Source organism: Phyllostomus hastatus, unplaced genomic scaffold (genome assembly GCF_019186645.2).
Source record: "Phyllostomus hastatus isolate PE091 unplaced genomic scaffold, TTU_PhHast_1.1 phas_contig_58, whole genome shotgun sequence".
In the NCBI taxonomy this organism is placed as follows: domain Eukaryota; kingdom Metazoa; phylum Chordata; class Mammalia; order Chiroptera; family Phyllostomidae; genus Phyllostomus; species Phyllostomus hastatus.
Window position 1 is genome coordinate 25,691,450 of NW_025333916.1, and position 72,089 is coordinate 25,763,538.

Here is a 72,089-nt window from a genome sequence, read left to right on the forward strand (position 1 = left end):
TAATCATAAAGACCAAAGAAGCTTAAGGATAAGGAAAAAAGAGATGTGAAAGAAAAAATAATGAGGTTTCTGAAAATCTACAGTGTGGGGTTTTTTAGCATGTACTTCCCAAAGTGAGTTAAAATACATTCATTCCAATCAAGACTAACCAAGTATGAAAATCTGTACTCTTAACAAAAACTTCTAGTTGAGGCCAGGAGAAAGAATAAGCAGACAGAGAGACCCTTGGGAGAGGTGGTATAAATAAAAATTTGTGAGGCAAAAAGGATCCTTTGCTCAAGGGAAAAAAAATTCAAGCATTTTCCTGAAACAGTGTTCTTTTGGTGCACTTAGTTATTTTAATAAAGAATGCAATAATGAGCTGGGTCCACCAAGATACTTAACCATTCAAAACCCAACTCTGCTATAATAATTTAGTATGATTGATCATTTTGGAGAAAAGAAGATTCCCCTTTCAGAGGGCCATTTTTTTTTCCTTTTACCAGCCACATTCACATCTCAACTCAAGAGCCCAAACTCACTTCAAGCTAGTAGGCCAGAGATCTGAGCCACTTTCTCATGGGCTTTACCAACCACCGCAATGGGGCTTGTTTGGACATGATCGTGATGATAGGAATGTTCTCACTGCTAATATTCATACCATCATCCTCTATGGAGTCGAAGGAAAGAAAGAAGGTGGGTGAGATTTTATCTTACATATTATGTTATCATAGGTAGCTTTTATCTTGCAATCTTTTTCTCCCCCCTTGTCTTCTCTCTGCCTTTTCCACCTTGACCCTGTACAACCTCTTCAATACTTCCTCGTGTTGCCTCTTATGAACTAAAGTAAATAAGCTGATGAGTATTATTCATATGTTTCTTCCTGGTCATTGAAACTACTGAAGGGAGGTCTTGCCTAATCAGAAATTAAATCATTCTAGAAAGGTACTGCTATCAAAAAACTACGGCCTTGGCATACAAATACACAAATAAGCAGAATAAAAGGGAGTGAAGAAAAATAAAGCCTAATAAAAACTGGAGTTCAATAAACACATGACTAAGGTGATGTTTCAGTCAGTGGGGAGAGATTGGCTCATTTCATAAATAGAGCTAGAACAACTGGTTATCCTTCTAGAAGTAAATTAAGTTAAGCCCTTAATTTACACCAAATGAAAAAATAAATTCCAGATGAATTAAAGACATGTATAAAACTTAAAACAATATATATCTTTAAAGTTTCTATAATAATCCTAGAGGCAGGGGAGATTATTTCACCAATTCTGGGAAGCAGACACATAAAAAAATATTTAGATGTACTTAAATATTTAAAGTAAAAAATTTTGCTTGAAAAAGGGGCCACATTGAGAAAAAAATTTGCAACACATATGACAAGTAAATGATTAATATTTTTAGTACCCAAATAACTCTTACAAATTGCCAACAAAAATGCAAATGATACAATAGATGTTGGGGTAATAGATACAGTCAATTGAAAGCAGAACACCAAAAAGCATTCGACCCTATTGTAGCAACAGTAGATAATTTATACCCATCAGATTGTCAGAAATAAAAAGTTATAATGCCTATTTTAAGCATGAATTAGAGAATAATTCTACTGTATTATTTGTGAAAATGTAAATTGTTAGAGTATTTTTTGGAAAGCAATCTATAAAATTTCTTAAATTGAAAATACATATACCATAATCCATACAATTCCACACCTATGAATTCACTCTATAGAAATAACAGTACTAGTATGAGTATATAAAAGGATATATTTACAAAGCATTTCAATAAAAATTATTTTAGTGAGAAAAATAGAAATAAAATAAATGTTTATCAAAAGAGGAATTCTTAAATAAATGTCATTATATCTAAAAAATGAATTTGGAAGCATTAAAAAGAATGCATTAGACATATGCCAATTAATTTGGAGGTTTTCCTCCAGTGTTTGGTTCAGCAAGGAAACCAAGATTCAGAGAAGCATATGTGATTGACTTTTTTTAATGACAAAAAAAATCATACTGCATGTGAATGGCTACTTATCTTTTCCTTTCTTTTCAAAAGTAATGTTGTTATTGACATGATTCACCCTTTCAAAGTGTACAAATCAGCATGTCATTTATTTTTACATTCATCTAAACTTTCATGGAAAAGGAGTGAAGGCAGCCTAGAGAATGGGTCTGTCTCCTCACATGGAGGACAGACACAGAGAAGCACCCGAAGCATATCCTTGAAGTGCATGCACTAACCATCTGTGGCTACTGTGCCATGTAGACACATTCTTGATGAAGTCAAAGGACAGGACAGTCCAAATAAATTTCACCTAGAGTTTCTAGCTCCTTTTTCCTGATTATTCCCCCATCAGAGGAGCGAAAAATATTAGAAGACCCTGATTAACAATTTGATTAACATGCCTTCTAGAAAGTTTTTCATCCTCCTGGTACCCTCCCCTTTTACCTGCAGCTCCACCCCAGAGGGACACATGCACTTAAAGGAAGAACAGGTGACAGTGACATGTAGGGCAGTTAGTTCTAGGAGCACCAACCTCATCCCCCTGAAGGAGAGTAACACAGCAGCCCTGGCCATATGAGTTTTAATATTGAAAATACTTTAGCAAATAGTAAACTGAGGGGTTTTACTTTCTACTGTAATGTATATTTCATAGCTGTGTGTTATCCTAGAGATCAGGCTATGAGAAATATCACCCCATGGCAAGAAAGGGAGATTTTATACTTCTTAGGGAGATTTTGGGGTTTACAAACCAGGCTTTGTAGAAAGAGAAGCTTTGCTAAATTCCTTTGTCTACCCACTCAGCACTTGAGAGAGCAATACTGGAGGGCAGCTAATCCACTTCTGTAGAGATGATATTCCAAAGACTCTTGCTTAAGGCTTACCTAGACTCAAGAGGAAGAAGTCAGTAAAGGAAAATCCTATTCCTTCATCTGTTTCCTGAGGAAAATAAAGGGAAACCTAGGTGGGAAAAAGCAGCAATTGGACACGTTTCCTGACTACCCCCTTGCTAAGCTCTGTTCCCAGGGGTGGGAGGTGTGAGAGGGAACACAAAGGTCAAGCTGTGGCTTCTCAGGTTGCCAGACATCTACCTGAGCTGGACTTTAACAAGGTAGGACAGCATGGTCAGGTAACCAAGGAGCCCTGAGCTTTGCTCTGGAGCTGATCTCATTTCCAGGTAGTTCACTTGCTGAAGTGGGAGAAAGGAGTCCTGTCAAGGACCTCACCAGGGCAAGAGTAGGTGACCCTGCAAAGGTACAGGGACAAGAGGGTAATTCTCTGCAGTCAGTGAGAGGTATGAGAAGGCCAATGCAGCAAGGAGCAGGTGGCCAAGTCTCTGTGGGGACATTCTAAGACAACAAAGCCACACACTTACCAGCTACAGATATGGAGCTAGTAAAGTCAACTCCAGCCAGGGGCCCAAGGGACAGTGCCTAGGAGACGGCTGCTACCAGACACTACACATCAGGGCGAGTCAGAGGTCAGGGTACATTAGCTCCCTGCGACCCACACTATCAGAGGCTTGTTGAGAGGAGAGAAATGGAGAGGGAGAGACTTTCGAAAGACTGGGCATTTTTATGTAAAAACAAAGAGACTGTTTTATCAGAAAAAAGTGATGGAATGACTAGGGTGATCACTGTCAGTCTGTTCCTTGTTTCCATGCCTCTGGTTTTATTTTGCTTATTTGTTTGTTTTGTTCATTAAGTTCCTCTTATAGGTGAGATCATATGATATTTGCCTTTCGCCACCTGGCTTATGGGGAGGGGAGAGGAATAAAAGGGGGAAAGAAGGGGAAGGGTCTAGTCAAAGAACAGGTATAAATGACCCATGGACATGGACAACAGGGCGGGGATTGACTATGGCGAGGGGTGGGACAGAAGAGAGCAACAGGGCAAAGTTGGAACAGCTGTAATAGAACAAACAAATTAAAATAAAGAAGTGACTGGGGTGAAAGTAAAATATTAAAGTGCCCTGAACAGCCAGTTCACTTTTGTTTTCCTGCTCAACAGCCAGCGATGGCTCAGGGAAATGCCCACTAAATCACAAATAAAAGTAGTTCATTTTCTCCAAAACCAAGCAGTGGTCCAAGTTGAATGTTCTCCTCTGGCACACTCTCAGATCTGCACTCCTGTGTCCCAGTGGCTCCCAGACGTGATCCCTGAGGGCCTCCGGAAGGGCTCCACCTTGGGAAGCTCTGCTCACTGGCTGTTTCTGGATCACCAGGCGTATGTCGGAGACGCATCTCTAGGGCTCAAAGAATCCCCCAAGCAGGTTTGAAAATCCAAAGAATACAATGCTAACTATTATCAAACTGCATATTCTTCTTAGCCCACTCCCCAGGGAAATTCAGGTAAAGAAAAACATACTTCTAACATTACCAATTAATAATGAGCTGCGCAGCTTTAAAGGGCATGGGAATAAAACTCTCCTCCCAGCCCCTCTACTTTGCCTTTTCCGGCCTGTTTCCACTTGTCCTTGGTTAGGCATTGGGTTTTGGCTAAACCAATATGTTCTGATGATTTTTTTCCCTTTTTTCAAACCACAGTAACTCACACAGGAGCCAAACTAAAGAACAATTTATGACAGAGCAACTAGCATTTTAAACAACATCATTTTGGGGTGGGGGGAGACAATCCAGGAGGTCAGAAGTTGATTTCTGAGTGCAGTATGCTGGCAGCCTCCTCCCCAGGGTGGGCCTTCTGGGACTGTCACATTACACCCAGGACCTGTGCCAACTCCAGGGACAATGCCTCCCAGATTCTGTTCATCCCTCCATGGTCTCTGCAGTGCCGGCAGAGCCTGCAGAGCAGCGAGGCTTTCTGCTCTCTAAGGACACTGGTCCTGCAGAAGGGTGTGTCTCTCTGCAGCGGGCAAGTAATGAAATGTAAGAGGTTCTGTTGCCTCAGTGAAGAGAGGCCATGTTACTTGGAAAAGTGATCCTAAAGCACATCATGTGGCCCAGTTGAAGGCAATGCAGTTCACCAACCAAAGCTCTAAGTGGTGCTCGGCAAGACGAGGCCCAACCAGCACAATGCGAAAGGATGACTCATTAGACTTGCACACATATGCTTGACATCTCCTTTCCATTCACAAATCACATGCAGAAGCTGCAGACTGTGACACTGAATTTCACTCCTAGGTTTCCTTGTCAGCTAGTTAGGTTCAAGGCCAGAGTGTCTAACCCAGATGCAGTGAAGTCAGAGCTGCATGCAACCTTAAACAGGGGGAAAAAAACAAAGCTAATGGAGAAGAGCTTGTGGGTTGGGACTTCCAGATCTGTGTGATGGACATTACAGAGGTAGAGGTGAAACTACAATGGACAAAATCCTGTTTCTCCTTTTTTCTATTACAGGGAAAGTTTTAGATTCTCTGTACAAAACAAGACAATTAAGTAGATGCCCCCAGGAGACCAGTAGTGAGTGTAGGACTAGATAGTATGTTGGCACTTGCTTGAGTGAGGGTTGGATGGTTTGGACATCTCCAGGCGGAGACAGCTACAACTATGGTGCAGGACCGCTAGTCCTGGTAGTGGCCTTTCCTCCTCCTGCCTTTCCAGGTTCGCTGCCCATGGACAGCTCTCCATGCCTGTATGCCCAGTGCCACTGGCTGGTGCTTTCTGCAGAGAATCACGCTGCATGGCTTCTAAAATCCTGTATGCCTGTGGTAAGCCTGGGCTCTGTGAGCTGAGGAAGCTGCTGCCATCTACAAAGGGGCCTCCATGGGACTGACTGAGCTGGCAGAGACTGAACAGGCTCAAGAAAAAGTCCATGGGGTGAAACAATGTGGCTTACTTGGCAAAGCTACCCTGTATGGTATATGAATCAAATCCATAAGTGTCACTCCAGTCAACCCAACAAATACTTCCAGCAGAATTTCCCAAAGGGTTTAGTAACAGTGCATAGTTTGTATTTCAGGAGCCAGCTTTCTCTTGGAACACTATGAGATATACCAAAACTCATATAAATTTCCCCATGTCACATACACTATTTTTTATGACTATAACTGTATAATAACTTTTCTCCCAGATAAAATTAACTTAATCTACTCATTTTCCATTTACTATCTTTTCAGTTTCAATGTGGAAAATAAAAGCAAAAGTGGAAAATAAATTATTTTTGTTTTAAGAGCATTAATATAGCTAAGAAAATACGCCCTTTTAGAGCAGTAATGATAGGCCCCTGCCAGCCCCAACAGCAGATACTGTTTCAAATGTTACAGCATTTTGCTGATGAACATGCCCCACTGAATTTCTAACCATTAATTTTCTAAATTGTACTTTTTAAACTTGACAAGACTTGTTTGATTACTGAATTATTTTCTTCTAAATTTCTTCCTGCTAAATTTTTTTTCTTAAAGGGATATTTACCTGCTTGGCACAACTTTTCTTTTCTTTTGTTTTTTAAATTGTTGTTCAATTACAGTTGTCTCCATTTTTCCCCCATTACTCTCCCTGCCCTACCCACTCTCCACCTCCCACATTCACTCCTCCCCGCCCTGTTGTCTTTGGCCATGGGTCCTTCATACATGTTCCTTGACCCTTCCCCTTCTTTTCCCTATTATCCCCCTCTCCCCTCCCTTCTGGTCACAGTCAGTTTGTTCTTTATTTCCATGTCTCTGGTTCTATTTTGCTTGTTTGTTTGTTTTGTTGATTAGGCTCCACTTACAGGTGAGATCACATTGCATTTGTCTTTCTCAGCCTGGCTTATTTCACGTAGCATAATGCTCTCCAGCGCACAACTTTCTTAATAGTCAGATATTCCCAATTTGCTTCCCGGCCCCCTCTATTCCAACTTGTTAATTTTTATATCTGAATGATGCTGGGTAAAAGCCAGTTTCACAGTCAGAATGTGTTGCCTTAATAGTAATTTACTAGAGAAGAAAAGAGAATAAGATATCAGAGCAGATGCAGCAAGTTTGGGGCCCAATTCCCTTGATTTTTCCTCAGAAGGGCCGGGTCAGACACAAACCCAGGGGCCATAGACACATTTTCCCGAGACTTGATTGTTTATGCTCTGCAGACGAGGAGGACCTCGAGGTACAGGGCTTGTTGCATCTAACTCCTTGTCAGCCTATACGGAAGTCCAAGTACAGAAACCATTTTCAAGGTGTTCCAGGAAGGGAAAGATTTTTTTAATGTAGAACTATATATCCAACATATTTTTTATTGTAATGTCCTGGATGCCCACAAATCCCAGAGTACATTCCATAGTAAGACTTTGGCTTCTACTAAGAAGACCGCAACTTTGGAAAGGAAAGGCTTGCCTCTTTTTATAAAAGTATAAGAAACAAGGTAAAAGATGATTAAAGGCAACAGAGGCCTAAAATATATCTGTTAATTCTAGACATTAATATTTAAAACATATTTACTATTGAGCTTCAAATTTTTTATCAGTTTTTTCTTATGGAAAATTCTTATGCCATCAAGAAAACAATCACTAAATTCTCTTTTCTTCTAGTTAGTACATTTTTGCTGAAAATCAGTAGGTTCCAAACTATCATGAACCCTCATCACATTGCCCTCCTGGGATTCTTAACCTGGAGTTCACTTAGGTGGGAAAAAAATTAGTAACGGTATCTGTGACTTTGTTAATAATATAAATTACAGATATTTTTATATCACAGTATAGCTACATATGATAAATTATTTATACCCATCACTGTGTTGAAATACAGTAATTTTTATAAATATTCACTGGTAGATATTATTTTTAGTATATTTGTAAGAAGTAAACTTACTAGTCTATTACAGATTTTTAAAAATATTTTGGTAACTACATGTCAAAATATTCCTATGCATTCTACTTTGTTCACTTAAAATATGTTTCCAAAAAATAAAGTAAATTAATATTATTCTGAGAAAGAATCTATAGGCATTGTCAAATTACTGAAGGAGACTGTGGCACATGTGTGCACACTCACAACACACCCAAACTAAAAATAGCATACCAGGCCAAAGGGACTGATGGTGTGGCACGGGTGGCATATGGAGAAGAAGTCAAAGGAACTAGGAAAAAACTGCCATGCTTAGCTATCAGTGTTGGCCATGTGGCGGGGAGGTGGGGAAATACAGGAACGTGAATCTTGAATTTATTTTTCTCAACTCTAACACCTTTGGATGATATTTACATATTCTGGGGGGAAAATAGTGAGCTGAAGTTCAGCCACCGAAGGTTCAGTCATCATAAAAAATGCTGATTGCCTCTGAGTCCACTCTTACTGAACATTCTATAGGTAAAATTTATGCAGCTAATTCAATTTAAGGATAAATTTAAAGTCCTACAAATTGCTTCACTATTTTGTGTCCAATTCTGGAACAACAGTATGAAACAATTTCTCTCCTTCCACAGAAATGCTAGTTATGTATTTTAAACAGCTCACTTAAAGTTGTGTATTGAGACTACCTTGTTCTTGGATCAGAGCTTCCAATCTTATCACATGTTTTTGTGCTTTGTGCAACAGTGATCCTACTATCAAAGTCATTTCACGTATAAAACCCCATGAAGTTGGTTTCAAAATCCCTCTAGTGGAGATGCCACCTATGAAATCTCTCCCTCAGCAGACTGAGTGTTGGCCTTGTGTTCTGGAATGGAGTAGTGAGCATTCCCAGCAAGTGACTAAGGACAGTGCAGGTAACTGAAGTAATTAGTGGCACTTGTACAGTTAAAGCATGTTGCTGTATCTCCTGACCCAGCAGAGACCCTTTTTATGAAACCCTAAAAAAATGGTTGGGCATTTAAAAGTGTGATGAAAATAAAAAGGTACAGGTCAGGCAGTGGTCCATACTAGAATGGACTGTCTGCAATTCAGAGCTAGGTCTCCCAGAAACTTGAGGCCCAAAGAGAATTACTTAAGAAATTTATAGCAGTAACTTTCTCCATCTTATTATGTCCTTCACTATTCTTTTCTACCCCTTACTCTGTCTCCTCTTCTTTCCCCTGTATTTTTTCTTTTAAATGTCCAAACCCTCTCTCCTTCTCTTCCCCTGTTTTCCATTTTCAATCTCTCCTCTCTCATTCTTTCTAGTATTTTCTAGCTCTTTCTCTCATCTCTTTCTTTGTTGTTTTCTCCTTTAATTTTTATTTTGCCTTCTCCTTCCTGAAGCTCTATTAGAAAATCTCGTCTTTGTAAAGAAAGTAGTGCAGTCACAGGACCCCTCAAGAGGAAGTGTTTGCATGACATATCGTTTCCCATTCTTTTGTTTTCAAACTACTTATGTCTTTGTATTTGTAGGGTGTCTCTTGTTAGTAGCATATATTTGGGCCATACATGTGTGAGCACAAGTGTGTTTTGATCCTTTCTGATAATGTCTTTTAATTGGAATGTTTAGACCATTTATATCAAATCTATTTATTGATAAAGTTGGAATTCACTTTGTCACTTTGCTATTTGTTTTCTAATTGTTTAACTGTTCTTTGATCTTTTTTATTTTATTTTTTAAGATTTTTAAAAAGATTTTATTTATTTATTTTTAGAGAGGGAAGGGAGGGAGAAAGAGAGAGAGAGAGAAACATCAATGTGTGGTTGCTGGGGGCTATGGCCTGCAACCCAGGCATGTGCCCTGACTGGGAATCGAACCTGCGATGCTTTGGTTCGCAGCTCGAGCTCAATCCACTGAGCTATGCCAGCCAGGGTTGTTCTTTGATCTTTTATCCTTCTTTTTCTTCTTTTGAATTAAGAAAATACTTTTATTATTTATTGTCTTTCTTCACCTGGATATTTAGGAGATCTTTTTGTATTACTTTTGATGGTTACACTGGAGGTTAAAATATGCACCCACAACTTATTACAGGTTGCCTTAAATGTTTTATGATATCCCAAATGTTGTTTTTACCAACCCATCTGCCTTTTGCTCTTATTGTCACATATTTACTTCTACAGATATTTATAAACCCCACAATGCATTATAATTTTGTCATTTGAACTTTTTTAAACCAACTTTTATGTTTACCCACATATACATCCTTTCTGGTGGTCTTTCTTTCTTGTTAACATAGTTTCAAAATACACAAGCAAAGCCTGATAGAATTACAGGGGTAAAGAGGGGTAAATATCTAACAATTGAAGTTAGATATTTCAATATCCCTTCTTCTCAGTGTATAATAAGAGAAGTAGACAGAAAGTCAGTAAGGGTATAGAAGTCTTAACACAATCAACCTAACAAATTCTTATGGAACACTTCATTCAACATCAGCAAATACACAGTCTTTTCAAATACGCTGAAAACATTTAATGATATGCACATTATGGTATTTTGTGCCACAGAACAAACTTTGAATTCATTTAAAAGGATCTGAGGTGCACATAATATGTTGTCTGATCACAAAGGAGTTAAATTAGAAATCAATAACAGAATGCTATCCAAAATTCTCAAATATATATAAAATAGATAACATATTTCTAAATAAACCATGGGTTGAATAAGGAATCAAAAGCAAAACTAGAAAATATTCTGAACTTAAAAAGTAAGCAGAGGAAAGCAAATAATATGGAACAGAGTAGATATCATTGAAATAAAAGAGAGATACATTAGAGAATATCAATGAACCCAAAAGCTGATTCTTTTTTTTTTATCCTCACCCAAGGACATTTATTCATTGCTTTTAGAGAGAGGGAGAAAGGGAGAGAAACATTGATGTGAGTGAGAAGCATCAGTTTGCTTCCCGTTTATGCTGACTGGGGATCACATGCACCTGGACTGAGGGTCAAACCCGCAACCTTTGACAGGACTCGAACACACAACCTTTCAGTTACAGGATGACACTCCAACCAACTGAGCCACACTGGTCAGGACAAAAAGCTGATTCTTTAAAAAAAGAAAATTCAATTAAATTGCCAAACCTATAGACAACTAAGCAAGAAAAAAATAAGAGAAAAGATACAAACTGCCAATATCAGGAATGAGAAAGGTAACATCATCACACATTCTAGAGATATTAAAATGATAAGGACTTTTATGAAAATTTTTATACCAATAAATCTGATAACTATGTAAAATGATCAAATTTCCTGAAAAATACTAACTACCAAGTCGCACACAAAATAATAAAGAACATCAAACTAAAAGAAATTGAATTTTTAGTTAGGACCCTTCCCACAAAGAAAATTCTGGGCTCATGCGGTTTTACTGTTGAACTCTCCCAAACAGCTAAGGAATATAAATAACGTCAATACTTCACAAACCCTTCCAGAAGACTGAAGAGGAGGAAATAATTCCAAATTTATTTTATGAAATCAGCATTACCTTGAAATCAAAACAAGATAAACATTACAAAAAAGGAAAACTGCAGACTAATACCCCTAATGAACATAGTTGCAAAATTTCCACCAAAATTAGCTAACTGAATCTACCCATGTCTAAAAAAGGATAACACCTAATGAACAAGAAGGTTTGATCCCAAGAATGCAAATTTAGATAACATTCAAAAACATCATCAGTAAAACTTCCAGTTATAAAATAAATAAGTCATGGGGATGTAATGTACAGCATGGTGACTACAGTTAATAATACTGTATTGCATATTTAAAAGTTGCATAGAGAATAGATCTTAGAAGTTCCCATCACAAGAAAAATAAATTTTATCAATATGTATGGTGAGTTAGTATGGTGATCATTTTGCAATATATATACAAAGATCAAATCATTATGTTGTACCTCTGAAACTAATATAATGTTTTATATTTATTATATCTAATAAAAACTTATTAATTAAGAAAACTAGTTTATTTTTACTGAAAATCAAAATCTAGTTACCTTTGGGACTGAGGAGAGGCCTGCATGGAAACACAGGGACAACGCTGGGAGACGCTGGTGATGTGTATATCTTGATCTAGGTGGCGACTACAAAAATGCATGAATAAAAGGAAGAGAATGATTTTCTTAAGACTATCAACAATAAAAAAGTAGATAGGTGTTATTCACAAGTGAGAAATAACAGAAATCATCTGATCTTCTTCAGAGAAAAAATTTTTTAAAAAAATTATATTAGATGTCATAAAAATTTAAAATTCTATATAGAAAAAATATTCCAGACAATTGAAAATGCAAATCATACACTGGTTTTCAAAAATTGCAAATATCCCCAAGATATAATGATTTGCCTACAAATATATATAAAAATGAACATAGTAAGAAAACTAGCTATTATCTAAGGCCTGAAAATTCAGGAAATAAAAAATATACAATTGACCAACAACCTATAAAAATATGTTCTTAAAAAGAGGAATGCATTACAATACATAACAAGGCAACATTTTTAGCTCACCAAAATGCTGAAGATTTTTAAAGAATAGTATATTTAAAAGTGAGGCAATAACGTGCCCTCATGTTGTTGGTGAGAGAATAAATTGGTACAAGGATATTCTGGATATTCATTTGCAAAAGCTTTGAAAAGAGGTGTTCATTTTAATATAAGAATCTTTTTATAAGAATTTATCCAAGAAAAAATAAACATATGCACAAATATCTACTGAATTTATTGAGTGCATTTAATGAGTGAAAATGTAGTAGTGGAATATATGCAGAAAATTCCTTTTTCAAAAAAATGAATTCACATGCATATTAAAATATGTTAAAAATTAAACATGAATGTTAATAAAGATGATATCTTAGGATGGGGCATTATGGATAAGTTATAATTTTCTTCATCTTTTCATTTGCATGTTTAATTTTTAAAAACCATTTGATTTATTTAAAATTCTATATGACATTTATTTCATGTTTTAAAAATTATAAATATATTTAAATAAGCATATATAATAGAAATGACTGAAGAAATTTATCACAAATCTACTGCAATATTTATTGCAATAATATTCTTTGGGATATTCATTTTGTTTAATTTTTTTAGTTTTTCCTATAGTAAATATAAATTTCTTTTTAAATAAAAAGGAATGATTTCTAAAATAAACAAGAAATTTAGTAAAGGGCTAATAGAAAGTATATATTGATAAACATGTATTTCATTTAGGCAAAGCAAGAGAGTCCACCACGGAAAATAGTAACTACAATTGTTCAAACATAAAATAGTTAAATTAGAAAGAAACAACTAAAGTAAGGACAATAATGAAGAAAAGTCCATGGAAAATCCATGAACTGGAGGGCCTAATGATTCCTGTGCCAACCTAGAGCATTGAGGACTAGGCCATTTCCATAAATAATTCAATTAGGTCCAGTTAGTTGGAAATATTTAGAGTACTTAAAAGAAAATTCTCAACTTTGTTTTTATCTCAGGAGTTAAGCAAAAGGGACCCTTTCATACTTTGCCTGAGGATAATGACACTCTCGTCAGACTCAGATGTCCAAGGCATCTAGACCAGAACTCCTTTGTTCTTTGAGCCCCCAGAGATCATTTGATTTTGCCTACTGTATCTTTTATTACTGAAATATTTGAGATAGAATTCTGGCTATTTTATAACCAATTTGGCAAAACTAACCAAATTTTCTGGTTGTGCGCTAGTGAGAAATGCCTACAATAACTTTCTCATGACACGTCCTCAATTTTAGAACCCATTTAGAACTCGATGACATTCAAACTGAAAGAACCAATTTGTTTCTTCTCTAACTTTACCTCACTATGTGATGAAATGTGGCTAAGAGCAATGGCTTATCTAACCCCTGAACGAATGAAAACCATTTTGTCATGTGGTAACTTGAAAGCTGTTATAAATTTAGAGTATATTTCACAAAGTGGTGGTTAAAAAAAGCTCTACATACACAACAGGACTTTATCTGGTTTTTCTAGATTGGTTGTTTTCAAGTATTTACTGCACAGTCCCTAGAGTAGCAGCACTGCTGAAAATGCAAATTCTTAGGCTCCACTCTCCTCTGCATCAGAAACTCAGGGGATGGGGCACAGCAATCAGTTATGTAACAAGCCACCTAGATGAATATGATGAATACACAGTCTGAGAATGATTGCTCTAGACAGTCGTTCATACAGATCCTCAAAGACTACTTATCGAGGACAAGGAAACGATGGCTTTATCTATAGAAAAAAGTTTCTCCACAATGAATTTTTTTGGAAATTTTGCAGCATTGTCTATCATTTATTATCTCTGAAAGGTGAAAATTTTGACACCAGAATTCTTATAATGCATAAACAATATCATGACATTTTAAAAGGAAATCCATATGTTAATGTGTTCCTATTTAACATAGAACATGGTGACAACAGCAAATTCTTACTGGAAAAACCTTGGTCATGTTTATTTTCCATTACATGTTGCCACATAATACCCCTACGTTCCCTATGTGTGCTCATTAGATTGAACGTACAACTGACACCACAGCCCTGGCTTCTCAGCATCTGCCAACATTAATAATATAAGAATGTTTTCCTATCATTACTATATGTTTTTAAAAATAGAGTTTAAGATTATCTCTTTTATTTTTTTATTTTTCATTGAATTTATTGTGGTGATACTGGTTAACACAATTATGTAGGTTTCAGGTGTACAATTCTATAATACATCATCTGTATTTTGCATTGTGTGTTTCACCACCCCAAGTCAAGTCTCCTTCCATCACCATTTATCCCCTCTATGAATTTATTTTTTCTTAATCCCTTTACCTTTAAACCAACCCCACAACTGTCCTCCCCTCTAACATCTGTTAATCTGTTTTCTATCCATGAGTCTATTGCTAGTTTTGTTTGTTTATTTTGTACATTACACACAAGTGAAATTGTATGGCATTTGTCTTTCTCTGAGTGACTTATTTCACTTAGCATAATGCTCTCCAGGTCGAATGTTGTCACATAAGGTAAGATTTCCTTTTTTTTTATGGGAATATATCCAAAGAAACCTGAAACACTAATTCAAAAGGTGTTAATTGCAGCATTATTTACAATAGCCAAGATTTGGAAACAGCTGAAGTGTTCCTTAGTGAGTGAGCAGATTAAAAAGATTATCTCTTTTGGCAACTCAGAATTATGTTAGAGGGTGAGATAAAGAATTTGTGGCACACATTGCCAAAGATGATAGAAATCTGCAAATTATCAATTTAGCTGTATTGAGTCCATATTTCACAACAAGAATGCTTTCTAGAAAAGAGAAGCAAAGTATATTTTGGTTGAACAGTATGATTTGACAAGAGATTCAAGTCCATTTCTAATTATACAGGAAAAATACATCAGCGGGGATGATGATGAGCAAAGTCATTTTTATTTCTGTGTGGTCTCTGGGATCTTCAGAAAAAAATTGATCACATCCTTTCTCTCATCTTTAGGGTAGAATGTTTTATCTATCTGGTGCATTTATCCATTTATTTTACAATTTCGTATCTGCAATTTGAACAAGACTCTATGGGGCACAGCTTGCCTCTGCTCCACATGGCATCAGCTGGAATGGCTGGAAACCTGGGAACTAGAGTGAGTGAAGGCTCATTTATTCACATGTCTGATGACTGATCCTAGCTGTTAGTTGAGGATTTAGCTGGGATTGTTAGCCAAACTCTACCCATGTACTTTTTCCCTGGCTTGGGCTTCTATGGGTGAGCATTCTGAGAAACACAGGTGGTAAATCATATACCTTTTGCAGCCCAGCCTCTAACACCAAGGCTGCAAGACTTCTGCCATACTCTGTACATACAGCACTCTGACATGCAGCACTCACCATCTTCCACAGAATCAAAGGATGAGAACACAGACCCTCATTTATTGATGATTGAGCGGAAAGTTTCTGGAAGAGGATGTAGGCCCAGAAATGTAGCTTTGGCTCCTTTTGCAAAATACAGTGTACCACAGTCCTCTGGCCACAGTTCACATTCCTTCCCTAGACATAAGAGTAAGCAAGACCACAGATGCCTCCAGCCTCTAGCCTTAGAGCCTATCCAGCTTTCCCAAGTCGGGCAAAAGAAGTTATCCCCTATGATCCCTGCTCAAGTTGCAGGTTCACAAACAAAATAAATGTGTCTGTTTTAAGCCATTACATTTTGAATTGGGTTGTTATACAGCAATCGATTTGTGGAACACAGATCCTCAATTTTTTTCACTGGCTAAGCACAGGTAAGAGACATAGTAGCATCAGGGATATTCTTTAACACAGTCACTTGTTTAAAATGAGATAGGCTGGTTCTCAAGCTCTAAGTCATTCTGTTCCTCCAGAAAACATTTTGAAATATAAGGAAGTAAGAGTTATATCATAGTGATAACCCTGAGTTCACTTGAATTTGAACAAATATAACATATTACAAATTTTGGTACTTTACCTATTACTGGTGACACACCACACAACTGTGTTACCACAAGATGTAGATCAAAGCCACTGTCTTAGACACTCTTGGTGGTGACTGTTGCTTTAAAAGAGTTTAACAAATATGGGGGAGAAAGGGTGGAGGGTTTTCAGGAACAACTATAAAAGACACATGGACAAAACCAAGGCAGGGGTTGGAATCGGAGAGGGGATGGGGATGGCTGGTTGTGGAGAGGTGGGGGGAAAAGCAGAAAACTGTATTTGTACAACAATAAAATTAAAAATTAAAATTAAAATAAAAGAGTTTAACAAATGACTGCAAAATTTAAAAATGAATGCAAAAACCTGAGTTTAGTTGTTTTTGTCTTTCCAGAAGATTAGTCTGCAATAGCTTTCTGTTGGCTAGACAGGAGCATGTATAAAAGGAATGAGAAATGGAAACATCATCAACGAGCAACTTTTTCTGTTCATGCTAAGAGGAACCACCAGTCACTCTGTTATCAGACACGTAGTCCATTGGGCAAGTTAAATCTTCATAAGTACAGTGTCTGTACTTCTCATTGTGCCCAGAAGAGTCTCAGTATTCCATCTGACTCCACATTCTTCCAAAAATTTAAAATAATAATTTATGTGGTCCTTATATTCATAAGTGAAGTGTTCAGAAAATAACTTATAGGTTTGTGGGACGTATTCTCATCTCTGGACAAATTTTTGGAATCGTATCTAAGAGAAGTGATCTGGATAATGTATTTTACATCCCAACAGATAGTCCCAATCTGGAATCAAGACATGAGAATCATGTTTGCCCTGGATTCATCATGTTACACTCTATTAGCTGTCCTCCTCTTAACAATCTGACTCCCTGCCAGTTATAACACTACATCTGTTAGTTACAACTGGGGAGTAAGTAGAATTTTCACTAAAAGCACTCAACATAGTTTTCCAATGGTTTCCACTGACACTTTAAATTCAGCTTCTAAGTCCCTCATAAAATTAATTTGCTTGTTTGGGATTGCATACTTTCTTTATCACAGTATGCAAGGAAGCCACGGGAAAAAAGTCTTTGCCTAAGTTTCTGTTGATTAAGGAACTTTGCCTTCTCTTTAGCCCAGTCACCTTCCAAAAAAATGTTTCAGATTTAATCAAAACATTTTGTTGAGTTTTTTAAAAGAAATATGGGTTCTGATAACTAAGTCATCATACTTTAAGCTTTCATACCATTCATTAAAAACAAAGCCCCAAAGAGGTTATGATCACTGCAAACTGGAAAATATGAAACATTAAAACAAGTAGCCTAACACATGCTGATCTTAAAATGAAGCCAAGGTCTTTGATTTTAACCTGCAAGGAGCACATGCTTTTCACATATGGGAAGACACTGGGTCCCCAGTGCTCTGGACTAGGCTATAAATAAAGAATGTATCACATGACAGATAAAAGCAGAGCCTGATTTTCATGTCTGCCCTGAACACCCAAAAGATCAGAGGGTCAATTTTCGTCTCTGAAGTCTAAAACCATCAATTATGAAAAGTCTCTCAGTTAGGGATTACTTTTATTTTCATCAGTCTCTATAAACTTGGAAGCACTGAATGTCCAAGTTCATAAGATGTATGTCTCTGACTTGCTCACCAGTCTGTTGAGTAAATGTGTATGTGCAGATCTATAGGCACTGATATCTGATAACAATATCTACCATCATCTTTCAATGTTTTATGAAACAAAAACATCATTTACATTCATAAAGGAGCTCTTCTCCCTTTTCAAAAAAAAACGGCTTTTTAAACAAAAGGTGCCAAATTCCTGTAAGGCAGACCCCTGCCAGTAGCCTAATATATTCATCATATTTAGTGGACTTCCAAAAGAGGAACTGACTCTGGGCATTAGTGGGAGGCTCTCCAGGCTTCATCATCCACTTGTTCAAATCCAAAGGACTGTAGCTGTGAAGACCGCTTACCATAACTGGCCTCTGCCTCATTACCCAGCATTAATGAAGAGATGTAAATATGGACCATTCTGTTGGTCACAGTGACCAGAATGAAAGTTTATAAAAGTAAACTGTGTAAAAAGATTTTCAGGCTAGACCATAGGTGTTCGGGAAGACTGCTATGCCTGGTGTGGCCTTGCGTCCCCTGGCCGTATGCTTTATGCTGGAAGGATTCAAACCCACGCTCTCCCTGCCATGCAGGCTGGCACATGGATTTTTGATAGGGTGCCTGAGATACTGAGGCACTGGCACTGCAGCTGCTCCTAGCTCAGCATGGGGTGCCCACCAGGCAATGGAGGTGAGCATGAGGAAGTTCATAGTGTAGAGGTTGTCAGTATAGCTCTACAAGAAATCTTGCTCAGGGAGGGGAAAAATGGGGGAAGGTCCATCAAGGAGCATGGATAAAGGACACATGGACAAAGTGAGGGGGGGTGGGTTTGTGAGTGGGAGGTGGAGATGAGTGGGGCAGGTGGCTGTAGTGGGGTGAAAATGGAGACAACTGTACCTCAGTAGCAATAAAAAAAAGAAATCTTGCTCAAAGATTCCAAGTTTAGGTAACTTTGAGATGAAATACAAAAATCAAAACCCAAGGAATTTTCATTGGCTTCATTAATTTCTAACTGTGGAAGACTGAAAGCTGTCAAAAATAACTAGCCATGATGTAGGTAGGCAGAAAGCAAATGAGACCATATTGAATGACTTTATTGATATCTCTTACCAACAAGCTGAGATATCAACAGCCTGTCTCTACATATTTCTGGCTCCTGAGTTTAAACAGTAGCTTTTTCCCACAGATCTGGAACTTCTGCATGAGTCTCCTTTGTGGGCAGAGACTGTATTTTTATATCCCTAGTAGTTAATACAGTACCTAGCAAAACTGATCTGTAAACATTAAAAGAATGAAGCAATTGTAGGCTTAGGCAATATAGTGTGTAAACATGCTTTGAGGTTAATCTAATGTTATAGAGCCTGTTCCTTAAATTTATGCGTATGATTCCCTAACATGCTTTCAAATGGTAATTGTTTAACCAATATTTATTACCATCAGTAGGGAAACAATTACAGGGTATTGGGACTACTACTCCTTCTGCCCCTCAATGAAAAATAATCTCTTCTGCTTATCTTGTCATTGGTAGTGTAACACTAAAGAGTTAAAGTACAGAAAAAGGCTATATTTTTCTCCTGGAAAAGCAGAATTAAAATATAAGTTTCAACTCTTATTCAGCATCTGTGTGGATGAAGAAAAATGCTGTTAAAGAATAAATCGCTGATCTGACTTTGGGTGGTGGGCAATGCAATATACAGACCATATACTACAGAAATGTATACTTGAAACCTATATGATCTTATTGTATCACAGTCCTTCCTTTCCAGAGTGGTAAACATCAGCTTCAGAGGGATCGTAAAGACCTTAGGGTCTAGAACTCATTCCGTGAAGTAACATACAATGCTGTCTACGCAGGTACTGACAAATGTGGCTCATGTAGACAAAGGAGTCATAGAAGCGGTCAAGAAAATCTCTTTAAAAAGAATGTAGCCAATGAGAATGCCACATCTTAGAAGAGAATAAGACCTTCAAGAACTAGGACCAAGAAGCCAGAGAAAGAGGATGACCTTGAGAAACAAATTTCCAGGACAGCGCAAGAAAAGAGTACTGGTGAGCAAAGCACAGGAAGGGAAGCCCAGCACTGATCACCAAGTATAAAACCTTGTGACAAAAAGATTACCATATCTTTTTTACACTATCCAAAATATTGTATAAAGTATATCCAATATGCAAATGTCTGAGATGCAAAAAGAAGAGGAGTGATGTGAAAAGTAATTGCAACTGGAACAGCCACAGTAACCAAGGCTGAAAGCACAGACTGGAGAAGTTCCACTCACCAGCATTCTCAAAGAAGAGATACAGCTACACAATGAAGTCATCCTGGTGAGGACCAGCAGAGTAAAGAAGGGTGCCCCAAACCAGGAGCAGGACTGAAGCTGAGCTGTTGCTTCTTAGCAAATGTGGTTTGAGGATTTTGCCAATCCATGAGGAGAAATACATTCAAAGAGAATTCAAAGAGACATTCAAATAGAATAAATCTGCATAATGTACTTACATATGTGCCCACTTATTTATAGTCAATTTGCATTTATTAAAAATAAATTAACTGGATCTGTATGAATGTATGTGTGTCTCTGTATGTAGATGGTTCTTACATAATGGCTTCATAGCTTTTACTTCTGGATTTCTCCAAAGAGGATGAGTCTATCAACTTGGACAAGTGTCTCAAATTTTTCATACATATTCCTCTCAGCTGGCAAACTGAATCACCTCAGAGAGACTATCCATGGAGTAAGCAAGCTTAAGAAATACCCAAGGACACAGCTATGTTATAGCTTTTCTATTTTTACTGCCTTGGAAAGACTTGGATGCTTTGGCCAAAATTCCTCTCAGGCCCATTTATCTACTTCTATCAGGTTTTGAGCACAGCTGATGGTGGGGAGATCAGGGAATGGCTAGAAAACACTTCCAACGTATTCAAGTCAAGTATATTTTATTTGATCAGATACCTGTATCTATTCCATAAGAATATTGAGAGTACTCTCTTTCTAGTCTAAAAAATACTTCTTAATCTGTTTATTCTCTGAAAGAACTAATTTTACTCCCATACAATGACTTGAGTCAATGATTTCCAGAATTTTAAATTTCAAAATACTGTAAATTAGAAAAAAATAATCAGGGGAGCTACCTAAGTTATTAATTTATTTTGCAAAGTAAGCACATTAAAAATTTCCCAACTATGACTTCACCATATAATTTTTCAAAAATTTTTAAACACAAAAAGAATATAACCTGAATATATAAAGAAATTTCATTTAGATTTATAAAAATATTCTACATTTTCTTAATTTTACTTAATTTGTTACGTAAGTAAATTTAAACCATTTTTAGTCTCACTTGTTTAAACTGAAGTGAGAAGACTTCCTGCACCAGTCGAGCACAAAAGCAGAGCTAGGAAGGTTTCAGTGTGGGCAAACTTTATGCTTCCCTGAAGTTTTTGATGAAAAAGATATCAAAATGAGAAAAAACATTAGTCAGTCTGGACAACTGAGGATCATTGCAGAGCTGCGCCTTTTCTTTTCTGCTGTTTTATTTACAGATGCTGACACTGATCTTTAGAACACAAACAGAGTATCTCTCTTACCCTGAGTGTACTAATTTGACCCAGAAATAACCTCACACAAGCAGGTACACAAGACATTGATATTGTAAACCTAACCCCCACCAACATCAGTTTTGGTATTCAAAATGAGACTCATATTTAATAAATACATCTTTCAGCTGGTTAATATTTGCCCCATTTCACATAGCCTTTGCACATGAGACAGGACACTGTGTTCTTCACAGGATGGTTTCAGTTAACCACGCACTGGGATTGAGTTATCGTGCTGACTTAATTTACTTTTGCAACTCTTGCATCAATCAAGCCAGAAGGGTATAATTAGAAGATGTTCTTAAGTATTAAAAGCGTAATCTTGGCAAACCATGTTGAGGAGAAATGGTTACCAGCGTTGGACAGCTTCCATCAAGCAGGCATTGGGATAGATTCCCAAGATGCCAAACCATTAAGCAGAACTTTTAGAGAAGCCACTAACAATCACTTCCAATTCTTCCTGAAGAAAGAATCGATATGAAAGGCATAGCTTCCTCAAATGACCTCAAATTATCTTCTGAGGTAAGTTATTCCTGATTATAATCGATTTGTTCTCTCTATTGATGCATTTGCTTACTTCAAATAAGCTGTTTCTGCATTCTTTTCCAGTTCGTATTATTTTTTATTATTAAAAAAATTACTTTTGTGACATGTTCAGCTAGGTTTTTTTTTCCCTTCCTTCCAGTTTTTCTTATCTTTATTAGAGAAGAAAATTTATGGGCTACGTTTTGTCAGTTACACTCTACAAGGGAAGCCCTCTGAGTCTGGCTTCACCTACACAGCCCTCTCCTCACCCAGTGCCATGAAGGGTTAGGGCAACCTTTTTTTCCACCGTGCCACGAGACCATAGGGTCACCAGCATTCACAGGGATCAGTAACGTGGAAAACCAGTACTCTGATTTCCCATCAAAAGCCCAGCAGAGGACTTCTAGCCAAGATGGTGCAGAAAATTCGCCATAAGCAGATTAAAATGAAACTAAATTGTGCTGTTAAAAAAAATAACTCAGAAGTGCTGGAAGAAAAGGAATGGGGAAGTTCTATTGCGCAAATAGCTGCTGTGGCAAAAGTAATGGGAAACAGTAGAATTTAATGTGAAACTGTTCAATGTTACTAGAAATAAGGATCAATCATTTCTTATAAAAAAGAATTACTCCACCAAGGAGTTCTACTAAGTATGAAGTTTTTGCTCCAAGTAAACAATCTCAACATAAATAGAATAAATACTGATAGAATAATGAGGAATTAATCAATCCACAATACCAGAGTAGGATTTTTTAGCTGTCCTCTATCAGGCAAAGAAAAAACTTGAACTGTATAAGATTTAAATTAAAAATTAACAAGACATATACATATTTATCTTTTGAACAATCGTGCAAAAATAATAATTTTTATCCAGTTCATGTGGAAACTTTATAAAAGTTGATCACAAGCTAGGCCAAAAAGTAAGTCTCGAGAGTGTCAAATAACCTATATAATGAAGACTATACCAGCAATGCAATTGAGATGAAAGTCAATAATTTAAAGTTAATTTATAAATATATCTGAAAACCCAAAATGCTTTCCTAAGTAACACCTTGCCTAAAGAGAAAATTAAAGGGGAATAGAATGCAATAAACATTCCACTCAAAAGTGCAGCGGAAGTTGTATGTAGAAAGAAATTACTAACATCTTTCTAAGGACAGGTTGTCATAATGTAGAGTTTAATGGAGAAATAATTACAAAAATCCAAGTGTTCTAGGAGACTAATAATGACAACTTTTGAACTCCAACACAATGTCTGATGTCCTATCAAACATTCTTACATCCACCTTTTGGTGTTTTAGTAAGCGTTTCTGTGTTGCATTATTACAGACCTTAAAATGTTTGCTAGGTACAAAATGTATGCTTAAGCAGGCAGATCATGAACATAGAAGTCAGATGACATGGTTTTGGATTTCTGGGCTTCTAGTTGAATGACTAAGAGCAAGTTATTTAGCTTGTTAAGCTTCAAACTTTTCATCTAAATTGTTTTACTTATTCTAGATGTTGTTGCCCTTTAAGTCTTAGAATCAGCTTGTGTATTGTGTGTAAAACCCTGCTTGGATTTGATAGAAATTTCATTAAATCTACAGATATACTTGGGGACAATTGACATCTGTACTGTGTTAAGATTTCTAGTTCATAAACATGGTACACCTTTCCATGTATTAAATATTCTTTGATTATTTTCTCAGCATTTTGTGGTTTTAAATATAAAGACCTTATACATATTTTTTAAGGTTTATACTTATGTGTTTCATATTTTGATTCTATTGCAAATGGTAATGTATTTATATCTTGGTTTCCAATTTTGCACTGTTTGTATATAGAAATACAATTGTTTTTTTGTGTATTGATCTCATATCCTGCAGCCTTAGTAAACTCACTTGTTATTGTACATGAGAGGATTTTAAAGGAATTCCATGAATCAACTTAGAGAAATGTCCTGAGAAATGAGGCAAGACGAAAAGAGGCAAGAGGCAAGAGGACCGCTTTTTTAGAGTAGCCCAAGCCTTTAGTGGAGGAATGTTACCGAGTGTTCTCTGAAACAAAATATTGGATATTACAAGAGGGAAAGGATGCTCTAAGCAGCAAATGCCTTTTCCCCTATTTCTATATCTTCCCTCCTTTTCTTTCCTGTTAAATGGCATTTAGTTATCAAAATAGTCATTTCTACATACAAATGCTGGAATTGTGTAAGATTCAATGTCCTAGGTGTAGTACAGGCTCAGCTCCACTTCCTATAGTTACCATGTATGCAGTCCTGCATAATAATTTCTGGATTGATTCTAGTGGTTTTTGTTTTTGTGTTTTAGTTTGGAAATTCCTAAGGTATCTACATATTTAAATAAGATTAAGTCATTTCTGAGATAGTGTTATTGCTAACTGATTGTACTAAATTTAAATCCGTGTATCAAAATGCTCAGTTAATCAAAATATTCATTCAACTAAAAGCCAGGCCACTAGAGATAAACAACCCTTTGCAAAATGAGAAAAGTCCACTAGTTCTAAACTGTAAAGAACATGCAAGAAAGTCATCATTGCCTTGTCAGTCACATAATTATAAAAATTTTAATGGGCATTTATGAACCAAAGAAGGAAAGCTGATGGTTGCAATTCTTAATCTTAACATCCTGCACCTTGATACAGTCCTCAAAAAAACTTGTTAAAACCTCCTAGGAAAATGACTCAAATAGCTACTACTACCAATGACCTCGCTGCCATATATCACCCCAATTTCCTCTGAGAGCCTACATAAGAAATGCTCTTATATTTTATCTTCCAAAATATCATATAAATATTCTGATCCTTCAGACAATGACGACTTTTTAAAAAATCTGATTTATTTTCTACCATTTTCTATGTAGAAATCAATTAATAAATAAATGTCCAATGAATTAACTATTAAAGGAATGACTGCAAGAATGAATTACTATGAACAAAAGCGGTAACACAATTCTGTTGTGCCTAGTTATGCCAGCGAAGATGCTCATTGCAGAGGACATGCCACAGTGTTAAGGGTATGGACATTTCCTTTGGGATGAACATATTAGTCTGTGGTCCCTAAGCACTCTCATGGACCCATAGTCTGGCACTGTGCCCATTTCTGTGCCTAATTAAAACATTCTTCTGAAAGAAACAGCAAAAAGTTAAAGTTGCTTCAAACCAGATAACCCAAGCCAACTACTGCCCCTTCATCTAGGTGATATAAGCACTGGTCCTCACTGTACCCAATTTAGACACCAGAAACTTGTCCATTTTGCACTATGCTATTTACCCATTACACTCATTCAATTTTCCCACATGCCTTTCCCAATTATCTATCCATTTAATCCATTTAATCTACCTCCACTGCAGTAAATATGTTCCCCTTTAGCATTTACTAGCACTTGGGCCGGACTTTCAAGGGCCTCTAACAGGCTTTGTGATTCATTTATTTTTCCTCTTCCCGTTCAATTTTGTACTTATGAATCATCACAAAAGTGGATGCTGCTGCTGTAAACAAATGTACTGGCAAGAACCTAACTACACAATTGGCCATTTAGTCCTGAAACTAAATGAAACAGAATAATGGCTGCAAAATTGATCTCGGCCAGAGGGCAGACACCATACTTACACTTCATTCAGCATAGCACCTGCCACAGAGCTGAAGTCTGGGTGCCATTTACTGTCCTTTCTATTATTGTTGATAATAGCAATAGTTACAAATGGAACATTTCTCTTGCCACAGATCAAAAGGATTTAGAAAAATATCCAATTATTTTATTTGAGAGACAAATAAAGTAATAATTCAATTTCCTCAGTTTTTCTGGGACCTTAGCAGCTAATATTAATTATTATCTCTAGCCACTGGGCATCAGTAAAACCAGTACTTCTTAAGTTAAAATAAAGAGCTTTTGTTTATTTTTGTTTTGTAGGCGATTTGGCCCATTCTAACTTTTGGAAAGAGACCAGTCTGGATCATTTGACTCATAGGTATTTCTCTCAGGTACTCGAAAGCACCCCTGACTCTCTCTCTCAACACTGACCATTCTGCATAAAGATCCTGGACACTGATTTGTAATCATGTTACCTCTGCATCACCTGTAACATCCCACATGCCATGTCTTTATTAGGGAGCCTTCTGTTTCCATGTGTTCCTTTACACTTCATGAAAGCCCCTTCTCCTATGTGCCAAGAAAAATGTTACAACACTACAGAAGAGAAATACATGTAGAAATTTAAGAACTCCAGCTTTTCCCACTGTGGATATTTGGTCATGGAAAGGCAATAAGTTGATATAACAAACAAGCAAACAAAAAACTGAACAGAAGATTATCAAATTCATAAGAACTTTATAAGAAGACACATTCTTGTAAAACATTGTTTATTTAGCACTTACTGAAAAGGGGTTCTTCTTTAATGTGGCCAGTTGGGGAGGTCAAGGGTTTTCTATGCCTAATGAATCAACAGTTTCTTCCACATGAATAGAAAAAAGGAAAAACATGATCATCTATCAGGCAACAGTCACATTGGCCTTCACAAGCCTGAGACTCTGCAAAATGAATCACGGCACAGACGGCTGTTTGACCCCCTCATTTGCATTCCCCCCTCTCATCTTTACTTATAGAATCTGATTTTATTCAGGAAGACTATGCTCAGATAAAAGAATATATTCCCTTGTGTTTTTTACAACTAGTAGTGAGTGACTAGTGAGGCTAAAACGGAAGTAATTGGGGGGGGCTTGTGGGAAAGCTCTTTAAGGAGACCTGAGGCCCCAGGCAGGTGCTCATTTGCAGCCCTCTTCATCACTTCTTTGTGACTGGGATATGAACGTGATGGACAGCAACACTCTAGCAATCACTGTGGACAATTTTGAAGATGAATGAAAGATGCAAAGGATGATAAAGCAGAAGGAAGAGGAGCCTGGTTCCTGATAACTATGGTTCTGATTTGCCAACTTCCTACCTCTTATAGGAGAAAGCAAAGGAAACCTGTGCCTATTTAATGTCATCATTCTTTGTTTTTTTTGTTCAAAGGATTATGCCAAGACTAATGCTAACTGACAAACTGAGCAATCAATCATCCAAGCTGATGGAGCACTATCTATGGCTTTAACATTGGGTGAGGTGCTTACTACATTAGTGCAGTAGACATTGAAGAGGTTATCCTTGCCCTCTGATTTAAAACTTAGGAAAATAAGACTGACACTGAGCACAATGAAGTGTCAACACTTCAGTCAGAATTACACATGAACTTGCATAACACACTGTACTTCTGTCATGATGCCACTTTCCATATAATTTTTCCTTCTTAATAAGACTGAATAGTCCTTGAAAGAGAAGATGTGTTTAATTTATAAACCAAGTAATCAATAAGAATATTACAACTATGCACAATGATAATGATGCTATGTGAGTTTTCCTGTCATTCTGTGTTTCTCTCTTAGCTAGAGGTGATTCCAGCTTGGTCTACACTGTGACTTGCCTGCTCTTCAAATCCACTAAGCTCCTGGTTAATCACTTAAGTGCTTGGTCTTGTTAAATTAATTAAACAAGGAGGCCATTAGCCTGGGGGAGGCTCTCATGTGGTAGTAGCCTGCTGAGCAAACAAAAATCTAAGGCTGTAAAAGCTTCAAGGTCACAAAATCAAAACCTAAGGAAACCTAATCACAATCAGCCATCTAGACTTTAGGCTCTAGACAATCAATAATTTCCTGACTTTGTTCCATAAAATCTGTCCTCCAGCTCCTAACTGTACAATGCTTCTTCTAATCACTTTTGGTTTGATGCTCCTTAATTCAAATCAATTTTTACTCAAGTAAATCCTTAAAAATGGTAGGTATACCTTAGTTTATTATTTAACAGGCTTTTGTAACAGAATCAGGAAGAAATGGGAGACTGGGAGTTCAATAAAGCAAGAAACACACAGTGGTAAAAACTGGAAGAGTGTTTTCTTCTTAATGTTCAATAGCTTTTTTCAAAGGTTTAAAATCCATTTGTGTTGTATTTTAACTTTTCAGAAAGAGTCAGACGATTTTCCAAAGTGACTGTTCCATTTTATAATATCAGTAGCAATGAATGAGAATTCTAGTTACTTCACATTCTCATACACACTGTAAGTTTGTTTTAGCCTTTCTAATGATATACAGTGGTATTCACTGCGGTTTTAGTTTACATTTTTCTGATCACTCATGAGATTATCTTTTCTTATCTAATTGACCATTTATAGATCTTCTTTATTGTGTGTTTAAATTTTGCCCATTTTAATTGGTTTGCTTAACTTATTATTATCAAATTATGAAAGTCATTTGCAGCCCTGACTGAGTAGCTTAGCTGTTTGGGCATCATCTGGCAAAGCACAAGGTCTCTGGTTCAATTCCCAGTCAGGGCACAGGCCTGGATTACTGATTCAGTCCCTGGTCAGCATGCATTCAAGAGGCAACTGATCAACATTTCTCTTCCTCTCTTTCTCCCTCCCTTTCCCTCTCTCTAAAACTAAATAAATAAAATATTTTTTAAAAGTCATTCCCATTATTTTAGATACAAGTTCTGTGTAATAGCTATTATTGTTCCTTCAAGTCCACTGAACTTTTTTTCTTCATTGTCTAATATGTTAAGTCTATCGTATGAATTTTTCAATTCATGCATTGATTTTTTTTCATATCTGAAAGTTACATATAGTTCTTTTTTGTATGCTCTGTTCCTCTCTTATTATGTTTATGTTTTACTTTAAATTACAGCATATTTAAAAGGGCTCTTTTAAAGTCTGTCTTTCATACTGTTTAGGTGCTTACATTATATGGTAGACATCCAGTTTTTATCTAATTTTATCATCTGTATCATTTATAGGTTTATTTTTCATGCTTGAATTTTCTCTTGGTTGTTGTTCACACAATTTTGTTTCTTTCAATTGCTAGTACTTTTAGATTGGATGCTGAATTATGAATGCTATGTTATTATCTAAATTGTACTGTCTCCCTTTAAAGAATGTTGCCTTTTGGTTTCGGGCAGTTGAATCGAAAGGATCAACTTTTTCCTTTTAAACTTTGTTTCCAGGTTTTGTAAGGGCACATCTAATTTAGTCACATTCTGAAATTTGACATTTTGGGAGTCCCTACTGAATGTCTGTGTGCCCCTTGAGTCTTTCCATTCTAGAATGTCCCTAGCCCAATATGACGTCTTGAAATTGTTTGATTTATAGCTCGTTGGTCATTTTTGTCCTCTTGGAGTACCACTGTGTACACACACAGTTTAGTTTTCATTTGAAGACTTAAAAGACTCCTCTCCCTCCATGCAGTGTTCTGGAGCTCTGTCTCTGAGAAGTTTCCTGTCTTCAGTTCTTGGCCCCACCACTTTCAGTTGCCACTGGGAGTTCTACAAACTTGGGTCTCCATCACCTCAGTTCCCTGGAACCACCAATGCTCTACTGGAGTCTCTCTCTGGACCAGGGTCCATTGGACACCTGTAGGCAGAAATATGGGTGAGTAGTAGAGCACACCTTGTTTGGTTCTCTTCTCTCATGGGACACAACCCTGTTTACTGATCGTCTGAAACCAGAGTTGCTTTGTATTTTTTCCCCAGATTTCTACTTGTCTACAGGGGAAGAGAAAGTTTATTACTAGTTAATAAACTAGTTCTGTTCTGCCATGAACAGAAGCACAGTTACCCTAGATGAATATATACCCATATGGATAATCATTGACAAAGAGGCAATGAAGCAATTGTGATGTATGAGGGCAGTGGGTGCAATAAGACAGAATTTAAAAATGAGTTGGTGAGTATATTCTCCCTTGAAATAAAGTATTTTATAGAGTGTTTACATCTGCCTGTGACACCCTCTGAAACTGACCATGTGAATCATGACTTTATATGTATTATATAATAACGGCAGTATACATTCAAGTATAAAAATAATGGGATGCTGATTATAAATGCTTTAGGAGATCAGAAATGAGATAGATAAATGGATTGGAAAAACATGGAGAAGGTTGGCTCGACATGAACCCTGACAAAATGATGGGACTGAGATAAGTTGGAAAAGTGAAGACAGGCTTATGAAGGAAAGCTCCAAGTCTTCCAGCTGCCTTTAATATGGGAAAGTATCAAGGCTTAAGTCAAAAGCTGCTTGAATTTGCTTAAGTGGAGTAGTTAAGTTCTGCATGGGTGCCCGGTATTTATGGCCTCCCTAATTAGCATTATATGTCCACTCTGTTTATGTGACATCTATTAAAGTCCTTTAAAAATAATGTCCTCTGCAAATAGTTATCAATATCATTCTTAATCCACATATGTGGGATGAAGTTCAGGTAGCACCCAATCAAAATACTCAATAGCTATTATCAAAACAACTCTGTTATTGAAATGAGCAGAATTCAACCTAAAAAAGTAGTCAATGCCACATGTTTCAAACATAAACTTTACCCAATTACAATTGCCTGATCAACCCAAGGGTGATATTCAATGATCTTACTTTATACTTAGATGTGCTATTTTAGTAATACATGGGCAGGTTTAACAGATGTTGCAAGGAACAAGTAAATATGTTTGAGGAAATAAATTTGCAAATAGACATTCAGCATAGACTTAAATGTAAGCACAGCAAGTAATATCTTATTACTAATTACAGATGGTCTGTTGGAAGTAGCACATAGCATCTCCGTGTGCTATGATTTGCAAAGGCCTTACACATCTCGTGATTGTGTAATTGAGAGTACATGCCACATTGTAAATATTCATACGTCACATGTCAGGTGGTTATGTGACTTGGTGAAAAAATAATCACCACTATTCTGGTCACATCTGAGTCACAAATTGAATGTATTCACTTGAGAATATCATTTAATATTTCTCTATACTTGTTTCTTCATTTCTCAATTGAATTATTATCTAAACTACCAAACAACTTGGTGGAATAAAAGAAGTACAAAAAGTTGTTCTGATGAAGCAAATATTCTATGTACATTTAAAGAAAAATAATTTTATTATATGGAATTATTGTTGTACACATTTCCCCTCCATGGACACTAGAATTAAAAAATAAGACTGAAAACAGAAGCAAATGTGGCATTAAATTCTCTCAATTTTTAACCTAAATAGAAGCTACTAATCATTTTTTTCACATATTTTATTGATTATGCTATTACAGCTGTCCCATTTTTTTCTCCCCTTTATTTCCCTCTGCCTTGTACCCCCCTCCCAGCAGCATCCCCCCACCTTAATTCATGTCCATGGGTCATACATATGAGTTCTTTGGCTTCTCCATTTCCCATACTATTCTTAACTTCCCCCTGTCTATTTTGTACCTATCATTTATGCTTCTTGTTCCCTGTATCTTTTCCTCCATTCTCTCCCTGCTGATAACCTTCCATGTGATCTCTATTTCTGTGAATCTGTTCCTGTTCTAGTTGTTTGCTTAGTTCATTTTTGTTTTTGTTTTTGATTTTTAGGTTTGGTTGCTGATAGTTGTAAGTTCGTTTTCATTTTACTGTTCATATTTTTGATCACCTTCTTTTTCTTAGATAAATCCCTTTAACATTTCATATAATAAGGGCTGGGGGATGATGAACTCCTTTAACTTGACCTTATCTGGGAAGCACTTTATCTGCCCTTCCATTCTAAATAATAGCTTTGCTGGAGAGAGTAATCTTGGATGTAGATCCTTGCCTTTCATGATTTCAAATACTTCTTTCCAGCTCCTTCTTTCTGTAAGATTTCTTTTGAGAAATCAGCTGAGAGTCTTATGGGAACTCCTTTGTAGGTAACTGTCTCTTTTCTTGCTGCTTTTAAGATTCTCTCCTTATCTTTAATCTTGAGCAATAAAATTATGATGTGCCTTGGTGTGTGCTTCCTTCATTCCAACATTTGTGGAATTCTCTGAGCTTCCTGGACTTCCTGGAAGTCTATTTCCTTTGCCAGATTAGGGAAGTTCTCCTTCATTATGTTTTCAAATTCTTGCTCTTCCTTTTCTCCTTCTGGCGTCCCTATGATTCAGATGTTGGAATGTTTAAAGTTGTCCCAGAGGTTCCTAAGCATCTCATTTTATTTTTTTTTTTGAATTCTTGTTTCTTCATTCTTTTCTGGTTGAATGTTTATTTCTTTCTTCTGTTTCAAACCTTTGATTTAAGTCCCAGTTTCCTTCCCTTGGTTCCCTGTACATTTTCTTTTATTTCACTTTTCTCCTTCAGTTTTTCCTCTATTTTTCAACCATACTCAACCATTTCTGTAAGTATCCTCACTATCAGTGTTTTGAACTCTGCATCTGATACGTTGGCTATCTCTTCATCACTTAGTTGTATTTTTTCTGGATCTTTGATCTGTTCTGTCCATATTTTTTTTTGTCTCGGCATACCTGTTACGTAGTAAGGGGTAGTCTTAGGTATTCACCAGGGTGGGGCAGCCCAGATCTCTGTGTTGTGGCACTGTATGTGTGGGAGGGGTCTGAGAGGGAACAATGTCACTTGTTCAGCTCTCTACAGTCTTTCAGTCACTCCTCTGCTACCCACAAGCAAATTGAGCCCTTCTGGTGCTGATTCTCAGGTGAGTGGGCTTGTGTATGTTCTAGGACCCTGTGGGTCTCTCCAATGAACTCTCCTGTGAGGCTGGGAGTTTCTCCTGCCACCACAACCCCCACAGGTATTTTCAATCAGAGGCTTGAGACTTTATTTCTCTGCACTAGAACCCTGGGTTGCAAGGTCTGTCTTGCTCCTCAGTTGTTAACTGCTGGTTTATCTGCATGCAAGTGTGGGGCTGCCTGCTCTGGCAGCTGCAGCCTCACCCAGTCCACAAGCCACCACCTTGCCCCAAGTCCTGTCCCCTTCGGCTGCCCATCTCTGCCCCTCCTACCAGTCTAGATGAATATTTCTTCACTAACTCCTTGGTTGTTGAACTTTCATACAGTTTGATTTTATGAAAGTTCTGGTTCTTTTTTGTTTTTAAATCTGTTTTTATCCTTCTTTGGTTGTGCAAGGAGGCAAAGTATATCTACCTATGACTCCATTTTGGCTGGAAGTCAATCATTTTCAATTGTATCCTTTCTTCTAGTGAAGTAAAAAAACGTGGCTTATAAGATAGCAATAAAATGCAGAGAAGCTACACTTAACGAGATAATTGAGCCTAATATTGAGTATCATGATTATAAAAAACCATGACTAAAGAAATATATTCATGGCAAAATTAAAAAGATTCATTCCTTAGACCAGGGATTCCAAACTTATTTTCACCAGGGGCCACATCAGCCTCACGGTTGCCTTCAAAGGGCCGAATGTAATTTTAGTACTGTATAAATGTAACTACTCCTTAACAGTTAAGGGAGAGCTCAGCGCTGCTGCTGGGTAGAAACAAGGGACCAGGCCGGATAAAACACTATGGAGGGCCGGATTTGGCCCATAGGCCTTGTGTTTGCCACCTGTGCCTTAGACCAAGAAAATATTTGGACAAATATTGTTCACCAAACAATTTTTATTTGGCTTTAATTCTTTATAGTGGGGAATCTAATCCTTCTAATGAGACTATTTGCCTAATAGTTATAAGGTAAAGCAATAATTAATTTTATGTAAATAGAAAAAATAAACATATGAAACTTTTAGTTAAGAAAATGGGAAAATGTTATTCTTCTTGAGCAATATCACCATTGTTTCCCTAGACCTCTAGCACAGTGGTAGCATACAGTAGGTGCTCAATAATTAATGGTTAATAAATAAGAGAACAGCAGTAGCAATTTCTTATAAGATTATAGAAAAGTAAACAAATCCAAAAATTTGTAATTCACATTGGCAAAGCATGCAATTTATTTAAAAAGTTATTTTCAGGTATTCCAACATATTGATTGTTTTAGCCCTATACAGTACTCTTTTTATTGTCCACAGTTACTAAAAACTAAAAGAGAAAAGTAAAACTCATATTTTTAGATTCAATTTAAACCTGAGAATAACTCCACAAAAAATGGAAAGAACTTGTATACTGAGACCAAAGTTTCCTAGACCATATTTTTTCTGTCATCCTACAGGCATCATGTTTTTCAGACTATAAGATGCACCTTTTCCCCCCAAAATTGAGAGGGAATAATAGTTGTTAGTGCTGCTGTTGAGTTCTATTTACATTTACATTGGTGAAATTTATGTTATTTATGTTATTAAATATTTTACCACATTTTTTGCTTCAAAATATTTTTTCCTACTTCTAGGTGTGTCTTAAAATCTAGGTGTGTCTTATGGTCCAAAAACTACAGTAGTTACTTTATACACCATCCTGTACTTGACACTAGCAGCATTGGGCAGAATTAATAAGTGAATTAACCCACTTCTCCTTCTTTACTCTAATTTCATTACTTCTGGTCCTGGATACTGTTATTCTAAGGAATAGCCAATATGCTTGAATTTTCAGACTGATTCACAGCTCTCTTTAAAATAATATGTCTCAAAATAATCATTTAAACAATACTTTAAAACAATATGTCTGAATATCAAGCCTATATTGGCAAGGTGTATTCTCAGATCATCTTGAAAGGTATTCTCTGGTGCCAAGTGAAGGCATGAAGAAGCATTGGGTTTGTCTAATTATGAGATGGCATCCACCTAAAGAAAGGTCAGGATAGTCACCCAACCACTTAGCTGTGTGCACCATAGTCTTCATTGCCACAAACCAGCCACTTTTCTTGTATTTTAGTCTCTATGATGGCAAGACAGAATCAAAAATAATGAGTACAGTGTAAGAAATATTCACAATGAAAAAAATAGTCTACTAAGTTCTTTGAGGTCCTGGAAACCTGTGTGAACAGAGTTTATCATTTGAACTCTGAGGTCTTATCCCTGGAATCATGTGGCTCCTGGTGCCACGTTTCCTGTGCATTCTTTCCACATAGGCATCTTTTCCTGTTTAATGTCTGGGATGCTGGTCCAATGTTTCACAATTCCCAGACAAACTTTTTATAGCTTCAGAGAAATTGTCCTGTGCCCATAATCAAGCATTTTTTTCCTTCTCTTTAAAAAAGTGAGGTTCTTAGTTGTCACTTCAATACCAGCTACTTTGGAAGTCAGGGGACAAGTTCCAAGACAGTGTGGTTTTTAGATGGGTTCAGTTCAGATGTGATTTTTCTAGGTTCAGTTTCCAATACCATCAAAATGAGCATGGCAGACTACTCAAACATGAGATACATTTTCTCCAAATATGGCCTATGGGCAAGAACATATGCATTAGTGAGAATGGACTAGGTACCATCCCACATCTCCCTAAGCATAAATGTTTAGTTTGAGACATTTTTAATAGGCACCCCAGCCATAATTATCTATGATAAACTTTGAAAGCCACTTCTCCATGATCAGTCATCGATGACCTTCTGAATTTAAGGACTGCTGAGATTCAAGCTTTGTCATTTTTCTCAACTAACTTCTCTAGGGAAGATCTTCTTAGTGGGTCCAACTCTGTCTTATACAACACTTTAACTCAAAATGTTGGGTAGAGCCATGGGGAGCTTTCCGCTGCCAGGGAGCATCGCATAGTTCAAGGAGGCACCCACAGTGGTAAGTAGAGTCACATCTACCAAACCCTGATCTTGAAGAGGGTAAGGCCTGGCTATTTTTATATTCCATCCTCATAACAGCTTTCCCCAGGAAACATAATGAGAATGCCTGATCTCAGATAAATTCAAACCCCATCAACTAGAAGTTATTCTAATTAATTATCAGGATAGAGTGACTTGTTCTTTTGCTTCTTGGGAGTTTATAGAAGCATTTCTGATGCCAACTCAACACAAACTGTTTTATGAGACTCCTTACCCTAAAGACTATCTGATTCTTAACTTTTTAACCTTTAAAGAATTTCCAAAATGCTTTTTCCTTCTGTATGGAAGGAAGTATGCACCTATAATACACTCTTCAGTCTATCTAAGGTATATAATAGAGTAGAATATTAGAACATCAATTTCACCTCTATAAACAGAAAAAAAAGATCTAATGATTTGGTCAAAATCCTCATTTAATAGGATCAAACAGAGCTGGTTTTTGCTACCTTTGACACAGCATATTTTTACTCTACCAACCTATCCCTCATACCTGTAAATTGTGGGGCTTTATACCCATCAAAGAGTTTCTTTGGCATTGCTCAAAAACAACATTAGGAGTTTGACCTGTATCACATACTATATGGTTTATATCACCAATATCATATAATTTTATAGAAAGTTTCATCTCAATTTTTTACAATATTCTCTAAAGAAAAAAGGATTTTAATCATTTTCCCTAGAAGAAAAAACGCCCCTTAGCTTATGAAAAACAATAAGGGAAAAGGGCTACATAGTGCATTGAACCCTACAAAAAGGTACAGAAAGGTACCTTCCAGAAAGGTAACTACCAAAGAGAAGTAGGGAGGAGTTCTTTTGCAGTAATGGAGCAGCTCTGTATCTGGGTTGTGGTGGTCATCACATGACTCAACACATGGGATAACATTTCTCAGTACTGTGAACATGCAGAATAAAAAGTTGTAAAAACTGGTGAAATTTGAGTAAGATCTGTAGTATGGTTAATTGTATTATGCCAATGTCAATTTCTTGGTTTCAATAATGAAGTCTAGTTATAGAAGATGTTACCATGATGGGAGGTGGGAGGTAGCTGGGTGAAGAGCACATGGGACCTTTATGTATTATGTTTTGCAACTCTGTGAGTCTATAACTAGTTCAAAATGCAAAGTTAATGGACAGGTTAAGAGTTCATCTCATTGTTTATCCCTCTTTAAATAACTTGATGGCAGATGCTTTACCCACACACGCTATCTGTGCGAAGTACAATTCTTTTAATTTGAAAAATCCAATACAGATCAGGGTCAGCCTCACTAATCACTCATCACCCTTTAAACCTCAAGCTAAATTCTGCAGAACATAAGTTACCCAAAAGTGAAACTCGAGCAGGTGTTTCAGCGGACTTATAAACACAAGTTTCTCAAACGTTGAAAAACTGTCAAGAGATTTACTGGCAAGATCTGGGCCATCTGGTCACTTGAGGGAGTTGCCTCTCTTTTAACCCTTCTCTATGCACACTTGCTTTTTCTTCTCTATATCTTCACATCTATCTTTGCCCCTCTATTTGCTAAAAACAATAACACCTTTCTTGGAAGTTTCTGTATTTTTTTCCAGAAGTTGGACCTTATACAGCCTTCATCGAGCATCATGGATGGTCTCATATATTTGAAATGTGTTTTCTTATAAATTTCTCTTTCTATTCTAGAATGGGAGAGCTAAGGAGCATGAGTTTGTCCTATTTGCTCTCTTCTGAAATGATTGCAGAGAAAGTGATTTGAGTTTTCCTTGCTTAATCACTATTGGAGGGCACCGCAGGAACCCCAGCTTTACATGCGGTTTGCTATTGCCAACGAACCCTGAACAAAATCAGGATGAGCTAAATGGAAGTGTGTTTGGGAGTGGGGTGGCAGGCAAGGAGTGTGAATGTATGTTAAAAAGAATTAGAGATGAGTGGGAAGAGAGATATGCCAGTATATTACAAAAAAAGCCTATCATCTCTCTTGGTTTCAGTTTCTTCATCTATAAAACACCAATTTTGACTGGAAAGCCCAATCCAATAGTATTCTATTATTTGGACCACTCTAATAAATTAAACAAATAATCTAGAGGCAGAGAAAATCACTTCTCCAAATGCAGTTCATTTTATAGATCAGACATTAGCTGGTGTTTTATCTTGGAAAATTCAAATATAGGGAGTAAAGAGAGATTTCAGAAATAACATTCTCCTTGATTCTCTTCATAGTTAAACTGTAGTCATCAGATTATATATGATTCTATTCCTATCTGTAATCTCCAATCTACTTCCTGTAGCTTTTTCTGAGAATTAGAGTAGAGAAATGATCTGCAGTTTTTGATCCATCCTTGTGTACAACCCACACTGGGAATTGGAAAAAAAAAACACATAAAATCCATATTGCAGACTCCAGAGCAGCCTTGTTCATTGCACTGGGAGAAAGAAATGTTTTCCTATCTTAGTCTGCCTTTCCTCTGCAGGATTTATTGCCTGTTGAGGCCTCTGCATCACCCCGGTTCATATAAACAGGAAACAATTTCAAGTAAAGAAGAAAAGGAAAGAGAAAGATGGAGCAAACTAAGCACTGTAGGTACAATGCACAATGAAAAATTAGCATACCACTGAATTTCCTTCCCCCAAGATTATATGATTCTGGATTTCCAAAGAGCTTGAGATTGCATGTAGTTAATGCAAGTCAGGTGCCTCAAAGTCCCAGATGGGAAGTTCATAAGTCCAAAGTTAAATGGCATAAGGATGCCCTGTTGCAGACACTACAAATAATATTGCAATCTGCCTGGGTCACATCCTCTTGTGACTGGAAACCTCTGTAAATACTGATGTGCCGGGGAACTGGAAGTATCACCTGACACAAGCCAAAATGCACTTAGCTTGAAAAGAATTTAATGATACAATAAATTGTGAAACTGCTAGAAATTGTACAATAATGGTATGGAAAGTTAACCAAAGCTTCAGTACAAAATATTTTCTAAAATAATGAAAACTTGTGGTTAAGTATGACATTGTATCTCTCTATACATAATGTTGTATTTTACCTTTCTATATGTAATGCATAATTGAAAATTTGAACTTATACACTGTTAGCATTTCCAAACTTCTGTTTTCTAATCTGCTGCTACAAATGGATACAGCAAGAGCTCATAGATGACACAGGTATTCTAATAGCACATTGGTGGCAGAAGTTACACAGATGTGGCCTTTCCACCCTCTGGGCTTAACTGTGTTTATGCATGGTAGCAGTGACAAGCTATTGCCTTAAGATTGTGCTTTTATTGAATAAGATTTAAACTGGTTTCTAGAATCTACTTACAGAGTATAAGACACATGGAAAAAATGCTCAACATCACTAGCCATCAGAGAGATGACAATTAAAACCACAATGAGATAGCACTTCAAACTGGTCAGAATGGCCATCATAAACAAATCAACAAACAACAAGTGCTGGAGAGGTTGTGGAGAAAAGGAAACCCTAGTAGACTGCTGGCAGGAATGAAGACTGGTACAGCCACTGTGGGAAACAGTATGGAGTTTCCTCAAAAAACTAAAAATGGAACTGCCTTTCAATCCAACAATCCCACTGCTGGGACTATACCCTAAGAATCATGAATCACCAATTCAAAAGTGCCTATGTTCAAAAGTGCCTCAATGTTCAAAACAGTGCTATTTGCAATAGTCAACTGCTGGAAACAGCCTAAGTGCCCATCAGTATATGAGTGGATCAAAATGCTGTGGTACATTTACACAATGGAATACTATACAGCAGAAAGAAAGAAGCTGCTCCTGGATGGAACTGGAAAGCATTATGCTAAGTGAAATAAACCAGGCTGTGAAAGACAAATATCATATGATCTCACCTATAAGTGGAACCTAATCAACAAAACAAACAAATGAGCAAAATAGAACCAAGGACTTGGAAATAAAGAAAAAACTGACAGTGACTGCAGGAGCGAGAGAAGGAGATAATGGAGAGAAAGAATGGGAAGGGGCAAGAAAAGGAATATGAATAGAAGACTCATGGGCATGGACAATGGGGGGATTGACTGTGGGAGTGGAAGGGAGAAGATTGGGGTGAGCTATGGGGAAAAGGCAACTAAAGAACAATAAAAGACTAGAAAAAATTTTAATTTAAAAAATTCTATTTGTGAAAGCTCTGTTAAGTGGGGGCAAGAGGTAAGGTTGGCCTAGAGATAATGTGTAAGAGAGAAACAATTTCTACTTGAGGCACCCACAGTTTTATAGCAGATGAGAAATGGCAGCATCTGAAGATATATGCTATGGGGCCTGACATATTCTGCAAAGTTTAGGAAAATCTCTCTGGAAAGGGTGATCTGAGCCAGGGTGGGAGAAATAGGAAGAGAGTAGGTTTGGCAAAGAGGTAGCTCATACCAAGTCACAATGTAAAGAGCACTGAGGGAAATGGCAAGTGCCCGATTTTGCTATGTCTGAGTGATGATGTTACAAAGTGGATAGTGGTCACATCAATATGGGCCTTATGCATCCTATTAGGAATGCTGAACTTTATCCTTAATGGTAGAGGAGATACGGATGGATTTTAAACAAGGGAGTAATGTGTTCAGATTCTCCTTTTAGAAAAAACACACTGCCAGTTATATCATGGAGAAATTTAAGTGACAGTGAGACCAGTTAGGAAACTGTTGTAAGGATCCAGATAAATAAGGGGAGCCTGAACCAAGATGATGACAATATAAATAGAAGGAAGAGCAAGAAAATGACAGATAAGGAGGAGGGAGAATCAACAGGACTTGAAGATGAACTGGTACAGCAGTGGAAAGAAAAAAGGACTTAGTTTTTTCTAGGTTTAATGAGCACGGACAGCATCGATCACAAATAACAAATATGAGGAGAATGTAGAGGGTGATGAGTTTGGTTTTAGACATTTTAATTATAAAGTATTCATAGATCATCCAGAAATGAGTATTTTCTGAGTACTCAGAGACTCCAAGAGGAAGACCCTTGTTGGAGACGCAGCCTTGGGATCATCACAGCATCTATGATCATAGCTGTAAGTGTAGCTGAGGTCACTAAAGGAGAGGATGTAGTATGAGGAAAGAGAATTGAACTCTGGAAAATATGTCCGTTAGAAGTATGGATAAATGTGGAGATATCTATAAAGGCATCTGAGAAAAGGAAACAAGACACAGCAGCAAAGTGTCATACAAACCAAGGCAGGATAGTGTTGAAAAACAGGAAATAATCAAGAGAGAAGATTGACATAACAATAGGGAGGATTATCCACTAGTTTTGACAATTAAGGGATATTGGCAAGAATAATTTCAAAAGAGAACCAAAAAAGGGAGTTAGGATTACATTATAAAAACTTTGGACAAACATATGTATTGAGAGGGATGATCATTAGAAGTGAAATAACTAAAGATCCAGAAGAGAGGAGAAACCACTTGCAGAGATCACAGAATGAATGTGTGATGGGGGGAGTTAGGGAGGATAGTCAGCAAGGGGATTCAGAACACAGTTAAAGTGATTATCCCTGGACAAATGAACGGATACCTTTTTCATTGAGTCAGAGATAAAGAAAAGGAGAGGTGCAGGAAGTTCACAGAAACCTTCTTAGAATGGCTTCTATCTTCTCCTTGAGAATGGTGGCAAGGTTATCAGTTGCCACTGAATGGGAAGGAAGTGAAAAAAAATAATATTAGTATGAAGTTTTCATTCATTCAACAATATTTACTCAATATTTAATTCAACTGCATTTACTAGATTGCACCAGCCAAGGCCAGAAATTGAATTTCAGTTGCTCATAGGTGCATGGCAGAAGAAAGGTCTAGAAAAGCCACCAGAAAGATATGAATGAGAGCTGACTGGCTACAGATTGACGGATCACCCCAGCCAGGCTGGTCATTGCTAACAGTGTCAATATGAACACTTGAATGGAGTGAGCTTTCCTCCAGCTGTGACCAGAAGTCTAAGTGTAGAAGTAAAATGCAGGTGCTTAAATGTTCCTGAGTTGGATCCTATGAGTAGAATGCAGCGGAAGGACAAGGAGGTTAGAGGATATTGGAGAAAGGATTAGAAAGTAAAGTATTGTGAGGCAGGGAGGTATTAAAACAGAGGAGGAAATATAGCCTCTAATGTGTTGATAGACCCATACACAACAGAGGATTCAAAGCCCTGAGGATCTCAGTGAGCTGAAGGGGAAGGTTGAGGGAAGTAAAGAGGTAAGATTCATAGACAAATAGAGTTTGTTTGCTTATTTGTTTGTTTGTTTGTTTTTCTCAAAGTATGAGATAGCAGCTAGGCTTTCAGAAAATAAATTCTGTGCGGGAACAAGCTACTGAAGTGGAGGCAACTATAATTAGGAGATTAAGAAATTTGGAGGAAGAGGTTGTTGAGTGGAGGAGGACAAAGGGGAAAAATTGGGACAACTGCAATAGAATAACAACAACATTTTTTTTTAAATTTGTAGATAAAACATAAGGAGTGTGGTCCATCAGGACATGGGAGTGATGAGCAAGAGTGTGAGTCATGTGCAGGAGATGGGTCAAGAAAAGGGTGATCAGAATGGCATGGACCTCAAAGGATGAGCATTTTTGCACAAGAATGGGCATGTATTGACCTGGAAGAAGAAATAGGAATTTAGGGGGGACCAATCCAATCCTGGTCTGATGGCAGGTAGCATGTGGCAGAGAGAGCATCACACAATGAAACAGAAGTGATGTTCAGAGACCAGCCCAGTTTCTATTATGGCAATACAATGGAGAAAAATTCAGTAAAGAGGACATTGAAATTGATGAAAGGAAGGCCGGTGGGAGGAATTGGGGTGAAAGGCAGTAAAAAGAAGGATGAGGAGGAGAATATACAAAGCAATAAAGGACATTAGTAATAGGGTAGACTCCTGGAAAAGCTGGTGTTTGGGGAAGTGGCTAGGGATGGCAGACACTGAGTCAGCCTAATTTAGATGCAGATGGACGTCTGGTTGATAAGTTTCTTCAGTGACTGCTGAGGCTTATGTAAAGAAGTTGTGCATTGCACTCTGGTGTAGTTGGTGGTCAGGTGGAAAAACAGTGCGAGGAATTATGGTGAGAGTGCAGTTTGGCGAAGAAGTTAAAGAGAATTGCCATGGTAGGGCTGCCAAAGGAAGGGTAAGAACAAGGATGTGGGGTGCAGGTTTTTAAGCACCTTTAAGTTTCCATTGTTCTTAGTATAGCTCTTGAACAGCATGAATATCTCTCATACCCCTACTATTCTTTTTTCTTCCCTGTGGATTCTGTGAATCATGCAGCTGACCATGTTTCTTTTCCCTGGCTGCCAAGAAGCTAAAAAAAAAATGTCCTGTGGGTACAAGACCTTAAAGCATACATTTGGAGGAAGAACTATATCCCAGGTTTCATTTCACTTTTACTAACCTTATTTCTTTCTTTCACCAATTTTTCTCACTTTTTTTTCTTTTTAGGCTTATTTTTATAAGATACCTACTCTGTTAAAAATAAGAATAGGCATAAATAACAAACATTAAGCTGTGATTGATTTGTACTTGTACAAACGACAAAAACACTCAGATACTAGAGATATGAGAAAGAACATTTATTAGCACAGAACTTACAAGAACATTAATGATTCTGCAAGTCACAGGGTCTGTCAGGTTCCCATCTTACATGTAGCCTCTAATATTCATATTACAATTACACAGGAAGTGCTCAGTCTTCAAGTTCCCACGTATCTCATTATTACAGTGACCATAAAATTAATTGTCCAAACCCAGGTACTTTTGAGAGACATAAGAAGAACCTTGAATGAGTATATCAGGACAATAAGTATATGCTGAGACATAAGATCACCTTCTAAACAGATCAATTTTAGAACATGTGCTTAAGTTCCAAATCACCTTTATTCTTTAAGGAAAAGTCTCAGTTCCATTATATTACTCATGCAATTTTTACAGGAAGACAGCTTTTTGTGAGAGTTTGTTCAATTCCAGATTTATTTGGATGTTCACAGGGCTCTGCTGACTTTCAGTAAAGGATTATAAAGCTACCAGTCCTGATGGCTAGGAAATCTCTTGCCAGTCAATCAAGCAACTGGTTAGCTCATGATGAGCAGGTGAAACCACCCAGAAGGATGAAAATGGAGGAGAATGCATTTAGACAGCTGTTCTGTACTTTCCCTGTACCCCTGCAATTTATTTCACTTGATTACACCTATGCAATATAAAAATAAGTCCCATATACTTGAAATGCACAATGTAAAATATCACATGTGCCCTGTAGACCAAATATGAATTGAAATCATTTGTGTTGGATTATGGCTCTACATGAGCTGTCAGAAGTGATATTCATGGCCATTTCCATTGACAGGCAAAAAAAAAAATTCTTAAAGGGAGCTTTGTCCTTTTTTATTTCTTTAAACACTAAACGGTAGTAAGTGCATGTTCCCATCTCAGATGACCCTAGAGTCTCAGGCCTGGCTATCAGAGAAAAATGCAGGTCACAGTTCTAACCAAGTAAGAGAAAGGAAATTTCTGATAGAAATATGAACTGACAAGTTTCCCATCCTCAAGTGGAACCCCCAAGACCACCCACATGGTAGGGTTTTTCCAACTCTGAAAGAAGGGCCCACCCTGAATCAGAACATTTATATTAGGTATCTAAAAATAGCATGTAGGGGCTGAGTTATTTTAAACTCTCTACTCTTATAGATCCCACATTCCAGATCATTATTAAGCAATGCACGCTTAGGAGGAGATGGTTCCAGAGACTCTGTGAATGTTTTGGCAACTTCTGACCATAACTCTGATCTCTCTTGTTCTGCTAAGGCAGGTCCCGCAGGGTTGCAGGGTACAGGGGTAGAAGACCTCTTAATTCAGATGCAAGTTTTTAAAACTGAAGAGTATTTGATCCCATAGAGGTTCTGAGAGCGAATCAGGTGTTAGGCCTCCCGGGCTGAAATAAAAAACCCAGCTAAAGTTCTGAGCTGATGCTGAGAGTGGCCTTGAGATGCCCCACAGTGAAGCAGAGCCCACAGGACCTGACCTGGAGCCATTCCAGAGAGGCTGGCCATGCTCACGGGTGCCCTCTCAATATTCCCAACCCTCAGAGCTCTTTGGACATTAGTTCACTCGGGCATGTAGTCCAAACCTGAGAACTGTTTAGATGAGACATACACTTACCATGCCCCATGAAGTTCAGATTGCATCACTTTGGGGTTGCGTCCCTTCATCATCATGAGATTAAAAATACAGAGCACAAAGAGAGGTCTAATCTCTGTACACATCTGAAAGTCTACATATCTTAGGTCAACATTTATATAATAAAAATTAACCTCCAACAGAATTTATTAATGCTGATTGTGATCATAAAAGAAGATGTGCTATCTTCTAGTTTTTTTAAAGTACCAGTTCCTACATACGAGCCATTTAAGCATCTTGTGTGCATTACCTCACTAACCTTCACAACCAACCTATAGGGGAAATTCTGTTCTTAATGAAAAAACTGAGAACAGATAAGTGAAAAAATGATACATAATTTTGTTAAAGATACATAACTAGCTAGTGACAAAGCTACAACTTAAACCAGGTCCTTTGACTCAAAACCTTAAACTTCTCAGTTTACTAATAAAATTTCCAGAAGAAATCAATACAATGAAATTTTAATTTTACAGCATGTGTTGAATAAATTAATGACACAGAGGCACCAACTGAAGTTCTTTCCACCTGTTTCCCACCTTTCTGAGGAGGGTCTAATCAACATGCAGCAAATGTTAAGGACCCAAAGGTTTTAGCTTGATATTCACCAGCAAGAAATTTTCTTCAACACTCAGAGCTTATAGTTTGTGGGTGTATTAATGCCCTCCAGTTTAGGAGTATTTTTCAAACACACAAAATAGGTTTCAACTGTTTCTACATTAGAAAATTATTTTATAGAACATTGAAAGAAGGCAAAGTAATACAATAATATTTTAAAGATTTTATTTATTTATTCTTAGAGAGATGGGGAGGGAGGGAGAAAGAGAGGGAGAGAAACTTTTATGTGTGAGAGATACATTGATTGGGGGCCTCTTGCACAACCCCAACAAGGCACCTGGCATGCAACCCAAGCAAGAGCCCTGACTGGGAATCAAACTAGTGACATTTTGGTTCTTAGGCTGGCGCTCAGTCCACCAAGCCACACCAGCCAGGGCATAATAATACAATAATTTTTACGGCCCTGGCTGGCGTAGCTCAGTGGATTGAGCGCGGGCTGGGAACCAAAGTGTCCCAGGTTCAATTCCCAGCCAGGGTACATTCCTGGGTTGCAGGCCATAACCCCCAGCAACCGCACATTGATGTTTCTCTCTCTCTCCCTCCCTCCCTTCCCTCTCTAGAAATAAATAAATAAAGTCTAAAAAAAATAATAATAATAATTTTTATGTGTATTACACAGTGTAACAAAGTATAAGTTCATTTTCCCATGGTTTTGTAAATCACTTACTAGTCCTGTTCAGAAAATATGTAAATTATCAGAGCTTTTGGAAGTAAAAACTTGTCAGTAATCCTGGATTGTATTTACTGAGGATAAAATGAAATAACATCAGGCAGTTAACCAGAAGAATACTCCTAATGTGAATCTTTTTGCTCTAATCAATCACATGGATAACTGCTGAAATGAATCAGTCTGAAATCATGAGTTAATCTGGCCTCAATGATTCTCCTATTTAAAGACCCCACTACTGTCCTCCAATGACACCCAAGTTTATCCCAATAAAACTTTTTAGTTTTAGTCCTATAAAACTCCATATGAGAATCAAACATGATCTTCAAAGTTTTTAAGAACAGATGTCTGGCTTTTTAGAATTATTACATTACAGATAGAGCTGCTCCACTAGCAACGTAAGTAGAACGGTCCACCAAAGTTTTGGCTTTCCTTAAGCCCTAAATGTTGAAATACACAGAATGTTGAAACAGCCCTGCTTCACCACCCTGCATTTATATCATCACTTCTGTTACTCTCCCCGATCTCATGCTGACTGCCAACCCACACTGAACACCTCTGCCTGTCTTCTACTTTCACTCTCAACCAGGGGGAAATTTTGACTGGGTCTCACTGGGATATAAAGTAAAGACAATTGAACCATTTGCAACTCTATAATAAAAGGAGGAAATGGTAAATTCCAGTTTGCTCAAGAAAAAGAGACATTTAAGAGAGTTTTTAAAGGCCATTTCATCCCTCTTTAAAAGGAGCCAGGTTAATAGCTTGGACAGGAAAGGAAACAGGAAGAGAAATCCACCTCCCGCAGGTTACCATGGCACCCACGGTGAAGAGTCTCTCAGTTTCTTCACAGGCGAGTTTTCAGTCAGGTTAGCAATATGCTCCAGGGCAGGATCTGTAGCCTGGAAGAAAGGTACTTAAATTCTGCCTTCATCCACTGTGTAACTTAAATTACCTAATCTCTCTAGCCAGAGCCCCAAATATGTCAGGTAAGAATGATAATAGCATCTACTGCACCAAGTTGTTCTGAGAATCAAATAAGGTAGCGTGTGTAGGTGTTTAATATGGTGCCTGGCATGTAATAAACATACTAAAAGCATTATTACTTTATTATTATTTTCCACATGAAGCCCTAGTGCTAAGAAATGTTTGTAAAACCTAGTAAATTTGGAATGTTTATTGGCAGAACTAATAGTAATGCATACCAAAGTACACAAACAAATGTATTTACATTTTATGTTAACATGGGATTTTATTATTCTCACCCTGTCACTTATTTCACTAGTTCTGCCAACTTCTTTTTATTAATTTTCTTCACTGAAGTAAATTTATATATCCCTTTACTACATCTGAACAAATTATGATGCTCTGTGAAACATTTTTGCAAAAGCCATTGCTTAAACTAGAAATTTCAAATCTTACTATATAAGCTAAACATTATTGGTAAAAGCACCTTTTCCATTTGTTAAAAAGCAGGCAGGGAAGAAATTTATGAATTTTAATAAAAGATTCCAGGCATTGTAACTGTCATGGATATTATTGAAGCCCTACAGAGAATGTGATAGAATTCAACATGTGGCAGTATCAAAACATTTAAAGGATTTCTGATAGTTCAGGCTGCAGCAATAGTGGCTCAAAGAATCACTTAAATTTATCAGAACAGTCACATCAAATACACAGTTTTATTCGTCATAGCCATACACTGTACTGACTCTTAATGACTGTTTGCAAAGTTCAAATTCTCAGCCATTTTTCATGTATGTTGTGCAAGATTTTGAAGGTTGTAAACACTTGGTTGGGAAAAATTATTCTGGGTGGTCTTGGTAAGGGGGGAAGGGACATAATTAGAAATGACATAGCAAAGGGAAAGAAAGGCAGTCTTTAATCTGAGAACAGAAAACAACTTTTCTAATTACACCAAGAACTAATATATTATTCAAAAGAAAGTGAAGGAAACCAATGACACAAAATAATTTGATGAAGCCAGAAGAACTTTAATTCATCAAACATCATTAACGCAATTGTTAGCTAGGTATTGTGAAATAAATAATGGCACACATTTATTTTATTTTGAATGTGAAATGAATGGAATAACCAAAAGGGAATATTATACTTGAGACCGAGACATTCACATCAGGCTTGGATACCTCAGGAAATGGGCAAACCACGAGGGAAGCAGGGCAAAAGGCCATCAAGGATCTCAACTTTTCTCCTGCCCCACTCGTTGGCTTAAGATAGTGAATACCTCAGCCAAATGAGACCAGAAAACCAGGGAGATCTTTTTCTAGAACTAATTTTTTGGATGCAGATATCATGAATCATTCCAACACTGGCAACAGAAGTGTGAAGAATTTGAAAAGGCACAATGAGAGCTGTGCAGCCAGCACTGATGCTTCAAAGAGAAGGGAGGCGAGAGGGCTGAAGGACGGCCAGAGGACAGCCTGCAAAGGGTGGGGGCGGAGGGGAAGCCAGAACTGCTCTAGGAGAAGAGTGCAAAGAATGATGGGAAAAGGCTCTTCCAAAGAGGTTAAGAGCAGGCAGCCTGCCCTTGTTTGAAAGAGAAAGTTGTTTTTTCTATCCCAAATGGTTGACCTCTGATACCATTCCTTCTCCCTTTCCCCACATTTCCCAGGTAAAACTTCTTTGCTGCTGGAAAAAAAATATGGAAGGATTAGTGTTACTGACCTTAATTCTCAATACTTTTGGATGTGCATAATTAAAACTGAGCAAATGAGAAAGAGAGGGGAGTATTGGGTGACAGGGACAGGGAGAATGTGAGGAAGAGAATGGTTGGAAGGCTGTAGAAAAGGTAAGAAGAAGAGGAAGATGAGCGTGAACTTCAAGGATATAACAGGGTGGAGTCAGGATGACCTTTTAGGCTTAAGGATCCTGGGATAGTTCCAGACACAAAACATATGGATAAGGAAATAAACAATTCAAATTCCTACAGTTAAAATGAAAAAGAACTGTCTATTTCCTGTGGAAATTTGGAACCTACTCTAAACACTGGTGGTGATTGTTTGCCTTTCTCTGCAGATGCTCTACTATAAAATGCTAGTACTAAATAATCTTGAAGATTTTATTTTCAGGCTCAATTAAGTTGCAGGAGATGTTCTCCTATTTTAATTTTGGAATTCTAAATTCTCAGAATTGGGACCATGGAAGTCAACTAGGCCAGCTCTTAACTGATTCATAGAAATATCTCGCTTGATGAGCCAATACCTCCCATGGCACTCAGTTAAGCAATGTGGTCAAAGCCCTATGTACTCCCAATGGGGTGATATCTCAGATGACTGGCCAAGGTCAAGGATTGTGAAATGTGGGTTGCACATCCCAGCTCTCTAGGCACTTTAATGAGCAATCACATGAAATCCTGGAACTCTGTTGACACTCTTGACTATAGATAGCACTTGTGAATTTGCCAAAGCCATTTACAGTAGTCCCCCCTTATCTGGGGTTTCACTTTCTGCTGTTTCAGTTACCTGTAACATGGTTGACCATGGTTGACCAGTCAGAAGAAAAAAAGCCTGAGAGAAGTCAAAAAATTAACTTTACATCATGCAGATAATAAATAGCAGTCAAGCTTTGGCCTAGTCTCTTTGGGTCTAATTGTCCTCAATAGTTCCATCCAGAATGGTGGGGTAGAGGTCAACATAACCACCATGTGTTACCCTTACAAATATAGACCCACATTTTAGGCCTCAATTCTAGAAACCTACAAGTATTCATTTAAAAGTCAATTTTTTAAAACAAATAAAGTCTCAAAGAAATCGGTATTGGTTTGATCAACATTTAAGAAGTCATGTAGTTAGTTACTAGTCATGCTACAATCATTCGGGATCTTGTAGTCTGTCAAACATTACCATAGAGTGTACCTCATTTAATTTTTACAGCAAATGGACACTGTTCGCATTTTATAGTTGCAACAATAGGCTCAGAGATGTAGGATAATTTTAGCATTTCCATGCTACATGATTAAGGAACCATTCTGAATCTCAGTGTATAGTTATATTTCTTTCCTCTGCATACTTCCATCTCTGCTAATTTATACTAGACTTATGTTGTTTCTACTTTTTCTTGAGAAAAATAATGTGGTGCTCCTAACTACATGTGCCCCCACTGAGCCACTCATCAAAATGTATCCTGTTTTACCTGCCACAGGATGTACTCTATACAAGCAAGACACATATTAACCATCAGAACCACTTTAACTCTATGGTGAAGGTCCCTGCACAGCACAGCATAGTCTTTAAGTGGCTTCTCCGGGAGTACTATGGAATATTTAGTGGAAATCAGTAATGTACAATTAACTAATTATTATTACAGAGATTTTAAAAATAAACTCTCTTTTGGGTGACTGAAAATTGCATTTCTATATCTATAGCCCTAGGGTGGTTGTAAGTTACAAAGAAAATAGTAAAGCTTCTTTATTAATTTTGCTTTTATTTCTAAAACATGCTTTACTAATGAGCATTAAAAATGTGGTAATGTTCAATCCTGTCTCAAGGCTTAAAAGGGGGTAGGAAAAGTATGCATATATAATGTTTTTCCAGGTTCTATATAAAAACTTTCAGAAACATCAATGTGGAGTTAGAGTAGTTTAATAACCACCCTAGGGTGGTTTAATAATCCCAACAAAGGGGTTGAGACACTAGCCATGTTTTCCATCCTGCTTACTATATCCCAGGAAAAACATCCAAAGGAGCCTCTCTGAAATTTTACTTAGACAAAATTTCAAAAGCACCTTTTCCAAATTCCTACTCAGCAGAAAGAAATCACCAGTTTCCATTCACTTGGGACCTGTAAGTTCAAAAATCAGGAAAAAAAGCTTCATATCCACTGATTTGAGTTGGGTGATGCAACTGACTGATTTCATTGAAGTATTTCAGAGCTACAGTTCTAAGTAGAAACTGACAAAATAAATAGGATGCCATGGTATTTCTGACTTCTCCAAGAACTTTAGACAAGTCAGATTTTATGCCCTCTAGGGAGCAAATGCCCATTTTGGACATCTTTTCAACACCCACTAAGAAGAAAATTTTATATGATTCAAAGGGAATCACAATAAGCAGGACTTATAAAGCTTTATACTACCAACACTTCAAATCAGTAGGTACAACATGTTAAGTCAATTATGTCGATATCATTAGCTAGGCAATGGAAGATTTTTCAGGTCCATTACTCCTCCTTTCACAAACTGGAGAAAACAATATTACTTTCTGTGATTCTAACTATTGAGATTGGAGCCCTCAGAAGCTTTCAAGAAGATTTAAACGATGTGTATTTTATATAAGTCAAAGTGAGAACAGTGTGGGGGAAGGGTTCCTTGAACTGATTCAGTTCCAGTTTCTTGCCTTAGTGTTTTGAGTCAATGACCTGGTGTCATGTTTTGAAAATACCCATGCTTCTAAGTCTCTTAGCAGTGTCAAGTCCTGGACTTCCTCCTTAGTGCAGCCAAGGTTGAATTTAAATTCTATCTCCATGGATAATAGGAAACAACCTTTCTGTTATGGTGATTTAAAAATGTATGCCACCCTATTGACCAACTATGTCATGGAACAAAGAAACAAAATATAGGAAATGTAGAACTGAACTAGGGCAGAGCCTAAATAAATGGGCAGGCTTATCCCAGTCACAAAAGGCAGCAGATTATTTGAAATTGCTCTTGCAATGCTCCTTATATCCTTCATAATGAGATTTAAGCCACAACTAGACTTAAGAGAAGAGGTCTTACAGAAGTGCATGGCAATGCCATGGAAAATACAAAAAAAAAAAGGGAAGACACTGATGGTAAAAACAACAACAATAATAACAACAACAGCACAGTGCATTCACCTTTGTGTTCTATGAAAGCATTCTAACATCATTTTCTAAAAAGCATGTCTAATCCATTTTTAACCTGAAAAAATATACTTTACATCAGAGAAATATAAAGTATGGGTTAAATTCCAAATGCCCTTTGGGAACATTGGCTTCTAGCTGGTTGAACAGTTTCATCCTTCTTCCATGCACCGTGTTGGTTTGATTTAATGGTGCTAGCGTTGACTGGCAGAAGAAAATTTCTCAATCAAAATCTTTGCCTCACAATGTTTTTTTTTTTCACTTGAAAGGCATGTACATACACCATCTACCCTACTTTCATGTTTAAAATAATTATAGTTCAAATGATCTCTATTTACAAAACAAACATATGGATTCTCGATAACTTCCTTCCTTCTTCTCTTCTTTGCTCTAACTCTTGCCTAATTACTTTAGAAAAATCCCCTTTCGGGAGGTTATATATGCAAACAACAACAACAAGGAAGTTCTTGTTTTGGAGTTCTAGAAGTACAAAAAGTACTACTAGCACTACTACATCAAATAAAAGGGAAGCCTTTATCTTTTAAATGAAATTAGATATAATAAAACATTTATCTCCAAATCCTTTAAAAGTACTCATCTAAAATCTCCAATGTTTATATCCACTTCCTCATCCTCCTTTCCCCTAAGTACAGTTATCTAAGAGTAAGTTATAATATTTTACCCTCTCTTTTTACCAATATTGGGAAAAAGAGCATTGCTCTTTTTCTCTTATTTTATTGTCAATGAGCATATTTAGCTATCTCATGGCTTAAATAGACTATGATTTTGCCCGTGAGTTTAACTACTGTTTATGGCATCATTCCTATCAAGAAATATGTTGGCATTTTAGATACCTCAACACCAAAATAATAGTCAATCGCAGCTCCATGTGTATCAGTAGGGGTCAAACTGACTGAACAAGCAAGGCCAAGAAAGTAAGCCTCAAAAATCCTAAAGGACCTTATCAAGGATGTATCAGGACATTCTTTCAGCATGTCAGAAGAGTCAATATTTATTTCAATTATGAGCTAAAAACGCATCTCTGACACCACTACTCTTCCGATGTAATCCCATCCAATGTCCCCCTGGAAACAGCAGTAAATGTATAAATACTACTATTTCCAGTTGCGGCCAGTCATTTTGTAGGTGGCCTAATAAGAATTAAAAAATAACAACAACAACAATGTATTGCTGAACTTTAAAATCTTTGGTTCTTAAAGTTGGAAAAACAAAAGTAAAATGTACTTATGAAGGGGCAAAAATACAGTCATAGCACAGGCTCATAAATATCACAAAAACTCTCATGTGTAATGTGGCTTGTGTTAAATTTTTTTCTCACATGCTGCTAAAATCCCTGAGGCTGAGGCTAGAATATCTTGGACCATTGTCACTGTGTCTTTAGAGAGGAGAGAGGTGGAGACACCAGAGAAGATATAAAGTGCTCAAAGCAGAGAAGACTCTGCAGGAGTATTTTAGAAGCAGAAAGGGCCAGAGGTGTCAGCTGGCCCAATCTTTTCAGTATCACATGGGGCAAATGAAGCAGGAGAGCAACTGGTGTCATCAAGACCACTCAGATGACAGGGGTGCACATGGATCTGTGGTTTCAAGTGCTCAGCTTTGTTCTCACAGTACTCCATAGTGCTCTGTGTACAACAGAGAGGGAGAGTTACGTTTTAAATATAGTATTTTAATTAAATATATATTTTTTCAAATGAAAGTAACAAAGAAGCAAGGAATATTGCTTATAAGCTCCCTTTATAATTTATATCAGCTTTTTTTGGAACACAAATTATTAATACAAAGGAAAAGAAGGGACACTGTTTTAATAAAGTATGCTTTATATTTTCTATTCTACAAGTAAACCAGACATATGAATAAAATTGGACAAAATAAGAATAAAAGCAACGAAAATAAAAAATAAGCCTTATTCCAAACATAGTTGTTAAATAGTCATTCTTAATAGGTTCATATGTAGCCTTCAGTTTTTATTTTTCTGTCATAATTGTATATATTTATAGCTAGATTATATACATAATGCTGAATTTTCATTTTCACTCATCAGTATAACATAAGCAATTTTTTTTGTTTTTAAAATACATGCTCTGAGAGAAAACTGACAAAAAGAAAAATAAAATTTATTTTAACTAAATTTAACAATTAAAATTAACATTAGTTTAAAATTGTTAACAAAATTTAAATCATCCATAAAACCATACCATTGGTATATGATCTTGCCTATCTTTGTTCAGTGCGGTTTCCTGTCCCCTCTGTGTTCCCTGTGTCGGCACCTACTCTACTCTGTAAATGCCAGGGCTTGACTTTGGAGCCTCGGGGTTACATCAGTGACAGAGGAGAGAAGACGCATTAGCAAGAGAGGCTGACCTCCCAACCTCTCCCTCACCCCTGCTCAAGTTCCCCCCAGGTTTAAAATCTCTTCATTTAGGATTGTGTTCAGCTACAGGAGATTTCAGGAAGATAAAGAGGGAACAGAATGATCCACAGAAGGGGAAACAGCTAAAGATGAGGCTCTGACCAGAAGTGAATAATAAATCTCACAAAGAAAGCCTCCCAAGGAAGTCAGGGCCAAGCAGGTGAAGTAGGAGGGTGGAATGAAGAATGGTAGAGAAAAACTAAGAAATAGAAAGAAAAAAAAAGGATGAGATTGACAGAGAGAAACTGCTCTTCCCTTCTTTTCTACCTGCTCTCTTATGACATATATTGTACAAGGCATGATGGTGAATCTGTGACAAACTTCCTCCCTCCATCTGATCTTCAGTTTGGCTCCTCCGTGCTATTTTCATTTTGATTTAGGACTTTGCCTCTGCCCACCACCTCCTCACATGGTGGAGTACTGGGATAACTTAGCTTCTCTTACCCACTTCTCCTGGAACAAAAACTTGGGAGAACCAATGGTTGGAACAATGGCAGCACAAGTTTATAATGGTTATGAAGATGTTGGAGAGAAGGTTCTGAGGTTTCATATCCCTCTCAGTTTTTACAATTTTGTTTTTACCTTTCTCTGTAAAACTGGTTTCAGCTTCATTTTCAACTGATCGGCTCTAGTAGAATTTATTCAGTTGAAGTTTGCAGTGTTGTCCTTAACATCTTTCCTGTAATGAAATAAACGATCTGTTTCACTTTCTAATGGGTGTTTGTAGACATACCTGCTGAGTTTAGGGTTGTATGTTTAAAATATCTCTTTAGGCAAGAAAAGACACTAGAGGGAAGGGGTTAGTAATTTACAATTACTGAAACAACAAATTATATGTTCCTTAGTTGTGTTTTCTAGGGTGAATTTAACAGGTTTATGAGAACTCTTATAATTAGATCAGTTTTATAAAATAATTGCCCTTGTCTCATATGACAGCACTTATTTGTAAATTAGCTACCCAATAGAAACTACGAGGACAAAAAGTAAGCTGATGTGACTTCCTCATTCCCTTTGAAACCTGGCTGTGCTGCAGCTCCTGGGGGTATCTCTGTCATCCTTAACTAATATGAAAAGTATAACCCCTTAAACTGGACAAGCTTCCAACAACTTCTGAGGAACTCTTACCCTGGGTCAGATCTCACACCTTTTCTAAATTCATAGAGGTTCTCTCATGGTGTAGTTTGAAGCTAAAGAACAAGTAAAACTCTTCCCTCTGGCCCATCTTTCAATATTCCCTATGCCTCATACAAATACCTACACCAGTATTATACGGACAGACCACATACATATTTAAATATCAGCATCCTGTCTCTGCAAGTCTGCTGCCACAACCCTAAGTATGTATGTGCATGTAAGTACACGTTTTCCACTCAGAAAAGCATTGCAATCATATTTTCATGAATCTTTAAGAGTTCTGTTTGAAAATAAGTAAAAGGAATAGAGTCAAGTTGAGTGATCGATCACAGCCAAATATTTCAGGTTAAAGATTTTGTGATATGAGGGTTTTTGGAGCACAAATTATATTGTCCCCCCAAATTCTAAAGGACTTTATCAAGGATGAGGTCTACTGATTTATTTCCACCTACGGTACGTACAATGGGTAAACAGCATTTAAAAATCAGCCAAAGTAATGCTGGAAAGGAAGAATAAAGAGTAGGTATATATTATCTCTTTTTTTAGTTTTTTAATTTTAATTGTTCAAGCACAGTTTTCTGCCTTTTATTTATTTAAAAGAAGATAAACCTATGTAGGAAAGATTACACACCTTTTTCAAAATATTCCTTCAGTTTTGATCTCCTCTTATTCTCTTCTAGATGTATAATGTTTTCTCATTTCTGAGGACCTACCCCTTTATTGACTATTGCTCTCAATTCTCACGTTTTTAAAGGAAACACTGAACAACCTACCATACCTTCTCTTCCATTTTCCTATATGGGAATGGTTTAAGTAGCAGATCAGACAGAGTGAAAGTGTTTACTAAAAGCTCATACTAAACAGGTTTTCAAATTTCAATGAAAGAAAGTTTAAGAAGGTCCTTTGAGCCTGGGCCAGAATCCCAGGAAAACATATTTTATGTGAAAGTGTGTTCAGCCAAGAACCCATTCTTTCCGAGTTCACAGCACATGGCCTAATCCCAGGACTAGCAGCACAGTGGGTCCCTGACCCCAAGACATTGTCGGTGTGTCTGAGATTCCACTGGAAACACATTCCCATAGGTTAAGGCACTGCCTGTTTCTAAATAACCTCTTTTAAATAAGCCCAAATGTTAGGAAGGATAATATAATAATGTAAATAACATGTTTATTCACAAGACTATTTTGTAAATATACCCCTGGCTCTTTTCTGTCCTGAGTAGGAAAGGTTCCTGGGTCTCTATTTGTTCCCACTACTTAATAGCAGTGTGTTTTCACAAATTATCTTTCTGAGCACTGTTGACTTCACTTATAAAAATCAGGAAATATTTACCTTCTTAGATTATTGTATAGTTTCACTCATTCATTCTAAAACATTTATTGAGATATTTATGACAGGTACTATTCCAGGAGCTTGGGACATGATAGTGCATAAAACATAATATTCATTCATGCCCTTGTGAAACAGACAACACTTGGGATGGGGGTGGACAGGATTCAAGGAGACAATCAATCAATCAATAGATACCTTGTGGGTAAGTGCTATAGAGTGTTCCATTTTTATACAAAGTCATTAGCAATGGCCTGCTGGTCATGCAGATATGTGATGGAACAGCCTTTCTGGCAGAAGGAAAAGCAGGTGCTAAGGCTATGATGCAGGAATATGTTTGCATTTCTATACAACAGTAAAGACATCAGGGTGGCTGGGGCAACATGATGGAGGGAGTGAGTTGTAGGGGATGAGGTCAGAGAACCAGTTGAGCTAAGGATCATGTAGGGCCTTGTAGACCAATGTAAGGGCTTCGGGCCTTACTCTGCATGAGACAGGAGTCTGGAAATTCTAAGCAGAGGCAGAACATGGTCTAACTTCTGATGTGAAAGGATCACTCTGGCTCCCAGGCTGTGATTAGACTGTAAAGATAAGAGCAGAAGTAGGGAGTCCACTTAGAAGGCCAAAGCAGTAGCCCAGGAGGAAGGTGCAGGTGGCTTGGCCTGGGGTGATAGCAGTGAGATGCGGAGCAGTGCCTTGATTGTAGAGACACTGTCACTGTTGAGGGAACAGGACTTGCTGATGTGTTGGAGGAGATAAATGAGGAAGGACAGAGTTTAATGTTGCCACAGAGTACATGCTCTATACATACCAGTTTCCTTTCATTTCTTTCTTCCTAACAGATATTTGAGTTAAAGCATTAAGGAAAGAAGGGATTTGGAGGAATGGAAGGAGTAAAGATTGATAGGGAGAGGACAGAGCTTGGGCTTGGGCACAAAGACCTGCCTCTTCAAGCAGCTTGATGTGTTTAAAAGCTTCTCTGGAAGAGGATTCCTCCCTCCCACACCTCACCCCTGGGCTCTGCTGCCCCTGAGGGGTGGAGGAGGGCAGGAGTCCTGTTAGAAGTGTATAGTATGGTTTCCAAGGGATGTTCTACTGACTTTACTCTGACTTAAGAGCAGTCTTGATAACCCTACAAGAGGAAAGGGAAAAACTTTTTAAATGTTGATCATGTCTTAAGGTCTTAATCAGGTCTCATCAGTGCTGAACTTTCTCCACTCCCCTAAACACCTGCAATGGCACACACAAGGCACCAGATAAAACCTGGTACTTGGATTCAACTTAAGGGAAAATGGGGGCATCAAAGGACCTGAGTTCATTGGGATTTACTTTCACTTCCCAGACAAATAAGGGCTCCAACAATAAATGATGCCACTGGAAAAAACAAGCTGTATTCCATCCACCCAGCAATTTTGTGATATGACATGCTACCCACTATAATAAAAATACCTTACTGTTAATATCTACTCTAGTAGTTTAATAGTCATCCATTTTTCTCCTATAAACATATATTTGAAATGCATTTTGCAAGTATTGCTTTTGAATTTACTTAAGCTTGGTTATATTTCAAAAGCTCCAACTCCACTCCAGTAGGGTAAAATAGCTTCATTTATCAACGTATGACAATCACACTGAAGTAAACTATCTAGACCCTTGATAAAGGCAGGCATCACAGGCAAGGAGCCCTTTTCCCAGAGACAGTCCAGAGTTAGGCTTGGGGAGCCCAAGGGATACCAGTCATCTGGACATGGTGGCAACCTGGGAAAATTAGGAAATCTACAGGTCCCTTGTGTTGCTTTCCATGATGGAAGATAGCAAAGAAAACAGAGTCTTTTCCTTTCCTTTAAGTTTCTGACAATGCTGCCAATGCTGAGTTGATAACGAACCTCGGGCAGAATTCTGGACCTCTGCTATCGTTTCTCTGTGGGTACATATTATGGAAAGAAATTATGACAGTCTTGAAATACACATTTTGCCCCTACTGCTTTGGGTTGGTTGTTTTTTTTTTTTTTTTTTACTCTCATAACCTGAGACAAGGTTTTATTTCATTTCCTTCTCAACCCTGGCTACAGCCATTCCATCCTCTTACTACACTTCAAAACCTATTTCTAACAGCCAGAAATCACTTGAGATGAGAACAAGAGTCTTTGAAAAGCAGTGGATTTCTAAACGCCAAAAGTTTCAGTAGAGAAAAGTGAAGCCAAGGAAGTCTGGGTAATTGCTTTTGGGTATGAGAGGAGAAAAAAGAGAAACGACACGAACGCATGACATTCAAGTTTTCTTCAACTTTACAAGATGTTTAGGCTCTACACTATAAGATTCTATTTTTATAACATCTTTAAATGGATAAATATTAGAAAGGAAGGGTGTTTTAGTAGTTGCAGAGGCTTGTAGGGGGAGCACAAGAAGAAGGTGATTGCAATTATAAAAGGGCAACAAAAGAGATCCTTGTGGTGTTGGTTGGAATGGTTGAGTACCTTGACTGTGGTGGTGAATGTGCCAGCTTAGACAGGTGATAAAATTTATTGAACTTAATACCCACACACACAAGTGGTACAAGTGCAAATGTTGGAAATCTGAAATGAGATTTCTGAAATCTATCACTGCCAATATCCTGGTTGTAGTATGTTACTACAATTTTGTAAAATATTACTTCTGGGGGAAACTGGGCAAAGTGCACAGGGGATTGCTCTGTGTTATTTCTAACAAGTGCATATGAATCTAAAATTATCTGAATAAAAATTCCATTTTAAAAAGTGATTAATGAAAAGACACTCAGTCTTCAAAATTTTCTTTATGCAACAGATACTGACAAATTTAGAAAAATCGACAAAGAACATATTTACCAGTGAAAAATAGTTAATACAATGAAAAGTTATTTTAGTTAATAATTATAGAAATACAAATAATAACAGTAAAACATCATTTCACCCATAAAGAATTAATATTAAAATAAAAAGGGTGTGGTTAAGGTACATAAGACCTATGCTCCCATACAATGATGCTAGGAGTATAAAGTGATACAATATTTTTTAAAAGCCATTTAATAGCTTTGTAGAAGTGATACATACTTGGTGTTTACAATTCAAGAAGTGAAGGACAGTAAAAGAAAAATGCAAGAAGTCATCTAAAATTCTATCATCCAGAAATAGCCCTTAACATTTGGCAAACATTTCAGACCACTTTCATGTGTATGGTGAGACTGATAAAAATAAAAATTAAAAATAAATTACATTATACATGATTAAATAAAAGTATTTAATTCAGTTTTCCTTGAAAGTAGCAAAAAACTATGACTATCTTTTAAAGTGCAGGAATTGCTGACGATCTGGTAAACATTTCTTTGTAGTAAGAAATGTTATTTCTCAAGAGGTTTTTCTAAATTAAAAAGATTAGGTAAAATATTATAAACTCAGATTATTATGTGTCTCTGTGTTTATTTTAATATGTTTTTATTAACAAGCATCTATTTCAATTTTCAAGTAGTAAAATGTAGTCAATTCAGTGATAAAAAGCACGAGTAAAAATAAACTCATAAATTCACCACAAATATTCCTTCCTATTCTTTTACATACACAAAACAAGCTTACTGATATAATGAGTTTTCAAGAAAAGAAAAGTAATAATGGAATGCTAAGCTAAAAAGTAAAATAACATATAAAATTAAAATGCTACATGATATGCCAAATCTAATAGTGATTATAGCAATTTTAAATACAGAGGAATTACTCACGTATTCGGATTATCAGTCTGTCCCTTTCTTCTTGAATTTCCTGTCCAGTCAAGAATTAGCTTTGTGGTTTCATCAACTAGTGTCGGGTACACAATTAATAAATCAGAATAACACCACGTCTTAGCTTGCCCTGTGGTTTTCTTTTATAACCCTTCCTCCAAATTTTTAACTGTTTTTTTCTTTTTCCTTCTTATTTATTAGACAGATAAGTACATTCACTCATTACAAAAACCTTCCAGGTTTGTCATAATAATAGATACATACTAGTATATACTGTCTTCTTAAAAAATCTCCATAAAACTAAGTTTTGGCCTAATAATCCTATAAATTCATTCTAAAGAAATAAACAGAGATGCATTCAACATTTATGTGTAAAGATGTTTGTTATTATTTATGATAACAAAATAATAAAAATTAGAAACAATCTAAACAATCAATAGTAAAAGATTTGTTAAATAACTTATAAAGAAGTATAAGCCATGAAACAAACTATTTTCTCTCTTTTTTAAAATGTAATTTTTATTGTATTTTTTACATTACCTTTTAGTTCCCTTACATCCCCTGCCCCAGCAATCACCACACCATTATCCATGTTCATGAGTCCTTTTCCCTTTTTGCTCAATGAAAAACTATTTTCTGAATGTATACACATATAGTAATTGCACTGAAAAAAGAAGTCTGTGGGGGGTGGAGGGATCAAGCAAAAAAGAGAAAGAGATCATGGACATGGACATCAGTGTGGTGATTATAGGGGCAGGGGTGCGTGGAGGTGGGAGAGAGTATGGGGGGAACAAGTGGTAATGGAAAAAATACAAAAAAAAAGAACTAAAAAAGAAGCCTGGAAAGGTACATGAACAATTGATAACAGGATAGGATATACTTGAGGACTTAATTTAATTATTTGAAACAAAATGAAAATGCATTGATGCATTGTTTGATTAATTTTAAAAATATATAAAAAACTATTATTAATGTTCCATAAACCCTACACAAATAAGATCTAGGTAATAGAAAAATAGCAATGAACAAAAGCACATCTGTAAGATGAAGTATCATAAATTTATTAAAATGCATGTTTTTAAATAAATTTTAGTGATATGAGAAAATGGTCATTATATAGTACTAATAAAGAAAAGGGTAAAATGTTTTCTCTGCTGCAAATATCTGTATATCTATGAACAGGAGACTAGAAGAAAACACATCAAAATATTAATATTTGTTATATCCAGGCTGTAAAATAGTGATGATTTCTCTTTGTACATTCATTCACTTTGTTTTCTTTATATTTTATAATAAAGGCAAAAATAGCTTAAAACTAAACCAAAAATTGAGTTTTCTCTTCCAACTGCACAGTACATTGCTATCAATTCTCCAGAACATAGCCTTCCTATTATGGCTCTTCATCATAAAGACGGTGCATGGTAAATACACAATGATTTTACTAACTAGAAAGGCAATCGTCTGACACAAGCTGGAAGGTTCTGTCAATTTTACTAAAAGCAAAACAAACAAAATGGGGAAGCAGAAAGATTCAAAGGAGTTTTACTCAGCAGTCAGCAAAATTAACAAATACTTGCTAGACATCTTCTTGGCTTTAATAAACAGGTGCATTCTGAATGGCAGCTCATGTAGTGTTGTTACATCCTGGGGATTTCGGGTTAATGAGAAGTGAGAAGTCCGAATGGCGTAGCTTTCAAAGCAAGGTAAGGAGTGCTTGTCTCTGGGGCAGCCTCTTGCCCACCAGCAATGCTTTCTGTGTGGTCTGCTGAAGGCAGTGGGCTGGGCTAACTACCTTGAGTTATTTTCTGCTTTATCACAATAACTAGCAAAATATTCTGTAACCTAAATGACACATTTTATAAGTTGAGGTTTATAAGCAATTTTAAGCAAAAAGTGACTTGGGGCAAAGATTCTCACTTAGTTTAGAAGCTCAAGGTTCTCAAAATATTTCAATAGATATCATAAAATTCTCAAATCAAAATGATGTTAAACTTACTTTAATTTTTTTAATGTCAAAAAATGAGCCCTGGCTGGCATAGCTCAGTGGATTGAGCGCGAGCTGCGAACCAAAGCATCACAGGTTCAATTCCCAGCCAGGGCACATGCCTGGGTTGCAGGCCACGACCCCCAGCAACCGCACATTGATGTTTCTCTCTCTCTCTCTTCTCCCTCCCCTCTCTAAAAATAAATAAAATCTTTTAAAAATGTACATACCATGCAGTTCTTTTTAGGAGGCTGTGTATGTGTGAATTCACAGACCTGTGCATGAGCATGCCTGCACACACACATAAGACAAACAAAGAGCTGCTCAGAGCTGCTGAACAAAGCAGAATCTGAGCCAAATTCTGTATGAAGCTACTAATACTTAAGCTTCAAGAAACTTCACTTGTGTAGACCCTTTCCAAAGTCTTGAGTTCTTGCTAGTGATCTACACAATTGACCATGTTTTGATAAAAGTCATGAAAGAAGATACTGTAATTTTCTCCTTAAAGAGATGGTCAAATGGTGTGTACACTTTTGGCCCCAGAGACCTTGATCTATTGCTGAATAGCATTCATAAGGTCAGTATCTAGCTGGAAGAAGAAGAGCTCAGAAAAGGGAATGATATAAACATTTACTTAGTGCTACATATATGCTAGGCCCAATGAAAGGCATTTTGTACAAACTGAAGCTTCCACAGAATCCCAGAGCATCGATTTCTTACTTTGGAACCCACCCCTTCACTTACTGGCTTAGTGTGAAGTCATTTCATGTGAATTATGGGGCCCACAAGGGAAAGAGGTTCACAGCCACCCTCATGAGGAGGAGAGCAATAGAAAAGGGACTTCCCTTCCTTTCTTGATTGATAATATTGCATTTTATTCATAATGAACTCTCTGATTTTAAAGTAGTTTTTAAGATATTTCATCTGAGCCTACAATCACCCTAGAAGACCAGCAGGTATTATTAAAGCCATTTTACATAGAAGAAAACTAAGATTTGGAGATGTCAGGTAGCTTGATGAAAATCATATGCAAATAACAGACTGAACAGTTACCAGAACTTAGGCTTCTTGACCTTTTAGATCATCCAGTGACCTTTCCCCACTCCACCTTTTAAAGCAATATAAGAGGGAAATGGTAAACAGGCCTTCCTTCAGCAACATAACACTAGTTTCTATAAAAACACCCCTGGGCCCATTCCAGGCTAAATCAGAGCCACACACAGCCACAGGAACTCAGAAAGAGCAAAACCACTAACATAATAATCTTTTCTCTTGACTTTCATTACAACAGTATCAACAAACAAGCCCATCCATCTAACTCAAGGCCAAGGGCAAGTACTGAGCCCCTAAACTCTGCCTCTAAAATAAATGTATTACCCTTGCTTGGCCTCCACCACCACATACTCCAAATCTTAAGTCCTTTCAACTATCTTCCACAAGCTTTTTCCTCTTTACCCCCTCTCCAGTGTCATTCTGGTATTTTAACAAATTTGCCCTTTTAGGAACTCACTTCTCATTTCATTGCATGAGGAAATCCTGATAGTTCTAATGTCAAAACAGAACCACTCATCATTATCTGATGTTAGTAAAATAAAGAAGTTGACTCTGAAGATGGCCAAAGAGGTGATCTTGCCAGCTCTGCCCAAATTCCCCAGCTACAGGAAATTCTTTTTCCTCCCTCACTCAAATAAAAAGTTTTTATAACTCAAACTGAGCCAATAGAATGGAAAAGTGAGCATAACCAATATGAAAAATGATTTCCAGAGCCCATGGCCACATTTCTAGAATAAGCAGGTTGTGGTGATTGCTTTCATTTTTTTCATCACTTGTTTTTTTTCATTAGTTCTTTGTAATTAGGTTTCCTCCTCACCCCTCTCCTGAAATGGCACACTTTAAAGCCTTCAATAGCCCTTATTTGACAAGTCAATTGCTTCTTTACTCAGTTCTTGTTTTCTGCATTCTCTATGTGACCCATCACCCTATTCATTTTTCCTTCTTAAAATTTTCCATCCCTTTGGCATTTCAGGCATATCAGGGTTCTGGTTCTTTTCTGTTTCTCCACCTACTACTTTTTCTTTTCTGGTTATCCTTAGAGAACATTCTCCTAATTTCTGTCCCTCAATCTGTTTTTGCTATTTTTCCCATTTCAATCATAAAAAAATTATTCAAAACCTATGTGTTATCCCCCCCAGTGAATCTGAGAGATAAGATAGGGCACTTGTTCCTACTTGCAAATATAGGGTGTTTTCAGAGTTTAGCTCAGGAAAGACCCTAGAAAGAGGCACAGGACACAGTGATATTCTTTGGTTTGAGACATACATAATCTCAGGATGAATGAGGTTGTCCAAGGAGTCAGTGAAAGCTCAAAGACCTCTCTACCAAAGTCTTCCCCAATGTGGAAGCAAATAATGAACCTTTTTACTTCCACCATTATAGGCCAAATGCCAAGGACTCAAGGACCATAGTCCAGGGCCACAAGTTCAATATGACTCTCTAATAAGCAGAATCTTGGTACTGACCAGTCATAAGCTAAATTGATATATAATTAAGAGCATCTTTGCCTGTCAGTATTCCACGAGAATTGGCAGAATTTTTTAATAGAATAGCAATATAATTAAAGAAATTCTGAATAATAGAATTAGGAATCCACTGAGGGATGTGCTTGCCCATAGTGTATCCTACTTAAACAAGGCATCCTCCAGAGCTTCCACATGTCTCATTTCCAAGAAGAAAAGCAGTGGTCATTGACTAAATATTTGATTGATGTGATACAGAGGTAAACTTCCTTGCTTTCTCAATACAATAGTGATTAAATATTAACAAGTAGGTGCCAGTAAATATCACTTTAAGTTTTATAGGGCTTCTTAGGATTTACTCATTCATTCAACAAATGACCCAATTGACTATTTAACATGCACAAGAACTGTAGAAAGTGGAAAGGTAAATGTGTAGTATTTCCTCTGAACAAAAATTTGACAGTCTAGTAGAATGATTAAATATGCACTTAAATAACTATAATATAAGTAGAAAGTGATATAAGAACTGTCCAGCTAAAACACTACATATTTCACTTTGCTAATATCAGAATAGTAAGATTATTCTGAAGTAGCATTTTATCTGTATTGCACATCCCAATTCATTTCTTCATTTAACAATTATGAATTACTTGCTCACAAAGTACATGGATGTGGGGAATACAGAGTGACAAAACACACAATAATCTAGTCCCTCTGTAGCTCAGAATCTCATCAGGAGAGCACATATTATATGAGTAATTGTAAGAACACAGAATCACCAAAACAATGCACTGGATCTTGAAACTTGCCAATATCCAGGCAGCCTTACTTCCTCCTTTCCATTCCCTACAAGCTATCCTATGTTACCCCTTTCCCAGCCAAGAAGCCTAGGAAAGTGGTTGTGGGGTTGAAATTTTCTACCTATGACACCAAAGATCCATGGATCACAGACATTGTTTTTCCTTTATTTCCAAAAAAGCCCAATCTCTAGTGAGAAATAAAATTAGAGCTATCAAACATATGTTGGTCGTTCAACTGACCATGAATGCAACCTAAGACTAATTACTAGGTAATGTTTCTCAATTAGACATGATAATCCTCTTTACAAAAGCTGGATAAACACATTATGTTTTATACTGAGCCCCCTAGCCTGATGATGAAAATGGCCTTATGTTGGGTAGCTGAAACAAACTCAGCTGAGAGATAGCCCCATAACTGCAGGTAGTAAAAGAAAGTGATTCCTTTTATGCCACATAAGCAAAAATATTCATATCCATTCTTGGTCATGTATTCATTTCTGGAATAAAAACAAGCTCATTAATAGATATTTAAGTATACCAGGGCTTCATGTAAATGAGGGGTTCCTTTATAAAAAAAAATACGGTACATTAAAAAAACTCATCTTTTTCTGAGATCTTAAATGAACTTTGAGAAAGTAACAAGCTTACTTCATTTACTCACTGATTTATTCTCTCATTTGTTTGTTTTTTCAACACACATTTGGCATGGCATGCTATAAACCACACTTGGAGTTAAAAACAAATAAATCTAGCCATCAAAACATGGAAGAAGAAGTGGTCAACACCGAAAGCTTAATTATACCTCCAATGGAGGTGGGTCTTAGAGGGAGAAAACAGCCATGCCTGGGCCCTGAAGGGAGCTGTGGGCATGCCGGGCAGAGATAATAGCTGAAGGGAAAAGCCTAGTGATTTATGGGAAAGTAATGAAGGAACTTGCATGTTTAGAGCTTGGTTTAATTACATATTAATTTAACAAAACTTTTTATCCTGAGAGTCTTGGAAGAGTCTTAAAACACATTGATTATGGGCTTTAAATGTTTCTAAATGAAACCACCCTAGAAATTCCATCTTCAGTATGAGCTACAAGGCTTAAAAAGTGTTGTTTATTAAAAGTACATCTCCAGAAAAGAAGGTGAACTCTAAATCCTAAGAACAAATGTGGAAGAAGAGTAAGAGTATAGTGAGTGCTTTAACAGTTACTTTAGAAAACACACCCAGAATTACCAGCAAAACAAACATTTACATGAGGGTAAACCTTATGAACCAGCTTAAGAACCAAGTTTCACTTTCAGTGGGGGGATTGAGAGAGAGAAAGAGAGCATTTTATAGTTATGAAATATGACCAATATTTTCCTTACCCCTCTTTTATTCCTATATCTCAATATCCTTGAGAAGAATCACATGATAGAGTTTTTATTAGTCTATAGCTGAAGTCTACAAGGGTTAAGAATCTGACACAAATATATTAACTCAAGAAAATAGAGTTAGACTTAAGGGCCAATGCTCAATCTACCATTCTGTTTCCAAATGAGTTCTGGATAACACTTTTAAAAATGAGCTATAAATCAGAAAGGAAATGAACTCTGAGTCACCTTGTAACTGATCCAAAACACCTCAATTCAGTGTCACCACACCTTCCAACTTAGAGTGACCAAGGGCCAAGACATGTTATAAATTTACATCTTTCATGCTAAGCCAGTGAATTTTGGGGTAGGAAGACAGAGAACTCTCTCACCCCTCTCTTCCCAGCCTTCAAGATGTAGAAAGTGCCCTTCCTTCAGCTATACTCCCTGGGGAGGGAATAGACACTTCTTTTGTGGCCACTATATTTTTCTATTGTTAATGCATACTAATTTATTTTTATTCTTAATTGCAGTTTTATAAATTTTTACAAATATATAATTCTGCATAACCACTACTGCTGTCAAGATACACATTTTCACCACCTGAGAACTTTTCCTAATGCCCCTTCCCAGCCAATTCCTCTCCAATCCCAACAGAAGCAACAAAAGCCTTGGTTTCCATCTCCATATAATACTTTTGCCTATAATAGAATTTCATAAAAAGAAAGTCATCCAATATAAACATTTTTGTGTGTCTGGTTTCTTTCACTCAGCATGTTTTTTGAGAGCCATCCTTATTGGTGGGTATATTGGTACTATACTCCTTTTTTATTGCTGAGTAGTATCATACTATATGACTATTGTACAATAGTTTGTCTATTATCCAGTTGATAAAGATTTGGGTTTTTTTTTCAGTTATAGGCTGTTAATAATAAAGCTGCCATAAATACAACCTAAGAAATCTTTCCGGGGACAATTGCTTTCATTTTTCTTGGGTATATATTGAAAAGGATTACAGAGCTAAAGACTTTGCTGGGACAGGGCTAGAGTAACCCTTATGACAGAAGAGCCCACTCCTAAGGCATGGGCTTCTGGCATCTCAACCCAACATTTCATATGTTCATTGAGTTCTCTCCCCTCTGAATGTTGGAAATTTCAATATCGCCCAATCCTATGTTCTTTCAGAATATCTATTCATCTAAGAGCCTTCAGTAACTATTTTTGCCAGGACTGGAAGTCTCACCTAAATATGCATAATCAGCTACAGACCCAGGAAACCTATATTCAGATTTCTGAAATTCCTTCTCTGTACAGTATCATATACTCTGATACCCTACCTTGCAAGTTCTAACACCCTACAAAGTTTGAAATCTATTTCCTTTGTCCAGCAACACAGCTCTTTTTGGTGTGGTCTCTTCTTCCAGGTGTTGTCACTTGGAAAGTACCCCAACATAGAAAGCCAGAATCAATGTGGAGCTCACATTGTTCATTTCCCTTATCTCAAGGATCACAGGCTTGTGCTGTTTGCCAATGCCTAAAACAAGTTCCTTCAAATATTTCATCATTTTATATTTGCCGAGTAAAGATAAATCTGATAATAATTTCTATGTCATACATGAAACTATATGACCATTATGAGAGGTTATAAGCTTTTCTTTCCCCAAGTAGAAGGAAAACACCTATACAGACATGCACACACATTTCAACAGCTGCCTCTCAACAAAACTCTTAAATACCTAAAAATTTTCAATATATGAAATTTGGAACCTACATATTTTCAATCATGATTAAATTACTCCCCCTTTCCCCCCTAAACAAACACTTACTTGTAGCAAAACTTCTTGCTTTGTTTCAGGAAGACAAGAAGCAAAAACTAAACCATACCTTGGAAAAGTGGCTTCATATGGCATGGGACTAGGAAAGTTTGACCACCTGGACTGCTGAACCAATCTAAATTTTTTCTTGAATGATGATCATCAGTTCTACACAGGTAAATTTCTAATAACATTGAAAGAGACATTTAGCCCACTCATTTAGTCAAAGTGCAACTCCCATGGAGATCAGATTCTCTTATGGCTAGGGAGATCTTTTAATTTATTTTTCAAACTAGGCATTGTTGACAGTTTTAATAAATACACAAGGACAAGAGTGACACACCATGACTGGGCCACATGGTCACCCTGCTTAAATTGTGTTCATGAGGCAGTAGTCAGAGAACAGGCTCCTGCTTGGAGCTGTGAACATAAGAAAGGAAGGTGATTCTAATACTACATGCAGCTTTTACACTCAGCATGACACAGGAAAGTCTGTTACTTTCTTTTCTCTTTGGAAAAACAGAAGTCTCAGGAAGTTTATAGATTACTAATTTCAAGTGGCCAGCTCTCACTTTCTTTTCATTTAGTATACCTCCTGTCATATTTTGAAAGACCACTTCATTCTAACTGCAGGAATTAACATTGTGTAGATGTTGTGCATGTGTGTGATGGGATAAGGAGAGGGAGAAAGTAAAGAGGAGGAGAAAATACATTTAGCCATTTTTCTTGATAGGCACATTAAGTTTCTTTCATCTTTTTTTTTGTCAAAAGTTGGAGAAATAGTGCTCAGGTCCTATGCTGGCCAATTACACCATTTGTTGTATTGTTTTCATTAAGAGCATTGTGTGATGCATCAAAGTAAAAATCTTTCTTCATTAAAGATTGTTTACCTCATTGTGATTAGTGGGAATACTAATCAGCCAAAGAAGAAAAGAGAGTAAATCATGCAAGGACTAAAATAAATAGATTGTTAAAGGGAACAGCTTTATCCTAGTCCTTGAAAAATATTCTATCAATATCCTTTTTTTTAAAAAAGGCTTACAACATAAAGCATCCCTAGTCCTCTTCTCTTTAGTCCCTCAATTCTATTTAACAGTTGTTCCAGAACATTTACAGCCATTCTGCCTGGTTTCCATTGATTTCTTTAACCATTCTCAGAAAATATGATTACAAAATGTTCTCATGCCATTGGGGTATCAAAGAGAAAGTACATAATAATGTTCTTACAAAAATAGAAACCTTATTTGTCCTATATTCATGGTCAGATAGGGAACATTTTTAAAGGAGAAATGAACAAATGTCTTCTCTAGGCTTCTTAATTAGATGGATAAGAAACAGATTGTATTCTTGGTATGGGACACATAAGTAAATGATAATGTGTAATTAGCAGATTTCTCACAGTGACTTCATTGGTTTGATGTCATCATCAAGCATTTTATGCTTGATGTGCAGGAGATATGTAAATGAAAAAAAAAACCCATATTGATGCAGTTTGGGCCAGGGGTAGCATTTAATACAGCAACATTGATGCATTGCAGTGATAAAAGCAGGTACCCATAAAATCCCCAGAGTTCTGCAGTAGACATTTATTTGCAGTGCATATATGAGAGGGCTGCATCTCTTTAAATTCTACTACTATATGGATGTGTGAATACTAATCAGCACATAAATTATAATGGCTTTATTAAGACAATTTATGAAGATTCTGAACTTAAAACTTGAACTTTCAGCAATTGAAGAGAATGATAAAAAAAACAAAACTCTCTTCAATGCCTATTAATCCTGATAGGAAGTTATTCATTTGACCTAAATCAGATAGAAATTGGAAGACGCTGGAAGACTGCTCAGAATGAGGAGATGAAGAAGGAGAAACAATCAAGAGGAGGACTAATCCTTCCCTTAGCCTAGAAGAACTTTTCATCTGTACCTGGTTGACATGAAATACTAATTAGCCTCAAAAATGATGGCAACTTTATCCTTCTAATTACACTGACTCTTGCATCTTAGAGAAAATCCACAAAGAAATTCTGTTAGCTCTGCCTTCAAATATATCCAGAATCTAACCAATTCTTACTATCATCAGTGATGATAGTAACCAATTCTTCCTATCATCACTTCTCAGCTACATTACTGCAATAGTCCCTAACTGATCTTTCTGTTTCCAATCTTTACTTCCAGCAGCCAGAGTAATTGTTTTAAAACTAAGGTAGATATTGTCACTCACCACTCAAATTGTCCCAATGGCTCCTCATTTTACTGGGAAAAAACAGCAGCAACTAAACTGCTCATAATGGTGTATATGGTCTATATACAGGGTGGGGCAAAAGTAGGTTTACAGTTGTTCATATGGAAAATAATACAATAGTTAATAATAGTACAAAAATAAACCTTTTCATGTGTTCATAACTGTAAACCTACTTTTGCCCCACCCTGTATACTAGTGCAAAGCTCTCAGCATCATTCAGTCAATTATCCTACTATATGGTCCAGTACCCAGGTCCATATTTATGCACAGAGCAGGACAGACCACATCTAACACCTAGATGATATGAATTTATAGAGCCAGAAAGTCTCTCTCACTTAAAAACCCTTCCCTTGTTGATAGATCATAGAAATTCAAGCAAGGAGATCATTATGTCTGACCTTATGACTTTGATCTTTGTTGAATAATAAATATATTTTAGAAAGGCAAAAATATATGCTATTAGAAGTTACATTTATGAGAGTATAAATTTCTTATACCCTTTTTGACAGTACATTTTGACAGAAATATAACACAGATGTTGCAATAGAGGGAGAGGGAAATGAAATCAAATCTTACAGAATAAGGAGAGAGACGGAGGCCACAAAATCCTGCTGCATCATAATTTTACCAGGAGACAAAACTAAGAGTGACTGGTATTGAAAATTTTAATATGCTTTTAAAAATTTACTATAAAAAATAATAGTACATGCTTGTTGCAATAGTTCAAGTAATACAAAACTATGTAAATAAAAGAAAACCCTTTATCTCTAATTCCACCCTCACAAAACATGCTATTTTTTATAGTTTAGAATATATCCTTCTACTGAGGTATATTTAAATTATAAGGATCCTCAAGGAGCTAAATGAGGACCTCAACAGCATAAAAAAGACCCAGTCAGAAACAAAGGAAAACTAATTGAATTTAAGAACAATTTACAGGGAAAAAGCAGTAGAGTGGAAGAAGCTGAGAATCAAATCAATCATCTGGAACATAAGGAAGCAAAAAAATCCAGTCAGAACAAAAAGAAGAAAAAAAGATTGAAAAAAGAGGATAGTGTAAGCAGACTCTGGGA

General features: G+C 36.9%; 1 long non-coding RNA gene across 1 annotated transcript; it reads left to right on the top strand.

Annotated features, from left to right (window-relative positions):
• Window positions 1–21,743: 21,743 nt before the first annotated feature.
• On the top strand, window positions 21,744–38,840 carry LOC123824822. Its single transcript, XR_006786763.1, has 4 exons — window positions 21,744–21,888; window positions 29,164–29,346; window positions 29,448–29,640; window positions 37,870–38,840. It is a non-coding gene; the product is annotated as an uncharacterized LOC123824822 (long non-coding RNA).
• The last annotated feature ends 33,249 nt before the right edge of the window (window positions 38,841–72,089 follow it).